This window comes from Eublepharis macularius, chromosome 15 (genome assembly GCF_028583425.1).
Source record: "Eublepharis macularius isolate TG4126 chromosome 15, MPM_Emac_v1.0, whole genome shotgun sequence".
NCBI lineage: Eukaryota > Metazoa > Chordata > Lepidosauria > Squamata > Eublepharidae > Eublepharis > Eublepharis macularius.
Genome location: NC_072804.1, coordinates 27935998 through 28007543, shown reverse-complemented (window position 1 = coordinate 28007543; position 71546 = coordinate 27935998). Strand labels below are relative to the sequence as shown.

The following is a 71546-nucleotide window of genomic DNA, read 5'->3' as shown; positions in this document are numbered from 1 at the left end:
ATTTTCTCTGTTGATGTTGTAGTGGGAGCTTGCAAGCTCTTTGAAGCCACTGACAAGATTGTTCCTCGTCTTCTCCCATCCTTGGGTCAAAAGCTGGTCCTGTGGTTTATCATAGAGCTGGGTGACCTTAGAGGGCTGGAAAGATGCTGGCAGGAAATGCACACTGAATCTGACAGAGGGTGCTGTTGAGCCACTTGAAAGAACTATGAAATGGTGGTGGGTGCCAGCACAGAAACAGTGTTTCTCTGCAACCATTGCATCAGCTGTTTCATGACCATGCCAGTTGTTTAAGGTATCTCAACGTCTTCTGACTCTTAAATCTGAACCTCTGCTGGCTCAGGAACAGACCCAGCAAAACTGCATTATTCAGGAGAGCTATTTTACACAGGCAATAGGATTGTTGTAAGGAAATGGTTCAGTGAAATGCATTTGAGAGGGATAGGGACTGTAGACTATACTACTGCATAATGTCTGTTGCTGTAAGTATGTTCCTATTGGATAGTTCTGCATTGTGTAATATGTCATGTCAATTTATGTATGTTTTGTTTCAGCATTGTTTTCAGCTCTTGATCGGATCTCTGCTTGTTTTCAAAGTTCTGCAGTCCTTAAGCTATTGTATTGTTTTTTTAATGTCCAGCTGTTGATATCATCATCATCATCACTTTGCTTATATACTGCTCTTCTAGGCAGATTAGTGCCTCACCCAGAGGAGTGAAAAAATTACTGTTGTTATTATCCCCACAATACAGTTGGCGCTACTGAGCTCATGGCAGTAGTGGGATTTGAACCAGTAGAGTGCTGATTTGCAGCCGAACCACTTAACCACTGTGCTACAGCAGCTCACCCTGTAAGCTGCCTTGAGTCTCATCAAGAAAGGTGGACTATAAATAAGGTAAATAAAAAATAATAAAATACTCCAACTTTCTCTCCAATGGGAACAGCTTACATCAGTTTCCTCTCCTCCACTTATCCTCACAACAACCCTTTGAGATAGTTCAGGCTGAAACTGCATGATTGGCCCAATGTCACCCAGTGAGCTTCCGTAGCAGAAGGGGGACTTGAACCTGGCTATCCTAAATCCTAGTCCAGCACTCTAAGCGCTACTCCATGCTGGCTTGAATCCGGCCTGCTTTTCCACTCAGGCCTGCCCAGTTTCTCTCCTCATCCCGCAGGGAATTTGTCCATGCCGCTCCCATGATCTCCTGCATTGTCTTTTGGGGTGGTTGATTGTTCTGCCTGTGGAAATGCTCCATTGGGTCTGAGACAGGGTTTGTGAGCAGCTGCTCCGAAATACAGCCCCTGGAGGGCACACCCATCACGGATGCACTCATGAAATAGGAACATGCCAGTAACATCCCTATTCTTGTACTAAAAATCATGCCTTGAACCCTTCCCTACCCTTCCCTATTGCTGAAAGCCTTCCTCCGTTTGCTGAGAATGCATAGTAATCTGTGGTCACCTGTTTCATGGTGATGCAGAGGTGTTTGTTCTTAGGCTAAGGCAAAGAACCCTTCATGTCCTACAAATGGTCGCTTAAAATAAGCCCAGCCTATGAAATAAATAAAGAGGCATGAAGCAGAGATGGGTTCCAGAAAAATGAACAAAGATTGTGTTGGTCTGTAAAAAAAACCAACCCAAACCACAATAGTGTCATATCTTTACAGCAAAATCTGGATCTCTCTCCACTCCACCCCACCCTCTCACTCCCAAATTGAGTATTCCCATGATCCGAGCCCCCAGTTTAAAAATTTTCAGTGTGAACTTGGAATCAGGGTCCCAGCTGGGATTCCGGGTATCATTTGATATAATCATGCGCACATCTCTCTCTCTTGAAATGCTTGGGAGAAAGGCATGCATGCAAATATTTTAAATCAATAGGTAAATAAAAACTTAGGCTGGAATAAAATGTTGCTTGCCTTCGAGGTGCCAAAAGATGCCTGTTAATTTTTGCTGCATCTGACAGACACAAGGATCCTTCCGCAATTGCAAATTGCAGACTGTGTTAGTCTGTCATAGCAAAATAAAACAAAGTGGCAACTTAAAGACATTTCAATATGATCTGGGGAACAATCATTTGAGCAAGCCTGGTTTTGTGGAACAGACATATTGTCCTTTGTTTATGTGGCTGTTATATGAAAAGACTGCCTAAAAGTTTTCAAACTGGGATGTGTGATAATGGGAATTTGCACATTTGCAGAGAGAGAGGCAGGATGGAGTGGGGGGGGATCCTGGTTTTTACATTGCACTGCCAGGGTTGCAGCAGGTCAAGCGAATCTTAGGAACAGAAAACAAACAAGTTGTATCTCACTATTATTAGCAGCTGTGTGTGTTGGAATTGCATGTAGACATGGGCACGAACCACATTACGAACCCAAAAAAACCACGAATTTCCTGATCGTCTGTTCGCGATCCAGTGGCTTGTGAGGGTCCATGGCCAACGAACCAGCATTCGTTGGAAGCCCGGTTCGTTGTGTTTGCCCACGGTTCGTGAAGCCAGACAGTCAGGAACTCTCAAGCAATTCCCTTGGAAACGGAGCTGGCGGGAATGGCTGAACTCTGTCTGCACTCCTTCTGTCGCCCTGGAAACTCGAATCGAAGCCCAGCTTACCTTGATCAGCCTTCCAACCATGGAGCTGCAAATTGGTTACAATTGGTAACATGGGAGAAGACAGCCAGGGGAAGGGGGGTGTTCTGTAGCCATGGGCACTCCAATCTCAACCCTGAAAGGCAGTTCTGACGGCCAACCCCTTGTACACTGGGCCAACATCAACTGGTGGCTCTAATTGTATCGAGTGGGAGTTTCCTGGGGGTCTTGGATTGGAGAGGGTATAACTCCAAGATCCCTATTGCAATCTTGACCGAACTTGGGTGCTGGCTGGAGGAGAGCCTGCTAAACACTCCCTGTGAATATGGGCTCTCTAAGTGCAACGGGGGCTGTTCCCACGGACTGCGAACCGGTTTGGTAATGGGAAATGTTCGTTATGGTTCGTTTGTTTGGGTTTGTTGGTGGCACCGAACCACGAACCACAGGTTCGTTAATTTTTTTTTTGTTCGTGCCCATGTCTAATTGCATTACATTGGAAAAATAGTCATACCCCTACAGTTAGTGATTGGAGAATACATCTTTGGGATTATTTAATTATGCACAAAATTGTGGTCAGTTTAGATATGCCAACTAATAATAACTCAGTAGAAAAGTTCATGCAGACATGGTATTGTATATTTGAATATTTGATGGAATATAACGTCTTGTCAAGTGATCCCTTTTACCAAAAATGGTTACTTTTTTGATCTGAGTAATGGATTTTTATATTTGCCAGTGACAGTTTTATATATTATCTTCATTGATAGGCAGTTTATAATAGTTTAATTGATGTTTTAGATATTTATGATCTGCTAGGTAATTTTTAGCTTTATTAACCATATGGATTATGTGAATGGGGATGGAGGGCATTGATATTTGTGTAATGTAAGACCAAATTTGTATGTAGTTCAAAAGTTTGTCATTTTTATGCTTCATTTTGAAGTGTATTTTGTCTTAACTAATAGAACTAATTTTTTTTTAAGTTGTAGATCTCCCTCCACTCTGTGAGGCTTGAGAAGGTATTGCAGATTCCCCTTTGTCCACTGAATCAGTGCCTTGTCTACCCCAGGGAGTCGCTTCGCCAGCCTTTTTAAAATGACGACTTTTATTTCTGAGTAATGAAAAATATGCTGAGCATCTTCTCCCTGGCACGTTACCAAGTTTTGATCTATTCTAGAAACAAGACAGGCTCTAGAAAGAGCACCAAAAATGAAGCTGTCATTGGAGGAGCACAGAGTTAAATCCTGTGAAATAAATAATTTTTAAAACAAAAAAGGCCTAGAGCTAGGGTTGCCAGCCTCCAGGTGGTGGCTGGAGATCTCCCGGAATTACAACTGATCTCCAGCAGACATAGATCAGTTCCCCCGGAGAAAACGGCTGCTTTGGAGGGGAGACTCTGTGGCGTTATACCCCATTGTGGCCCCTCCCTTCCCCAAACCCAACCCTTTTGAGGCTCCACCTCCCAAATCTCCAGGAATTTCCCAACCTGGACCTGGCAACCCTACCTAGAGCAGATCTTTTCCTGGCTATTCCAGGGGCTGTACAAGCTACTCTGCAGCAATGGGCAAGCTGCCTCTTGGAGACCCTGGATCTCCTCCAACTGGCAACAGATTCTAGAGCCTCAGGCCAGAAGTCTTTCACATGACCTGTGACCTGATCCCTTTAACTGGGGATGCCAGAATGTTTTCAGTGCAAAGCAGACCTCTACTTCTGAGCCAGGATGCCTCCCTGTTTATTTGTCATTTATTTATTTAGGATATTTATATACCCCACCTTTCTCCCAACACTGTTAGGACCCGAGGGGGATAATAACAAAAAAGAGCATCATTTAAAGCATCGCTATGCAAATAAGCCCACAGCCATAATCTGCTCCATAATCTGCAGCCATAAAGCTGCTCCATAGGCCTTTTTGGATACCTGCTTTATATTCTCACCAGAACACCCCCAAGGGTAGGTGCCTGCCTTCCCCTTTCTGGGAGGCTTTTCCACAGCAGCAGGGCAACAGCAAAAAACAGAACAGATCGTATGAGAGAGAACTGAGAGCCAAGCTACAAGTGACGCCTTACACAGATTGGACACTGTCAGCTTCCCTCAAGTTTTGATGGGAAATGTAGGCATCCTGGTCTTGCAGCTTGGCTCTCCATTACAGCTGCAAGACCAGGATGCCTACATTTCCCATCAAAACTTGAGGGAAGCTGACAAGTGTCCAACCTGTGTCACGTGTCACTTACAGCTTGGCTCTGAGGAGCTGCTTGGCTATCTCTTTTCAACACTGATATAATTTCCCCCTAGTTTTAAAAAATACCCCAGATCCCCTTACCTTCCCCTGTGATCAGATGAATGTTCTCATTGCCCAACCAGAATTCTGACAGCTCGTTTCCAAAGCCTTTCTTGTAGTCATTCCAGGTTCGGTAGAAATCAACGGACCCATCCATGCGTCTCTGAAATACCTGTGAAACACATGTGGGAACAAGAAAAATAGAGGAAGAAAGGTCATTTGTGACCCAAGGGGATCATGGGACTGTGACCTTTTGCTCAAGGATTCTGTTCTGGAACGAGAGCGCAAAAGCCCGCCAGGAAGGGTTCCTCCTCCTCAAACAGGTGGTTGGGGCTATCACTGATGAGCAGACCAGGGCGATGCTGCTGCAGCCACGGTTCCTTTGTGCCTGCCTACTTGGACTGGAATTGGTGGTTTTATTGATTCCCCCTCCTCCAGTGTGACACTTAATTCATACCGGCATTTTAAAAATATGATTGTATTAATGGGGTTTTACTTAAGCGAATGCAAGATTGATTTTGGAATATAATGGGCTACATCAGCTTGAGGCTGATCCTGGTGAAATCGCCTTACTCGATGAGGCAGGTGGTGGATTCTCTTTTTCAGATGGAGTGAAAAATGAGACTTGTGGACAGGGCTTTTGTTCAGCAGGAACGCGGTGGAATGGCTTTCTGGCACCTCTTGAAAATGGTCACATGGCAGGTGGCCCCGCCCCCTGATCTCCAGTCTGGAGATCGGGGGGCGGGGCCACCGGCCATGTGGCCATTTTCGCCAAGGGCAATTTAAACTTTTAAAAACTCCCTCCTTGTTCCAGCTGGTCCAAAGTGACGTCATTGTGCGGTCCTGAGTTCCACCACCGAGTTCCACCACCTCTTTTCCCAGAAAAAAAGCCCTGCTTGCAGAACCTAGCTCTTCCTCCAAGTGGTTCAAAGCTATTTCCTGGTCTAAACCCCAGTTCTTGTGCTAAGGGCTCCGAAGTGAAATGCCTTCCGGACAAATACACATGCTGAAACTAGGCAGGAGCTGTACCCAAAAACCATATTTGGACTACCCCAAATCATATACCTCCACACTCTGGAGACTATCCTCTACAACAAGACATGCACTGGTCCAAATATTAGTTCTGGTACACAGAGTTTCTATTTGAGCTTACCAACTTTATTGTAGCATCAGCTTTCGAGAACCACAGCTCTCTTCATCAGAAAAGCTTATGCTACAATAAAGTTGCTTAGTCTTAAAGGCGCTACTGGACTCTCTACTATTTTGCAACTACAGACTAACATGGCTAACTCCTCTGGATCTATTTGAGTTGTTTCCAAGAAGTTTGGATGGAGAGAAAAAAATTGAATAAAGAACTGGAATGGCCACATGCCCTCTGCACCCCAAAATAAGATTTGAACCTCCACGTATCATACACCACCACATTCAGGGAATTCTGCCTTCCAAGTGGACCTATTGTCATGTATGCCAGCATACCTGCCATTATTGCATTATGCATTTTGTGCTGATCATAACTGTTTGCCAGAGTTATATTCTGTGTACTGTATGTGTCATCTGAGAGTGTCTTAACTGCAAACATTAAATGTAGGAAAGCCAGTGGGGCCTCTCCGTTATCTGTTGAAAATATGTACTTTCACTTTTCCAGCAAGTGTCCTTGAAGGCGAGCTGCTAGCAGCGACCGTTGCATCTTTTCCCAGAGACTGGGATATTTTCACCGTGTGCTTCATTTAGCCTAAACTAATCAGTTCCCATGGAACCTCTTTGGGGTTTTGCGCCAGAATGTCAATGGACCCGAAGGGCGGGAAGGTTCCCTATAATTAGTAATGCCCTTGTTTGAATTGTCACTTATGCCAATTGCCACCTTTGGGTGAATAACCTGAACTGTATGGATCTCAATAAAGTTGCTTCAACTAGAACACCTGTGTGTTAACTGTGGCGAGCTTGAGGGAACTAACTGCCAGGGACTGACACCTATTCTGTTTACTGGGCCACAGCCCAGTTCTTGTGCTAACTGCTCCAAAGTGGGTTGCCCCTAAGACAAAGACAAATTCAGAAACTGGGAGGTAGGCTAAGAGAAGCCCAGGAGGAGTAATAATCCTTGTATTTTATTTATTTATCATTTATTTATCTATTTATTTAAACCATTCCTGTGCCACCTTTCCACCCACAACAGGCTGCCCAAAATAATGAACATTTAAAAAAAAAACATTTAAAATTCAAGTACATTTAAAATATTTTTAAAAATTAAATAAAACATAAGCGCATATATTCACACAAACAGGGAAGAGGGCTAAGGAGAGTTAGTGAGGGAACACCAAACTGAACAAAAAAGTCTTAGGGTTTCCAGGTCGCTGGTAGAGGCGGGGGGTCCTCCACTCCCAGCCTTTGCCCCCTCCCACCACTCATGTGGCTGGCAGTGGGGGGGGGGGAGGCCCGGGGAATGGGCCAGGGAAAAAGCTCCCAGGCCAGTGCACAGGGAACTCGCTCCCACCAAGCACAATGATGGCACTTCTGGAATTGATGTCACCGGGCCTCCTTTGGGAACGCGCAGGTTCTGAGCATGTGCATAAGAAGACCTCTGCAGTGGCTGCCAGGTGCCCCCGTCTCCCACTGTGAGGGTAAGGGGACCGGGCAACCCTAGATTTCACCCAGTGGCAAAAGAGAGCAATAGAAGGGGACAGACGAAACTCCCTATGGAGGGAGTTCCAAACCAACCAAGAAGGCCTTTTCTCGAGTTCTTACCCATCTAGCCTAAGATGGTGATGGTACCCTAGGGTTCCTAGGTGCCTGTCAGTGGCGGGCAAACTCCCTGGGGTTTGCCCCCTTGCCCCCAATCCATCAGCGATTGGTAGAAGGTGGCTAGTCCCCCGGAGGTTGCTTGCCACCAGCCGATCCATTTTCCTCGCATTGACATGTCCCTCTTTTTATCAGCTGAATTAAAGCATTCCCAAAGTAGGTTGCAGGTAGAGTAAGGGGGAATCTAAAGCAGGAATAGCCAGTATTTTCTGGCTAAGCTCTGGAATTTCCCTGGCCATGATGTAACTTCTCTCTCTCTCCTTCCCACCCTCCCAACACACTGGCTGGGTCTGAGTCTGGTCTCACTTTACGATGCTGCAGTGCCACCTGGTGAGGAAGCTTGACTACGGCCCTGCTGAGATCTAACCCATCAGAAGCAAAATCCTCCTATCACCATATTGTGCACTATCAAGAGAGTGCCCTGAACATGAGGGACCGCACAGCGCAGAGCCAGGGTACAACCAGTCTTTGGCCAATGAGGTGGACCTGGAAGGAATCCAAGCAAAGCTCCGGGAACAAAATCTCCCCTGGGGACTAACTCCATGTTATGTTATTCCCCAGGTCTGAAAGATCCACATACGCTTGCAAGTTTCCCGGTGGGAATTCAGTTGCTGAGCACTGGTGGGGAGGCAGTTTGGATTGGGACTGCGACATGCAAAGACTTCTGCCTCCTTCCATTATCTTGAAATGGCCACACAGAGGTGTGTGTGTGCGCACGCATGCACGCTGCTTTCTCCACTGGAAGCTCCACACGTACTGATGGAATAGACAAAGGTTTCCCCAACAGGAATTGGATCCAAACTGAACCAAACACACTTGGGAATTGAGTTTCCAGCAATTCACAAGTGCACATCGGACTGACATTCGTCATGGCAGAAGAACTGTGTGTCATGTAGTCGGAGTATCAGAAGGTCACCTTCTCTGAACATGGAGCTTCCATCCAGTCATTGTGTCTAATAGTCATCAATGAACCCTTTCCTCCTAATCCCATTTTATAAACACCTAAACTAGCAGCCATCACTACATCTGGCGGCAATGAACTCCATAAGGTAATTATTCAAAGTACTTCCTTTTGTCCCTCCTGAATTTATTTCCTATCAATTTCATTGGGGGCCTCCAACTTCTAGTTTTATGGGAGAGGGAGGGGGGAAGAGTTCCCGGCTTCATTTCTCCTCCCCATGCATCATTTTATCAACGCTGCTTTCCCCTTGAAAGATATACTGTGCTTACCAGCCACCCCCCTCCATCTGTTTCCATATCACAGAAGACTCTCAGTGGCCGGCAGTCTGGCAGATGGATGGTGTACCAGGCGCTCAAGATGTTGCCTTTGCTCAGCAACTCCATGCAATTCCTTGGGGCTGTAACCAAAGCAGAATTTGGTCCTTGAGTGGAATATGACAATCAATCAATATAGCGGAAGGAAGGATACACTGAAAGCAATAAAAAACTTCGGCATTTAAGAGCCAGCATGGTGTGGTGGTCAGTGTTGACTAGGATTTGAGAGACCCAGGTTTGAATTCCTACCCTGCCACAGGAGCTCGCTCAGAGACCTTGGGCTAGTCATGCTCTCAGCCTTGCCTACCTCACAGGGCAGTTGTTGCAAGGATAAAACAAAAGGAGAATGATGTTGTAAGGTGCTTTGAATTCCCATTGGGGAGAAAAGTGTGGCATAGATGCAGGCTTATTGTGCCTGAGGGCACTGTTGGGATTTTGAGATAGTGGACACGAACACAAACTGGCTTTTGGGGGGAGGGTGCTGCCAAACACAAAATGGCTGCTTTTCGGTATTGGGACCAATCACAAAATGTCGGGAGGTTCCAAGCCAAGCAGCGTCCTGTGTGGGAAGCAGCTCTTTCCAAATGGGAGCTTGGCTTTACCGCAAACTTTGGTTAGTCTCTCAGTTTATCCATAAACACCATTTGATCTGCTGCTTGCCTCCTTTTCTGCCTCCTAGAAAGAGGACATCTTCCTGTACTGTCATTTCTGTGGTCAGCTGCAAGGGGTGGTTCTACTCAACAAAATGTGATTTGTGTATTCAGACATCAAAACAAACCACAATTAGTACCAACTGTGGTTACCAAACAAGCTACAAACTCCAGTTTTAATTTCTAGTCTGATACCTACCAATAAACCATAATTTTCATTTGATTGTCACAACCAAGGTTTGATCGAAGCACAGTTTATGATGACGTCTGAATGCAGCTTTGATAAAACTTCCACATTTATGAGATACCTGCATCTTGGTTTGTTGGTGCTTCTGAGACATTGAGAAGAAACTTGCTTGCAATGTAATGTTGCTGGGATTTTATGAATAGCTCAACTCAGCTGTGTTTCTTCCCATGAAACGCTGAGCATACATTAAAAGCAACGCAATGGGATTTCAAAGTCTGCACCTGGCTTTGAAAATGGGATGAATGAATCAGGCCTTGAAAATTCACAAATGGCTTGTTGCTGTACATTGCTACAATGCTGAGGCGCAAGTAATTAAAATAGGTGAATAGACATTTGAGGGGCCCTTTCCTACCAATGCAATAAAGAAGCTTACCATTCTGGCAGCTGGCCAAAAAGTCCATTGTGTCTCCTGGGATTTTAAAAACAAGAAATTGTTACAAGCAAATTATAACATGCAGACCCTTACCTTGTAGATCTTGGTTAGAGAAAAGATACAGAAATGATGGGTTCTTTCCCTATGTTTGTGAGTTTACACCATAAAGACACACAGATTCACTGTCAGTTTCTCCCACAGGATTCTGGGAACTGTTCTGCACCTCTACTCAAACTATAATTTTACTTATAGATCTGAATTGCAACCCTCGCATCTCCCAGGATTTCCTGGGAAGAGGGAATATTTAAACCTGTAGCATATGTAGCCAGTGTCATGCAATGGTTAGATTAGGAACTGGGACACCCGGATTCAAATTCCTACTCATCTATTGGAACTTGCTGTGTGATCTGGGGCTAGTCATTCCCTCTAAACCTCACCTACCTCGCAGGGTTATTGTGAGGATAATATGGCGGGGTGGGGGGAGAACAGTGGTGTAAACTGCTTTGGCCCCACGTTTTGAAGAAAAGCAGGGTATAAATATCCAAATAAATATTGTTTTTGCTATAGCAAACAATAACAGCTATTCCTCCCCATTCCTCCCAAAATTTGTTTCAAAAGGAAAATCAATGTAGGGTTACCTGGTTCCCCTTTAGGTCCTTGTTTGCCAGCAGGCCCTGTCTCTCCTGAAAGAAAGGTAGGATATGAACAGCAGTGGAGAAGCAGGGGTCTGTGAGGAAGGGGGACAGACATAGGTCTCTTCTGTGCAGACCTAATTATACCAAACCAGAGAAAATGAAGCACTCTATGCCCTGCCTCCCCCCCAATAATAGAACAATCGCATGTGTAGATTGTGGTAGAGTTTTAGCTAACTTATACCAACCCGATAGGGTTTTAAAGGCAAGAGACACACAGAGGTGGCTTACCGTTGCCTGCCTTTATGTCAAAATCCTTGGCTTCCTTGGTGATCTCCCATCCAGGTACTAACAAGAGCCAACCTTGCTTAGCTTCTGAGATCAGACAAGATCTGTCCAGCCTGAACCATCCAGGTCAGGACAATAGAAAGATTACCCCAGGTATAATATTGCCCCTGACACTGAATGCCCAGTCCAGCTGGGTATAGCACAAAAGAGGCTTTTTACTGTGTCTCTGCATGCCTCCAGTATGGTGGGTATGTTTACTGTGGCCCTGCGCTGGGTGGGGCCAGATCATGAACCACTTCCACTGCAATGATGTTATAGAATACTCAGAGGAGAGTGCCCATTGCGTTGCTGTGTGAGTCACTGCTCCGACTTCCTCCCCATCTAGTTACCCTTCACTGGGGTGGGTAAGTCTGCTGTGTCTGCATGGAAAGTAATGGTATCATTACACGTGCAATGCAAAGATAATAGAACGCTTTGCCCTTAGAGGAGGCTTGCCCCGTGCCTCTCTTCATGAATCTTTGTTCTGGGGTTTGCTGCCTTCTGCACGCTCAGAATAAGAGGTCTCCTTAGAACAGTGATGCACAGAACTTCAGGCGCCTGGGAACACAATTGTTACCCTGAACCGTTGCCATTGTGGGGATGAAGAATGCCTCTGATTTTAATTCAGGGGGAAAGTGTACCTCCGCTATCAAAAATCTGGGAAACCCTGCAGTACAGAAAAGTACATACACATCAAGGAAACAAATTAATCAAAAAGCAATCGTCTGTGTAGTTTCATAACCCAAATCCAACATCCGTACCACCTGTGCACCAGTACCTATGATATAATGGACAAATACACATGAATTCAATCAATGTCTGGTTCATAAAACCACCCAGTTGCAGTCTTTCACCTCCTGGCCTTCAGTGCAGAACATTTTGTTCATTCCATCATGCACATCCCCACCTGCAAATACAGCCTAAATCGAATCCGTTTTCTAGCTCAAGGCTGTTCGGGTAATGTTTGCAAAGTGCAAGGCAGGGATGAATCCCCCCTCCCTAGTTTCATAAAATCATTATTTGGCTTATAAACATGAGCATATTTGTGGTTTGAGGCTGCAACATCAATGAGCATTCACATGTATAAATGAGGCATCACAGATCTAGTGCCGTACTCTGAATTTGGTGCAAGGGATGCTTCTGCAGTGCGGATTTCCTCCATCCCAGCTCCAGAATTTGAAGCACCCGCATGATATCTTCCTTCCTCTCCTCCCATTACCCTTCCATAGTTTCCCTCCTTTATGCATGTGTCTCTGGGACCTGATTTGAGCATTGGATTCAAGTCAGGCTTAACTGCAGTGTGGAAAGGTAGCTGTAGATTTTCAAACCTCTCTGTCCACATCCAGCACCATTTCCCTTCCTTATACCCTTGTACCTGCTGTCCATCACAGATTTTTGGTCATTTTAAAGAAATCAGTATCTATATAACTATAACCAGGGGTCATTCCGTAGAAAAAGAGCTGGAGGAACTCATTAGCATAACTCATTAGCATATGCCATGCCCCTTGATATCACCAGAAGTGTGTCATTAGCATACCTGATCTGCATATGCCACACCCCCTAACATCACCTATCCTGGCTGCTTTGGACCCAATCCTGGCTATTCAGGGCCGAAATTGAGCCCAAAATGGCAAAAAGGGGCTGAAAATGGCCGAAAAGGGGCCCAAAATGGTCAGGATCGGGCCACTGCTGAGTGGGAGAGTGATCCACCACCCGTCAGAGGCCCAATCCAGGCTGTTTCGGCCCCAATCCAGGCTGAAACAAAATGGCCGAGAGTCAGGCGGGCGAGGCCACCTGACATGTGATCTCTTTGGGGAACTGCTGGAACTGCGTTCCTGCGCGTTCCCCCTCAAAATGAGCCCTGACTATAACAATATAGTGACATAATTGCCGTTCTTTTTAAAAAGCCCTCCAGGGGCAGATGGTGGGCAAGAGAAGATGGAGAAGGAAAACCAGAGAATCGCCCAGTGTCGCTGCTCTATTATTGATGCAATTGCTCCTGGATTTGCAGCAACAATGAGTCCACAGTGGAGAAGCTTCCCCATCAGGACACAGCCAAGGGTTCTTTCTGTTGCCAGAAATGGCCATTCCCCACTGGATGGCTGCAGCATGTCTGGATGGCTGCATTCCAGATGTAATGGTTCCATTTTCCCACCAAAGAATCCTCGCAAAGTATAGTCTTGAGAACATTTCATCAGTCTTTGTCAGAAACCCCACAGAACCAGAGTTTCCAGGTGTTGGAACAAGGGGCATGAGCAATGCTGACTTTAAATCGGTGAATTTGTAAGACGTCACCTATTTTGACATCAGGAGTTACATTTGACCTGCGTTGTGGTAAGTACTACACTCAAGTTCCCACTAAGGTGAGGTCTGATTTACACCTGCAGAAGAGAAAGGTGGGAATCGGGGGATCAAATGCTGAGGTGATAGTAGGGATTTATTGATTTACTTTGCTTCATTTATCGTCCACCTTTCCTGCTGAGATTACAGCATTATAAAACAATGCAATAACGATACACCTAATAAACAATGCAAAATGGGGGAAGGGTCCTGAAAATTTCACAGACACTAAAAAAAACCCTATTCCCTTTATAAAACTATCCTCCAGAATAATTCTGTTGTGCATATTTTGCCAAAAAATATACGCATGCAAGCCTTCTTGACCTCCTTTGGCACCACCACGTGGAGGTCACAACCGAGAATGGGGTATGGGGACCATTTGCGTGGTGGCACCATCAGGAAGTTTTTCCAGATATGTGAAGTTGCCCTGTGTAGGATATCTGGTCCTGCAGATACTAACAAGTGGAGGATCATGAAGTTTCTCATTTTGGAATGCTTCCCTATGTTAAAACTCCTTGCAAACAGAAAACTAGCACTGCAGGCAAATAAAGGGGGTAGAATTCTTCTCCCTGCTGAGCTAGATTTCTAGTTATAACCATGCACTGCTGCCTTCCAGTCTACCACCTCAATATCTGACAGTCTCATTCTTCAGGATGTCTAAATTAGGTTTCAGTTTGTACATGCAAAAAAAATGAAGCAGAAATAAGGTGGGTGACTGCAGGTGGAGGGTCATATTTTGGAATGTTCCCCTCTGTTAAAAATTCCTTGCAAAGAGAAAAGTGGCACAGTAAGAAATGAGAGCGAGTAAAATCTTTCCTCTTCTGTGCTAATTTTCTATCTGCAGGGAGCTTTTTAAATGTGAAGCTGGAACTCCCCCATCTGCGGTCTGTTTTACCACCTCTCTCTGCTGCATGTGTGAATCAGACCTGGATGTACTTACAGATATTAAAGCTTTCAAGGATGCCTTTCCCTTGAATAGAGGCTACACCCCTCCAGCAGGGGCTGCACATAGAGAGCCATTGTTCTGCTCGTTTCATACCTTTCTGGCCTGCCACACCAGGCGCCCCTTTTTCTCCAGGGATTCCTGCTGCTCCTGGAACGCCAGGGCACCCCTGGAGGATGGCTAGCTTCTCCTGACCAGAAAGACCCACAATCTTCACTTCTGTGTGAATACAAAACAACAGTGTGAAACCAAAGAGTCCACTCCCCACTGCAAGAGAGGCTCTTTCAAGATCTGCCAAATGTTCGTCATTTTCTCCGAGATGAGGCTGTGTCTGAGAAGCACCTTCCAAGCTGCTGCACGCCATGGAATCCTAAGCACCTGGACTCAGAAGCCAAATGTGCTGAGTTCTGTGTGCACCCAGAATAGCCTTACTTCCCAGCTGGCCATTACAAGGGGGGTGGGGTGGAGAGCCAGCACAGCCATGCATACAGTACAGACAGCACAGCCATGCATTCAGTACAGACAGCAATGATTAATTGCTTTTGGCTCACTGTTGGTGCCCACACTGGAAAACAGTGGAGCCACAACTTATAAAGCCCATCATATTCCCCTTCCATGTGCCCCCAGCAGGTCCTATAGGTGGATGTGCTCTGGGAGTTTTTTGCTCAGAAGTTAATTTCCAGGTACACATGGGCCTTCAACTTGTTATCATCAAAAGGTAAAGGTAGTCCCCTGTGCAAGCACCAGGTCATTACTGACCCATGGGGAGACGTCGCATCACAACGTTTTCTTGGCAGACTTTTTACAGGGTGGTTTGCCATTGCCTTCCCCAGTTATCTACCCCTAGGAACCTGGGTACTCATTTTACCGACCCTGGAAGGATGGAAGGCTGAGTCAGCCTTGAGCCTGGTACTTGAACCCAGCTTCCACCAGGATCGAACTCAGGTCATGAGCAGAGATTGGGCAGCAGTATTGCAGCTTACCACTCTGCGCCATGGGGCTTCCTTCATCTCATTTCAAAGCTACCCCTATTGGGCTTGGGGTTCTGTTATTGCTGGATTTGTGGTGGCCATATTCAGCTCCTAGAACAATGCACTTTTTTGGATGGGGTGACAAAGCACCTTGAAAAGCTGGGACCGTCCACCAGGACACAAGAACGGCTCTGCTAGTTCAGACCCAAGGTCCATCTACTCCAGTATCCCATTTCCCACAGTGGCCAATGGGAAGCAAGGGTACTGAGGCCAAGCCCTCCTGCTTTCGCTCCCCTCAGTAATAGACATCCAAAGGTATACTGCCTCTGGACATGGAGGTTCCATTAGGTGTCATCATCATCAGCCATTGACAGACCTGTCTTTCTTGATTTTATCTTGAATCTGTCCTGAAAGATGTCAAATTACTGCATGAAAATCAACACTCTCCTACCTGGGCACGTGTTGGGATCTCCATTTGCCATGGTCTGGGAGGAAAACCAAAGCAAGGCTGCAACAATCTTCAGAGGGACGTTAGGATCCATCTCTGCCCTATCCCTTTCTGCAACAGCCTCTGGTCTTCCCTTTCATACTCTTTATATACTTATTAGAAACAATGACTTCACAGAAGGCTTATCTTTGGGAAGTGAATAGATGATTTTTCCCACTATTGTTACACCAGTCATCAATGCAACTAGAATAATCTCCACAGATAGTGACCATTTCCTGGAAAACATCTGTTGAAGTGGGTTAGGATTGGGGGAATCGAGGCTTTTCCTCTTCCTCCAAATAGCACAACATGTCCCAGATAACAGTCTCTTTCTTCCGTTATGGGAAATGTCCGAGTAGCCGGAACTTATCCTTTCCTTTGGCCCAGTGAAGAAAGCATATGCTAGTGTGCCTGTATCCAGGTCTGGCAATGAGAAATGAATGCATTTAAATCTGAAACCCTTCTTGGATCTTTTCAGTTTATTGTAAACCTCTTACTCAGTTTTCCAGTTTGCAAAAATATTAGAACAGCATTACCCAAAGCTGCACTTTCTTCTGCATTCTTAGGTCCCCAAAGCATTACAATCTTAGGTCACAAAGGCATACACAAAAGTTACTCCTCTGTGAAGGAGCCCACCAAACCCCAGCCTGTCTCTCGGGCATGTTCTTCCTGACTGGGTGAACATATGACCAGAGAAGCAACTGATACAGAGATACAGCAGGCAGCCTCCTTTCAGGCTCAGTAATTCTGCTCCTCTTCTGAATTAGGAGAGGATGGAATGAGCCAGACATGCATGAAGCAAAGGCATGGCAAGTTACCTACCCTCAGTGCAGGCTGATTGGAAGGTCAGGTCACTCATGCAGAGACACAATGGGACCTAAAGATGCTTAATACATGGGAATCTAGTGACACCTGAAAGATGATCATCATTTTATTCCAGTGGACTCTCTTCTACATAAATCAATGCTGGAATAAAATGCTGTTAGACCAGTGCTACGGAGCTACTGTTTATTCTTGGTTTGCACATTTCTTTCTAGTATAGTTTCCACAGTCATTTCCAAGATCGGACACAAGTCTTCCTTCTTTTCTTCCTCTTCCTCTTCAACCTAAAATGGTCTTAGCATTGGCATCAGTTTTTGTCCGTCTGTTTAAAATAGTGATGGACAAAAGTCGTTTGCAGCCATGCAAGTTTAAAATCAAAAACCAAACAACAAAGCACAATCCAGAGAATACCTTTTATTAGGACCAACCAAAATGACACAAAACAATGTGCAAACTTGTTGAGTTCTCCCGAATTCTTCATCAGGTTGAATAAAATAAAAACGAGCTGTGTGTGTGTGCGCGCGCGCGCGTTTGTGCACGTGCGCGCATGTGGCCGCTTTTATTTGTAGGTGGAGACAGTCTCATCATTAGGCTCCCCCAAATAAAAAACCCCATCAAAGAAAAAAATTATCACATAAGGAGCAAGGTTCTAGCCTACCTCTTCACAGTATGTGCTAGTTTTCTACTTCAGGGGAATATTAATATAGGGGGACTTTTTTAAAAAAAACCCTCCTATGTTCCTTTCAGCCCTGAGGAGGTGCACTGTTCTGAATTTGTGAATGAACTCCGTTTCAGCAGTCTCCTGTTGTAACCTTCTGTTTGAGGACTGCCACTCTTAGGTCAGCAATGGAATATTCTGGAAGACTAAAATGTACTCCTCAAAGTGACTGTATCTCCCAACAAAGCAAGAAGTATTGGCCTAGATATGTACCAGAATGGGAAAGTCCTAATAATAAATAATAATAAATAAAAGAATAATAAAAGGCCTGCTCACAACTCAGACTAGCCTGGAAGACGCCCCGCCCCCTACCTTGACATGGCTGATCTGGCCACCTGGATTCATGGCACAGTAATACTGAGGCTAGACTACTGTAATGCACTCTACGTAGGTCTCCCCTCAAAGTCGACTCAGAGCCTCCAGCTGGTGCAAAAAGCTGCAGCTCTTTTACTCTCAGGAGCTAGATGGAGTATGCGTATCACTCCCATTCTGCAGTCAATCCGTTGGCTATTGCCATCAGCCTCAATTTGAAGTCAAAACATTTGTCCAACTTGCACTAAATCGAGAGGGAAGTTTGGATCAAGAGATTCCTTTATTTCTCTTTCAGTGCTATAGATCTATTGCTACACAAGATGGCAGCGAAAAGTAACTGTAGCTCGGTCTGCTGGGTGAGGGACAGAAAGTGAAGGAACAGTGCAGAGCAGGGCAGCTGGAAAAAGCTTCAGAAAAAGGCCATGCCTCCTGAAGTGTGCAGGCATCCCACAATGTCGCTCCAAGGACATAGTGACATGTCAATCCCCTTGCTCCTACTCAGGGCTTCTTTTGAGGGGGGATGCGCAGGAACGCAGTTCCAGCAGTTCCCCAAAGAGGTCACGTCAGGTGGCCCCGCCCACCTGACTCTCGGCCATTTTGGGCTCGTTTCGTCTTGGACTGGGGCCGAAACAGCCCAGATCGGGCCTCTACTCCAGATTTTGCCCTTTATGATGCTCTTGCGAGTTTGCAGAAAGCCCGCCCCTAAAGAATCACAAGTTTTTGGAGGGTAGCTCAGAGGACTGCAGCAGGAAGTCTGAGTGAGAAAAGTCCCACTCCACGAAGTTTGTGACCACTTGGATACACACCAGATTCTTTGCACAGTGCACAGTGCTAATAAATTTTAAACTGAAAGTTTGAACACTCTTCGTCTGACACTGCACTACTCTGGCTCTCACATCTCTTCCCATAGGCCATATTGCACTTTGTACTACATGACTTATATGACTCACCCAGGTCTGGCTAGATGTTATTGTAACTGCTCCCCCCACCTCCCAAAACAATTTAGTATAGCGGTTACCGTTTTAGAGATCAGATTCACAGTGTTGGTTTTGACCCTGAGCAGACTGGGATTAGCATACCTACAAGACCGCCTCTTGCCATATGTACCCCAGAGATCTGCAGATAAACATCTGCTGGTGGTCCCTGGCCCCAGGGAGGCTCGATTGAACTTTTCAGTCCTGGCTCCCACCTAGTGGAATTCTGTCTGTTGACACGCAGGCCTGCCAAGACCTTCTTTTTGGTGGGCCTGGAAGACAGAGATGTTCTGCCAGGCGGCACATGGTTGAGGCCATTTTTAGGTTATCTGTTGAGCCTCCCCTCCACTCTCTGTTTGAATGTTGCCCGCTTTCCCCCTCCCTCCCCCCCCCCTCTGCAAAGGTGGTGGTGGTGGGGACACGATGACCTGTTGTTTGGTGAAGACTGCCATCTTGGGGACTAAAATATTTTATGATTTTAAGTTTGATTTTAAATTGTACCTAGATTTGATGTAATCCGCCCTGAGCCTGCTTGCAGGGAGGATGGGATAAAAAACCGAATAATAAATACAAGTAAGTAAGAGCAAGATGTGAGAGACCCAGGTTCAAATCCGCACTTTGCTGGGCAAACTCACTGGGTGACTTGGATCCAGTCACACCCTCTCAGCCTAACCTACCTCTCAGGATTGTTGTGAAGGTAATATGCAGTCAAGAAGCATGATGTCAGCTGCTTTGGGTCCCCTTTGTGGAGAAAGGCAGTATATAAATGAAGTTAAGTAAATTAGGAAATATAGATGAAGATGGGGAGGGCAGATAAAAGAAAACCTGTTTAATGGGTTGGAAGGCAGGGTTGCCAGGTCCCCTTGACATCCCATGGGGGGGGGGGAAGGACCCGGGACTTACCAGGAAGCTCTTCCTCGTGCGCACGTGTAACCCCTGCGAGGTTAATTGGTTTAGCCCAGTGGGGTGGAGTCAGAAGCTAGAGGCAGGCTGCTGAGGAGGAGGCTGATTGCTGGGGAGCTTAATAAATTATAAGCTCTTATCACCTTGATTAAGGTAATCAAATGTTGTATGTAAACCATATGATTTAAAGTGGTGTTTGTGTATTGTGTTCGGTTGGTGTTACTGGGATTGTACTCTTTTTGCAGGGCTGTAATTCCCCAACAAGAAGACAGAAGCCTGGGATACAGCTGCTTCAAATGAATGAAAGAGGACACATCACTTCGGGAAATACTGAACTGCTTTACCATTTCAGAAACACTGTTGATTTGAAGTTTTCTGTCTGGTTGCACTTACGAGTTAGTTTTTTTTTAAAAAAAAGTTGTATTTTATTCATTGTTAAAAAGTTTAAAAGAAAAAAATTCTTCCTTAAAATTGTGTGAAAGTTGCTTCCTAAGCCCCACAGAACCCATGAAAAGAGAAGTTACACACGTGCCTCTGGCACTAGTGTAATGACATCACTTCTGGGAGTGATGTCACTGCGCTGGCTGTGGGAATGCTCCAAGTGAAGCAGGGGAGCATTCGTGCAGCCAGCGCCATGACGTCACTCCTGGAAATGATGCTGTCATGCCCTGCCAGGAGTGCGCCTGCTGTGGGTTTGCCTGGGAAGTTATTTTGCCTCCCGGGCTCGTTCCCCGCACGCCCCCTGCCCCCCGCCAGCCAGGTAAATGGTGGTTGCTGGGGAGGGTGGGAGTGGAGGATCCCCCACCCCCATCCGGGGACTGGCAGCCCTGTTTGAAAGAGAGAAGGATATGGGGAAAGGTGAGCATAGGGAGGCTGCTGGGACAAAGGGGAAATACCGTGAGGAAGGGGAAAGTGAAGTACCCCCCCCACACACACACATGTCCTTACAGGTTCCCCACCACACAACCAGACCTTAGGGGAGAGGCTGTGTGAGGTAGAAGGAGGAAAGGTGTAACAGGGACAAACAAAGGCGAGTAGGAAGGAAAGGAGAAAGCAGGAAAGGGGGGGAGAGGCTATGGGGGGCAGGAAACGGAAAGAGGCCATGGTGCAGGGGAGGGGAACATGAGATTCCCCCCCCCCTGCAAGTCCTTACGGGGTCCCCACTTGTAATTATATAATTGCAATTATATAATCACCAGCATCTAATCACCAAGTTTAATAGCATTCATTTAGTTTTTAAAAGTACCATTTCACCATTCTTTAATGCTGGATTATAATTAACTAATAATTGCTCTTTTATATCTGACTAACGTGAGTCATACTAATTTGCATTTCAGTCAGTTAACTTTTTAACTATACTAATTGTTCTATTCATCTGTTTTCTTGCCATTTTAATCATCTTGTAATGAGGAGGTCTGATGTTTATTTCTGCTGTTTTGTAACAAGGTTATTCAATATTTCAAATATTAAGATGTTTTTAAAAGGATGGAACGAAACTACATACACCCAACCACCTCGATCTTTCTGATCCAAGATTTGAAAGCAAAAAAAAATTAAAATAAATCAGTGAATACCTTCAGCCCAGTGGAGGTTTACCTGTTAATAATTCCATACTTGGCTGTGATCACATACCATTGCTAACAACACCCCCTCCCACATACACTTTATTTCCTCACCTGTTAAATCTATTTTAGATTACAAACCTGGAGGAATGAACGTTGCTGAGTTGCTGAAGATATTGTAGAACAGGTTGATAAATACTAAAATTTGACCTAGGAATATAAAAATAGGACCTAGGAACAGCTAAGTTCACTGTTACAGTATTACAGGTGATAGTGCCAAAAGCTATAAACCCAATCACCCCCCAATACACACACCAGTCAAAAACCAAAGCAGAAAGCCCACCAATATCTTTTTTTTTATTGGAGAGATCCTTCTGAACCCATCACTGTTCCATCGCGGGGCAGTCCCTCTGCTTTTTCAAAGGGGCAGCTCAGAATCCAGAGCCTTGGAAAGATCCATTCTCAGGCCTTTTCAGATAAACGCAGTGGGTTTAACACAACCAGCCTGCCCCCTGCCTCCAGTTCCCCTAACACAAGTACATTCCAGTGTTCACCCCCCAGGGAATGTGCAAAAGCTTCCTCCTCGTCAGCTCATATGCCATGTCTCCCATGCACGGACTCAGCATTACCCAGGGCTTATGAACATCTTCATAAAATACCAATTATTATTTTAAAGTGACCCGGCTAAACAGTATGCCTCTTCTTTCCCTACCCATAAACTGAAACAGCTCCAGTTGCATTGGAGAGTCCACTTTTGGTGGAGGGTTCTATTTTCCTTTTTTTTAAAGACACAGAATTAGGCATGAACAAGAGCTGGGTCACATTGTATGGAGGGACACAGGCAAGAATAAATTAAAAGCACAGAAAACCATAGGACTAGCTGCAAACACCCATAAACGGGTTCAGTTTAGCTGTGCCTGTACACCAGGGGCAGGGGGATAAAGCCTTCACTTTTAAAAAAAAACTAAATGTGGGAAGCATTGGGGAAGACAGCATCAGGTACAGGGAAAATGTGTTGCCTTGCAGCTTCAAAATAAAGATAATTAAATTATACCAGGTCACACAGAAGCATTTCTAACCAGTCAAGGGAGTTCTTAACCACATAAAGTGACATCTACCCACTGATGAAGCAGATAAAAGTCCCTGCTGCCTTGAATTTGTTAGTGAAAGAGGTCTTATGTGTATTTTGTAACATTTCTGCAGCAAGCCTAAAGGGTTCTGGCAACCTGAACAAGCTGTGCCCATAATTGCAATGGGTTGACTAAATCTGTAGTAGATCTTCTGCTTCAAGCAGCTCCATCTGAAGGAAACAAAGTGAGGATCCTGGCTCCGAATGCCGGACCGGTGGCCTCTCCTCCAGCTCCTCGTCCCAGGCGAGAGAAACACATCAAGACAGCTCCCTGGAGATCAGCCATCAAATCCTATTGCAATGGGACAAAATGAAAAAAAGAGCATTGCCAGCAGAAGGCAAAATGGCTGCCCTACCTCACTGGGGCCTAATGCGTCCTGGTACTTTTCTCAGAATTGGAAATTATGCCTGGGAAACAAGATAATTATAAACTGGGACCAGGAGTCACTTGAGAATGGCTACATACTAAAGATATCTACCAAAATTTCCTCTAATTTAGGGCAATTTAGACTACAATGGCGGCTGTACCTTACTGCAGTCTAATCTCTCTTGGTGCTTTTCTCAGTATTGAAAACTGTTCTCAGAAAAGAAGAAAGGTAAATGCTTGTATGTGAAATTTTCCATCAAAATGAGAACAATTTAGACTTGTCAGCATCTCCGTCGCTTTGTTTTTGGTAGTGGTTAAAAAAAAGGGGGGGCACTGGGTGTTCCATGCGTCAAATGCACAATTATTCATTGCGTGTCAACAACATAGCAGCCCCAGTTTCACAACAAGAGAAGCTACATTCTTCCAGCTGCAATTATGCACATTGTTATTCCTCCTCTTTTTAAACCCATTATTCTGCAAGTTGTACTAGTATGCACAATGGATTCTGGTGCCATGGGTGGGTTGGTGTTGCTGGCTCTGGCTTGAGGAATCTCAGGTTTGGTGATCATGCCTGGGGAGGGAACGAAGGGGGGATGTGATGTCATAGAGTCCACCCTCCAAACCTGCCATTTTCTGTAGGGGAGCTGATCTCTGTAGTCTGCAGCTCAGACCCAAGCTACAAGTGATGCCTGACACAGGTTGGACACTTGACAGCTTCCCTCAAGTTTTGATGGGAAATGTAGGCATCCTGGTCTTGCAGCTTACAGAAGTTTACAGAGCGGCAGTCTATGGGAGGGAGAACATGCAGTCGGGAGGGGAGTGCAGGCGTCGGGCTCTTGCTGGGCGCCCCCCCTTCCCCTCCAGTGTGTGTGTGTGTGTGGGGGGGCGTTCTGTAAACTTTAATTAAATGGAGAGCCAAGCTGTAAGACCAGGATGCCTACATTTCCCATCAAAACTTGAGGGAAGCTGACAAGTGTCCAACCTGTGTCAGGCATCACTTGTAGCTTGGCTCTCAGTTGTAATTAGAGGAGAACTCCAGGTCCCAGCTCGAGTATGGTAACTTGGGGGGGGGGGCAGGATTAGGGAGCTATACAGGGCCCTGAAGTCCCCCACCCCCGGCCTTTTAAAATCCATCCAATATCTTCCTGGCTTCTTTTGCTGAGCGCTTGCTCACACACTTCATTTTCAAGCATCTCTTTACAGTCATGAGAACGGAAGCTCTCTCTTTTCTTAAAGAACTCTTTTCTTAAGAGTTCCAACCTCTTCATTAAAGGAAATCAAGTGTCGATACAGAGATATATGTTTACCTGCAGCAGCGTTCAGTACGAGGGCTTTAACCAGAACGTAAGACCCCTGGCGGATCAAACCCAAAGCTCCCTTGACTCCAGCCTCCTTTTCTCCCACAGTGACTGCCCAAATGCCCTGGAAGGTCCACAAGCAGAGCACAGGGTCCAAAGCCTCCCCCTAACAAATGTTACTAGAAGGTAGGCTGCCTCTGAAGATGGGGGTTCTGTTTACCATCACCCCTAAAGCCATCAATTCACATCCTCTAATAAGTTGTCGAGTCCTTTGTAAAAAAAAAGGGTGAGGCTGACGATTCACACATGACACAGTATACAAAATGCATGCTAAGGATACGACATAACCCAAGGGAGGAAGAGCATCAGGGGGTTCAAGAATACAGCTCTGTGAGAGGCACCCATCCCCTTTTCAGAGCCAGTCATATGAGCTACCCCTTGCAGGTGCTACTAGGAGCAGCCAATCCTTTTGTGTGTCAATATTGCAGTAATCTTAGCCCCTTTCCCTCAACAAAAGCATGTGCAGGTGTGACATGAAAACACTGCCCTCTTGAGGGAATTCAGTACAAACAAGAACCATGTTTACAAGCCTACCATCAAGGGGAGAGGAACCCTGTGCTTTATAATAGTAACTGTGCTTATATACCACTCTTCTAGACAGATAAGTGCCTCACCCAGAGTGTCATTATTATCCCCACAATGCAGCTGGGGAGCTGGGGCTGAGAGGAGGGGCTTACCCAAGGCCACCTACTGAGCTCATGGCAGGAGTGGGATTCGAACCAGCAGAGTGCTGATTTGTAGTCGAACCACTTAGCCACTGTGCAGGAGTCAGGATCAGTCCCCAGAATCTGAGAGCAGGGCTGGCAGTGAGACCTGGCGCCAGTCTGGGCAGACCATACGAGGCCAGGAGGACCGAGGAGGCCAGCAACAGTGGCAGGGACACCAGCTATCTTGGGGGGCTTTCGCCTCCCCCCCCCCCACGATGCTCATCTTTGCTGTTCTGCCACCGTGAGACAAACCAGAAGCCACGCTCCAGCTGAACCCATTTGTCTTGCACTGTGTTTATTATCCAGACCAGGTGACACATAAAACTTTCAGACTTTTTAAAAAAACAGAAGAAATCAGTGATCCAGTAAGACTGAACTACAGTGGTTTGATTTTGTATAAGCCAGTTGCTATCTACCTCTACCCACGAGGCAGAAAATAATTGCCTAAAATGTAGGGATCAGCAACCGAAGGCCTCGGGGCTAAACCTGGGCCTTTGAGTGTCCATGGCTCCTTGACCCCCCCCCCATGCCCTGCCTAGTTGTGAGTGCAGCACTAACAGGTGTGTAATGCAGAGAATAAAGATTGCTGACAAAGCAGCTCTTCCTTCAAAGCAGCTCTCCTGTTAAAATCAGTTGCTTTCTGTCAGCGGGATTAAGCCTGGTGTTGGCATCCCACTCTTAGCAACTGGACAGGAATGATTAAAAGCTCCAGGCAGTCACAGGTATTATGCATGAGACCCATTGGAGAGGCTTAAGATTTATGGGTTTTAACGGTTCTCCATCACTCCCAGCCCATTATGATCATGGAAGAAGCACAGCAGGGGACACACAAGCAAGCTGCAGGTTTGAACGTAGTCAGGGGACTCCTCAAGTATGCAGAAAAATATGACTGTGAGCCAAGCTACAAGTGATGCCTGACACAGGTTGGACACTTGTCAGCTTCCCTCAAGTTTTGATGGGAAATGTAGGCATCCTGGTCTTGCAGCTGTAATGGAGAGCCAAGCTGTAAAACCAGGACGCCTACATTTCCCATCAAAACTTGAGGGAAGCTGACAAGTGTAGTTTCGCTCTGTGTAAGCTAACCAAAGGAAGACAGCTCCCAAACAGTCTGATAAAGACTGAGCAGACTCTAGGAAGCAGAGCTAGTTGGGAGTAGCTACGGGCTGGTTAAAATTTTAAAAGAGGGGAGGAAAAACAAGGCTGCTCGTTGCCATGGAAACTTGCAGAAGCTTTCAGGAACCCAGCTTGCTGCTATCACTGAAAACCCCTTGGAAGCTTTTCAACCCAAAGTATAAATTCACTAAGTCTGAGTGGCTCCCAGTTGTTTGGGCCCATCTTCCTTGCACCAACTTCTGGTACATCCCAGCCAGGTGAGACTGGCTGTCCAGTCTTTGTCCCAGGCAAGGCCACCCAATACTCTCTCCTCCAGGCCACAGCTGAAAGGATCTGTGACTATTTTACTCAATCGTCTTGCCAAGACAGCCCCAAGCCTTTTGTTGCACTCCTGCAAAGTAGTCACGCTGCACAAGGAAACACTCAACGGCAACAGAAGCCCTGGAGAAATCAAACTCCCACAAGCTTTAATTAAGAATTCAAGAGCAGAAATCACAGGACTTTGTGCCACGTAGCATAGGACACTCAGCCACCCTCCCCCCACCCTGGGAGGCTCTCAAAACCACAAAAACCACGCAGCAAATCGAGAGAGAGACACACAGCAAGCACACACAGAATTCTTCAGCTGACTGAAGGAAAAACACTCCACTTGAGAGCACCCTCTTTCACATCACTCAAGGGGTATGTGCATTTGGGCAGGGAGGGTGAGAAAGAGATGGAGGTCAAAGATGCCACGTTTGCAGGTTTTCAAGCTTGGGAGTGTGTGATGAGCAATGAATTTGTCACTGCTCTTTTTGTATATATATGAGCAAAGTGTTCATGGCCTACTTCTCAAGGCTAGTCTAAAACAATAATTATTTCGATCTTTTCTATCCCTCTTTCGGGGTAGGCAGTTTGGTTTGGTATTCAGAATTAAAAACTGAATTTTAGCTGATTTGGTAAAATCTGGGTATTCCGGATCAAAATAATGAATACCGAATCAAGTTCGGAATACCGAACTCAGCTTTACTGAATTAATTCGGTAAAATTCTATAATACAGGCTGGGCTGTTCTTTTGCTGCTTCCCTTTTTTTTTTTGCAGAGCGGGTGTGTGTGTGTGAGTCATTTTTCAACCAAACTCCACTCCACATTATTCTCTTTGTGGAAAACTGTCAGGGGGGTGTCTAAGGAGCTGGGGGTGACATTTTTCAAGAAAACTCCACCAAATTCACAAGGGACTTACTCCTGACTGTCCTCTAAATACTTTACAAGTTTCAATTCTATAAGCCCCCCCTCAAAGAAGGTGCCCCCAGCCACTCCATTGTTTCCTATAGGAAAAAAATCAAAGCTGACTCCCACTGCAGAAACACATTGGAGCAAGGCTGTCATTCCCAAGGCACACTCCCAAATGCAAGCTGAGTTCAGCCTAGAGAATGCCCAATAGAAGCAAGCTGAAGCAAGGAATGGAATCCCGCCCACCCCCCATCAATGTGAAGCAGGGGACCAACATCACACCAGAGAGTAACATCCATTCCACCCAAATCAAACTGAAGCAAAAGACGCTGTTGCAACTGAGCTCCGCAGAAGCAAACTGGAGCAAGGGAATGCCTTGTGCGTGTGGCTGGACAGTGCTTGTTCTGTTCTATGGTGTTCCACTACTGGCTGAACCCAGTGCTGGCTGCTGTGAATGACACTTGTTCTGCTGGGCTAAGTTGCAACAGTAACTCTTGCCAGAGGGTCCAATATTCCTGAAACTTGGGGGGGGGGTGCTTAGAGGAGCGTTGGGAGTAGATCCCCTGCAATTTGGTGGAGTTTTCTTGAAAAACGCCGCCCCCCCCAGCCTCCTGGGTAGCCCCAACTAGTTTTCCCCAAAGGGAATAAGGGAGAGCGGCAGAGTGCACCTTCTTTGGGGACCCATAAAATTGGCCCCTGGTGTTCAATCTTTATGAAACTTGGGGAGTATTTCGGGGAGAAACAGGAGCAGGCTCCCTACAAATTTGGTGAAGATTGGTTGAAAAATGACCCCACCAGCCCGCTGAATAGCCCTCAGATTGACTTTCCTACAGGAAACCATGGCTGAATTTTACCACATTTCTACTATATTATTGAAGTGGAGAATCAATTTGGTATTTAAGGAATGCCAAATTCTTTCTCTGGTTCAGTATTCCCAGTTTGTATTTACCAAACTTTGTGTGTGTGTGTGCACCCCTATTCCTCTTTTCTGCCTCATTGAGGGTTCAGAGCAATTGACAACATTGCTCTCCCCTCCTCCATTTTATCCCCACAACAGTCGTGACAGGTAGGTTAGGTTGACAGAGATTGACTGGCCCAAAGTCACCCAGCGCTTTTCTATTGCCTAGTGGTGATTCGAACCTGAGTCTCCCAGTATGACAGTATCCCTGTTCACAAGTTACAGTGAAATCATACTATTTGTGTCCTGATTTTTCTTTATACATGTGTTGAGTAATTCTCATGTTACGATGAACACACGTAGTACTGAACATGTGATTTAAACCATATATTTATTCAGGAATTGGTCCACAGTTTCATTTGTAAAGTGAAAACACGTTGGCTTTCCTACAAACACAAACATTTGGGTTGTGCATGTGTTCATCATAACATGTGAACAGGGCTACTCTGACCACCAAAGGTGGAATAAAAATGGGTTGATCTTTAAGGTACCACAAGATTCCTGTTGAATTATTCCTATAAGGCCAGTTACACAGAATGTGCACAATTGACACAACTTGGGTCACCCAGTGAGCCTGCTGAGCTCTTCTTCCTGTGAGAGGGAAAATTAAAGGAGCTAAGCTGGTGATTTTTACAGAAATAGTAAAGAGTCCAGTAGCACCTTTAAGACTAACCAACTTTATTGTAGCATAAGCTTTCAAGAACCGCAGCTCTCTTCGTCAGATGCATCTGATGAAGATAGCTGTGGCTCTCGAAAGCTTATGCTACAATAAAGTTGGTTAGTCTTAAAGGTGCTACTGGACTCTTTACTACTTTGCAACTACAGACTAACATGGCTGACTACACTGGATCTATTACAGGGAAAGAGCATCCTTTGGGCCCTGGTTTTTGTTAATTTTGGCCTTTCTCATCAGCTTTGCTGCCCTGCCGATATAGTGCAGAGCTCAGAGCATTGGACAATGATTTGGAAAACACGACTCTGGCCCAAGATCCCCGAGTTATATTCATGGCAGTGACTCTCTCTCAGCTTAACCTACCTCACAGGGCTGTTGTGAGAATGAAATGGAGAAAAAAGGAAGGAAGGATATATGCTGCCTTGTGCCCTTTGGAGAAAAGGCAGGATAAAAATGGCATAAATAAAGAGGAGATGAGCTTTTCATAATACTTTCAGATGAAAGTATTAAAAGGCTTTCGTGGCCTTTTAATAGTTCTTTCCTGCCATTCAGTATTTTAAAACTGTTATGATTTTCTATGGCTGATTATCGTATTGTTAATAAGTTGTTCAAATTGTTGTTTGTATAAACATTTGGAAAATTAAATAAAAAATATTTTTAAAACTGTTATGCTGTGTTAATGTAACGGCCTTTCCCCCCTTGACTGCCCTGGCTATTTGATTCTTGTTTTAATAGTTTTATTAGTCTTCTAACAAACGTTAATAATCTTGTTGGGTTTTTTGCACTTTATGTTTCTGTTAAAAGCCATCTTAAGAATGGAATAGCCAAGATACAGGACAGAAAGACTTTTAGAAATAATTTTCTAGCCCATCCGCCTCTGTCAGGGCCAAGCTAGAAGTGATGAAGTACACTTGAATGGCAAGTGAACAGACTCACATGTATTCCTCCCTGTTCATTTGCACTCCACTTGTGCTCCACTCGATCACGTAGTGATCAGTCCCTTTGGTCAGGAAGCATCAGAATTGGATGCTTTCATGTGCCATGTGTAAGAGGAAGGAATAATAATAATATTTGATTTATATACCGCCCTTCAGGACAACTTAATGCCCACTCAGAGCAGTTTACAAAGTATGTTATCATTATCCCCACAACAAACACCCTGTGAGGTGGGTGGGGCTGAGAGAGCTCCAGAGAACTGTGACTAGCCCAAGGTTACCCAGCTGGCTTCAAGTGGAGCAGTGGGGAATCAAACCCGGCTCTCCAGATTAGAGTCCCGCGCTCCTAACCACCACACCAAACTGGCTCTCCAGAAAGGCCAAAGCTGATCACAAAGGCCAAACCTCTGGAAGGCTCCCAGAGGTTGCAGAAACTGGCTACATCTGGACAGCCAAATTTCTACTCCCCATCTCTGCCCTTAGGTTCACCCATTGCTTCAGGAGCAAGCAGAATTGACTGTGAGACTAACAGGGCTGGGCAAACCGCAATGGCTTTTAATGAAAATTAATAGTACTTTGTACGAAGACCTCCCGCCACTAAAAAGCTACCAGAGGGCAAAGGAGAAGGACGAGTGAAGGAGAATCCCCAGAGATAAGTCCAGTAAATTAATTCTGCAGAAGCCAGCAGGGAAATTTCTTCCTGGACTTTACTACTCTAAGCTGCAGAACAAGTTTTCAAGATCTCAGTATTTCTCCACCCAAAAAAGTCCTTGCATACGGACAACTAGCATGTTATGGAATTCAATCTGGTCTCCCCCCGCCCCCACCATGTGATTTCCCCAAGTGCAAGGAAGGTTTTTCTCCCAAGGAGAAACATCCAAATTTGCACCCCTGCAAAAGAAAGAAAAGTACACCCACGCGTTGTGACTGAATGGCTAAACTGGTCCACTGCCAGACTCAGAAAAGACAGCCCTGCCACAAAGCAGAGATAAGAAAAGGTGATGCATTTTCATTATTCCAGAAACAGCCACATAATCCCCCACCCCCCCTTTTTCACGCATGGCTACACCTACTGGTTCTCCTCTCTGATGACAAGCAGCGTGCAAAGGAAATAAAAAAAAAGAAGGGGTGGGTGGGAATTGAGGACATAACGTTAGAGACAATACCAAGCAACAGAAGGCCCCTTAAACACACCCAAATGCACACCTGTTTATGCTGGGATGGGTGGGAGGAAAGAAGATAGCTGGTGCCTAAGGTAGAGGAAAGGCAGGGGTTTCATCACATAATAAAAAAGGGATTGTGTCGTTCCCTTCCACCCTGGTTCTGTCTACAGATGTGCTCTGGGAGGTCCATTTTCCTGATTCAGATTGGGACCGTGGAGCACAAAGAGTGGGAGCGTCTGCCCCCTCTTTCCTGACCTGAAATAGCACCAGGAATAGCAGTGAAATCTATATGCACCAAGGAACTGGCCCATATCCACACAAGCTTCCCTAAGCGGGCAAACAGCAGCAGACGATTTCAAGCCCCCTTCTCCATGCAGTCCGAATCTGAACTGGCTCTGGGAGTCTCTCTACACATTACTAAGTACCTAGGGACGCTCAAGTGCAGGATTCTATGTGTAGTCCTCAATTCACATGCAGGCTGTTCTTGCTCTGGGCACCTGAATGCCACTTTCACGGGAGCTCCCTTTGTGTGGCTGCATCTGCAAGTGATTCGGGAGGGCAAAGTGCCAATTCAGCTCTGTTTTTGCTGTGAGAACAAGTATTGTAGGCTCCTTTGAATTGCCAGTGTGCATTTCTCTAAGGTGTGAGAAAGTGTCCAGATCTGCATTCAATGAAAAGATGCGGGGGAAACTGGGATACTGTTAGCAGTTGATATCAAACATGCGAATGAATTCACACGGAGCAAACTGAAGTATGACTGTGTGAGCGAGTGCATGGAAAGTTGGAGGGGGGGGCATGTGAAATGAGGTTCACTTGAGAATCCCTAGGTACTTAGTAACATAGAGAGAGAATCTGGGGATCAGATTTTGAGCACAGACTTTTCCGAGGCATGTCTGTGGACATGAGCAGACTTTGCAACATGGGATCCAGCCACTTGGGGCTAACAGGGACAGAAGAACAGAAATCAAGGCAAAGTGGTCAGCTCACACTTTAGGCCAAAGACCTGAAAGAAAACTTATGGATAGAGTTATAGAAAAGAATCTTTAGAGCGGAGTGTATTGGGACCTGCAGATTGTGACCTAGAGATAGGGAATACCCTTGAAAGGCAGAGCTTCGGACCCCTTTTCACAGCCTTTGAAGTCAGCCAAATTCAGCCAAGGCTGTCCTCGCCCTCCCCTTTCCCCAACCCCAACGGCACAAACTGCATCTGCCTTCTTCAGGATTCTTAAAAGGACAAGTGCATCATTCTGTTTGAAACATGGCACTCCAGGGGCAAGCCAGTCACTGCAATTAGGAGCAAACCGGGGATGCAATTGGCCTGCTAAAGAAGAAACAGAAACATGCCCTGCAGACGGGTACGGCACACAGTTGCTCTTTCTGTAGTGCCCAGCAGCCTGGAGGCAGCACATGCAATGATATCAAACACAAAATATCATGAGCATGTGCAATCTGTCACAATTCAGAGTGCATGACTGGGGTTTGTACGCCGCTGCAATCCTGCCAGTTAGCCCAGACATGACAGGCCTCAATTGCATGCCTCCTAGGACGATCCTGCCCCACTGCTTTGGTGAAGAGCTCTCTGCTCAATGAGGTTTTTAAAAGCTGGAAAGGAAAACCAGCAGGCTTCCAATTCTGCATCTCGAGCAATAAAAGAAAGGGGGGGAAAAGAAAATAAACCCTTATAATTCCTGATTTGGCCGCTTGTCACAAATTCCTCTCCTCCATTCCTCCAGATAACCCCGTCCCCAGGTTCTTAGCTGCCCCTGGATTAACCTAAGCAAGGAAGAACCACCAATGGAAAGCAGCGGACTGCCAAACTCCATGTGCCCCTGAGACTGATTTAGGCGGTGCAGTTTTTAAAAAGCTCAGAGCAACTGCAGGCAGACCAATTCAGATTTTTAAAAAAAATCTAGTGTGACAAAGGGTTCTGGTTGGGCCTATATCGCTTGGATTTTGTTTTGGATCAACACAGCCATCTGCAACCTCTGTGCCAAACACAGAACACAGGAGCACAGAACAGCCGGTCTGAAGCCCATTAAAAAAAAAGAGTCTTTAAAAAAAAATAAAGATGTTTCAAAACACCTCAAGCATCAAAGCCTTGGTATGTTTTGAGGTTCCGGAGTGAGCCTTGACTTGTGGTGAGAGCAGAAGGGAGGTGGGGAAGCAGGGCTGCCCCCGGCGAAAGAAGAGAAAAAGGAAACCAAAAGAGTTGCAAACTGGTTTTAGAAAGGAAGGAATCCGGCTTGTTGACAAGACAGCAAATACCTGCTTGTAGAAAATGAATCTTAGAAAGGTCAGCTGTACGAGCAGGGCAGGCACAAATTGTACCGAGCTTTGTGGCACTCAGCGGCAGGCAGAATTGCCAGTCCTTTAGCACAGCTGGTCATATGCGTGTGCCGTACAAAGGAGTGCGCAAAAGGGCACCAAGGGAGGCAGAAATCTGAGCGCAGGGAGGAGAATTGCATGTGCACACACGCTTGCCCAAAATCCCTCCCCGCAATGATCCGGGCCAACGGGCCTGATGAACTTGGCTTTCTCCCTCTGCCACAAAACAGCAGCTTGTGGGCAAAGGTACATCCTCTCCCCTGGCCTCTCCTTCCAGCAGCCCCAGCTCGGGAACTTACAATGTCTGATAGGTGCTGTCCTTTGAGCGGAGAAACTTGATGACAAAGAAGATAACGGCTTGGATGCTGAGCACCAGGACGATCCCGCCAATGAAGCTTGCAGAGTCAAAGCCTGCAGAGTGAAACTCAGGTGACCCAGTTAGCGGCAGGCTGGCTGTCGTACCTGGGGGAACAGAAGCCGGGGATCACTGGTAAAATCTCACCTGCTTCCTTCCCGTCTCTTCGGCACTGTTTCCCCCTCTTCCACTTTGTCCTCACAACAAGCCTATGAGGTAGGTTAGACTGAGGAAGAACGAGAAGGGGTGGGTTGGGAGGTCGACGTGACCCTGGGCAAGGGTTCCTGCACCAGGAGAGGGTGAAGTTGGAGCCCCTGTACTTGTGGCCCCTCCTTGCTGGCCACTGGCATAGGTTGAAGCCGGGTGCTGCTGAGCTTGTGCTGCTTCTCACTGTGGTAGGCACACGATGGGGCAACAGTCCTCCAGATATTAATAATAATATTAGATTTATATTCCTCCCTTCAGGACAACTTAATGCCACACTCAGAGCTAAACTACAAGAGACAAATTACACGAGGACGCTCAAGCGAAGGGAGTCGCAATGTTAGCCGGGAAGATGAGTTTTAAAAGACAGCTCAGAAGGCTTTGTCAATTTTCCCTCTCTACAGAGCAGCAAAGATCACTCCGGAGATGGTTTGTTTATCTCCTCTTGGCCTCCTAGAAGGGGAGATGAAATTGACAGAGCCTTCCAAACTGTCTTTTAAAATTCAGCTTCCTGGCTAACATTGCAACTCCCTTCATGTGAGCGTCCTCGTGTAATTCGTCTCTTGTAGTTTAGCTCTCAGAGCAATTTACAAAGTGTGTTATTATTATCCTCATGACAATCATCCTGTGAGATGAGCTCCAAGAAGCTGTGACTGACCCAAGGTCACCCAGCTGGCTTCAAGCAGAGGAGTGGGGAATCAAACCTGGCTCTCCAGGGCCAATTCCAGACGGCCCTCTGCCTCCCGAAACGTTGCGCGTCGTCGCGCGGAAAACGCAAAATATCGCGTTTTCTCACGCGAGTTTTGCGCGACCTCGCGCAAAACTCGCACGAGAAAACACGATATTTCGCGTTTTCCGCGCGACGACGCGCAACATTTCGGGAGGCAGAGGGCCGTCTGGAATCGGCCCAGATTAGAGTCCTGCTGCTCCTAACCACTGCACCAAACTGGCTCCAAGTGGAGCAAGTGGCCAGTCCCAGCGGAGTAAGTGGCCAATCCATGCCTGGAAAAATGACTGGCCAAAGGTCACCCAGCAACCTCCATGGCAGAATAGATCCTCTCGCCACACTGGTTCTGCCTAAAAGCTATCTGAAAAAACATCCAAACTTTCAGATTGCAAAAAGGATGGCGGGGGGCGGGAGGTTCTTGACATGGAAAAGGCCAAGAGAGAATTTCCTGGCCAAGCCTACAAAATGAAGAAGTGGAGGGCACTGTCTTGGCTCTTCCCCCTGTCCTCATTCACCAACCCTTCATAGCATAATGCAGGGACTTGCAACCAAACGTTATGCATGTTTACTCAGAAGTCAGCCCTGCTGTGTTCAACTGAGATTACTCACAGCTGAATGTGCAAGGCATACTTTGTTACGGGAATTTAACCCCTGTTGAGGCTCTATATGTCCGGCTAGTCCTTTGAATCAAGGAGTAGTCCCACAGTGCTAAAGAAAAGGACTTGCCATCAAAAAGGAGGGCGAGAGAGAGAGAGAGAGAGAGTGTGTGTGTGCATGTGATGAACAGAGGAAGATCTGAAGCAATTAAATATAGGCAAGAGAACCAGTGTGGAAGCAAAGGAAAAAAACTGTCACTTGCAGAGACAAACGCGCCCACAACTGCTCCTCGGGAGCCTGAGCTGGATCAATAATTCACAAGGCTGCGGGATAGAGTTACTCACTTTAATTAGCCCAAAGCTCTTTGGTTCCTGGGCTCCTTTTCGGCAGGAAGATTCATTCTCCTCATGAGCACCCCATCCATCTCCTCTGCCTGCTTGGCTTCTTTATTAACTGCCCATTTGCCTTCTATCTACAGGCCTGTTTGGTTAATCTTTGCTATCGGAGCACCACTGGATACAGCAAGGATTTCCCACACCTCTTTGAAGCAACAAAAGGCTAAGAAGTCCCGCTAATTCTTCTTCAGTCTTAATGTGAGGAGGGGAAGGAGGAGAAACAGAAGAAATTCATGGTCATCTTAATTGCAGCTATACGGCTACTCTGTCACAGAAGTTCACTAGGTGACCTCTCAGTTTAACCCACTTCACAGGGCAGATGTGAGGATAAAACAGCGGAGGTAGAATGAAGCTGTATGCTGCTTTGGATTCCCGTTAGGGGAAAAGTAGAGTATAAAATATCTAAATTACAAAAAACAAGGTTTATGCATAAACCAGAATTTGTTACTGACAACTAGAAGATCAGGCTTTGATGAATAAACAAACCATGGCCGTTTCCACACGTCTTACCTTCTGCCGGAACATTGCGGAAGACAGCGTCTTCACACGCGAAATCGCACCAGGAAGACGCTGTCACGGCGGAAGACAGCGTCTTCTTGCATGAAATTGCGCAAGGAAGACTCAATTTCGTGAAAAATCCAGGATTACAGCATCTTCCTGGCACAATTTCGCGTGTGAAGATGCTGTCTTCCGTGATGTTCCGGCAGAAGGTAAGACGTGTGGATACGGCCCAGGTTTAAACAAACCATGATTTACCATGACCATTTGCATGCAACCTTGATTTTTGGAAAGGTAGGATGGCAAAGTACCTCTGTTAGTCTCTTGCCATGAAAACCACAGCAGAGCATCATTATAAGCCAGTGATTACTTGATGGCGCTTTCCACCACCATGACGGAAAGGCAAGACAACATTTTCAGATTATTTCACAGGCTCCTAGTGGAGTGTTCCTAATTTGGAATTAGCAGAATCAATAGCAGAGTTCCACATCCCTGCATATAAACAGGGTAAATTTGCTGTGCATGAGTAATGGCTTTGCTTCAGTGCCATCATACGTATTCCCCTTCTTCCCCACCCTGCTTTAAAAACAAGCAAGATGTGCTCTGATTGACAGAACAAGCACGCAAAACTAAAAAGAAAATGCAGAGAGGCAAAACAGAAATGTTTTAAGAAGTGACACAACAGTGCTGCAGAAGAGGGTCACAATCTAGGACTTTTAGGGGGAGAGGGGGATGTTAAGGCAAAGGTGCATTCTCTTTCTGTCATGTCTTCTATCTCCATAGAAGCTGTTTGCTACCTTCTCTTCCAGCCCTCCACTTCTCTCTGTCAGCCATGCAGGTGCCTCTTACCAGGGGTGAGGATCTCTGGCTCCTTTGTGAATGGCTTTGGAGGTTCTTTAGTGGTCGGGCGTGGCGGCTCCTTGGTGGTCATCTTTGGTGCTAGGATGAAAAGGGTCAAAATCAGGAAATGATCCTTGGCATTGTCGGTACCCGGAAAGCCACCCCTGCTGTCTAAATATGCTGGGATACTCGTCTGTGCCCTTCGCATGAGAAATCTTGCTAAGCCTTCAGTTCTTCTTGCAGCAGACACACGAGTTCCCTGGTTCTGCTGCAGTGAGAGACTCAGGCCTACTTACTATGGTGCCAAGGGATTGGCTCTTGCTCTGAGTGACATTTCATATCCCAGATATCAGCATGCGAAGTAACCACTTGATCCCAAAGGACTGAAGTTTTTAAGACTGAAAGAGTAAAATCCACTCTCTGTGTAAAAGAGTAAAATTCGCTCTCTCCCATTAGGCTAGCGGGTGCCACCACTATATGACCATTGTAACAGGATAAGCAAAGTGCTGGATCTATCCCAGGCAAGCACATCACACCAGGGTACCCTCAGCTTAGACACAGACACAGAACATCCAACTCTTTTGGATAGGGGAACTTTTCCCTCCATCCGCACAAAGAGTAAACCATCTCTGTTGGAAATCGAAACCAAACAGGGTCTCTTACCCAAAGCAAAGAGCCCACCAAGCTCCCACAGAGGCCATACTATGACCAGCTCCATCTGCTATCCCGTCATATTATGATGGCACCTATTCCATTGCTCAAAATTTCCCAAATGCCCAAAAACTCAATAAAATTGGGGATTCCCCAGCATGAAGCAGGTTTAGTCACTAGACTTAAAAACATTAGAACTTCGGGATCACCCAGTGAAACTAAATAGCAATTAGTAAAGAACATAGCGGGGAAAGGAGGCACTTTTGCCTAACCAGCTTGTGGAACATCTTGCCACAGGGAACTGTTTTTAACTGCTGTTTCATGATATTTTATGTTGTAAGCCACCTTGAACACCATTAGAAGAAAGGCGACTGATAAATATTTTAAACAAACAAACAATAGAACACTGTGAATGACTACTGACAGAGGGAGTCTGGCTTGAATACCCACTCTGCCGTGGAAGCTCGCTGGGTAATCTTGTGACAGTCACACACTCCCAACGTAACCTACCTCACAGGGTTGTTGTGAGGATAAAATGCAAGAAAGGAGAATGATGTAAACCACTTTGGGTCGTGTTGGGGAGAGAGATGGGGTATGAGAGGAGTAAGCAAACAGATGAATAAATTTAAATAAAAATCTAACAGGTTCTCCGTGTTCAGAGGTAGCATTCATTTGACCATGAAATGCCAAGGACAATCTATTTATCTAGCACATTTTTAATGTTATCCTTCCTCCAAGAAGTTCAGGGCAATGAACATGTTCTCTTCCACATTTTATCCTCACAACCACCCAGTGAGGTAGGATAGGCAGAGAGTGACTGGGCCAAGATTTCCCTTTGAGCTTCCATGACAGATTTGATGGGGATTCAAACCTTTGTCTCCCAGATCGTAGTCCACCACTATCATTACAATAATACCCTGATTCTATACTGAACTGACTCAATGTAATCTCCCAGCACAGGCAGTAGCTTCCACCACTGATTTTTGTAGAATCGGCAGTTGTTACCTTCACACATGGTAGTGATATTGTAGAAGGAACATTTCTCCTTGGCCGGTTCTCCCTTCCCCACACAATTCCCAGTACCTAAAAGTGGAGAAGAAAAAATGTAGGGGTGGGACAGGGTGATGGTTAAATCGAGCCCTTCTGAAAGCTCTGCCAAATCTTCCTTCTTTCTTCTCATTTGGGTTCACACAACCAGAAACAAAGACAAAACAGTTGCCACACAGGATTATTTAAAAACAGGAACCCCAAAAGATTATTTACTTAAGATTTCTGCTGTCAGTCAAAGGCCCCTGAGCAGTTTCCAGTTAAAAAAGAATTTTAAAAACCCCTCTCAAACTTTAAAATGCTCTAAAACTTTTAAATGCTAGCATTTAAATTTTCCAGTCAATAAGAAAGATTAATGTCAGAAACTAATTACATTAGGTGTTAAGTGAGAATCAGTGGGGAAGGAATTATATAACTGGGGTGCTAGCACTTAAATTCTGACAGAAGGAAGACTTGAAATAGAGCTTTTGTAGACAATCTTAATTCTCAGAAAACACAACATAAAAAGCAGTTCACTGAACCCCTCCTGTACCAGTTCCTGTAAAAGGAAAGCAGCTCTGTACATGCACTAATCTTTGGGAAGTAGGGAGCTTTCTGCTGTGCACATGCTGTGACTCGAACTAATGCCAGAAAGAAGTGGTAGAAAGTCCCTGCTGTTTATGGTGGGTTTTCAGCAAGAGGCAAATCATTCGACCTTTCCACATGTCCTGAAAAGAATGGCCCACTCACCATACGCTGGCGGCTTTTCCCCTTGATTCCAGACGTCTCCATTTTCAAAATGGTTGCAGGCTGTTTGGCTTCCATTTTTTCAACATCTTTTCTTGGAGCAGGAAAAGACTCTAGTTCTGTTTCAGTTTAGATATTTAAAAATGGGGGGGACCATGAGAACTGGGGGGGAGGATTCCAGGGAGCCATGTTGGGCTCCCTGCCCCTCTCACTATCGCTACTGGCAGTGCTCGGTTCGGCATGGATCCCGGCCTTTGCCGTGACAGCAGCTCAGACTCTCCCAGCCAGCCACCTGTCAGTCCGCCCACATCGCTTTGGTTAGAGAATGGTGGGGTGTGTGTGTGTGGCTTCTGGCCTCCAACACCAGGCCTGGCATGTTTTCTGCCCTCACTGCCGTGGCCTGCCCTGCCTCAGATTCTTGCCCTTGATGACAGTGGCAGTGACTCCCCAGGCAGCCATCTGCCCTGCCCCAGTTGCATTCTTTCAGTAGTGGTGGCAACTCCCCAGCCAGCCAGCCACAACTTTGCCTCCTCAGCTCTGAAGGCCAAAGCTAGGTGCGCTGTTCTGCGCATGAGCAGACAATGCTCTTCTTTTAAAGGGGCAGGATCTAGTTCTGCCTCAGGGACATTCATTTTTGGAAAGCCTGCTAGACTCTCAGCCTTCTCTGCCTTTTTTCTTCACCTGCCCAATTCCTCTACCTGCCCATCGTTTGTGTATCTGCTGGCCCTGTTCCAACATCTGTCATTATTTATGTGGTTAAAATGCACATGAACATTCCATGATGTCACAGCAATCCAGCCAACCCCCAGGGACACTGGCAAACCAGAGAAGCTGCAGATCTTGCTGGTTCTCATGGTCTTGGGCAAAAGAATGTTTTAAAGTGGAGGCCTAACTTTAATTCTCCAAAAGCAGTCTCCACCCTGCCCCCCCAAAACCCTGATCCAGGTGAGCAGTTTCACTGAATTCACAGAGAGGGAGAGAGGGAGAGAGGGAGAAAGTGTGCTGGCCCAACACCTTCACTCCATACAATGACTTGGTCATCTGCAGGGTGGAGGAAGTGGCCACATTCCAAAACTAGTGTAGCTGATCATGGGGAGGAAAAATTCACATAGCCACTGCATTTGGCCCGCAGACTAGGTGGCCAACCAGAGGAAAGGGATGGGGCTAGCGCGCTTGTTCCCGCCCTTCCTCTCCATGCATTTAGACAATGTGTGGGATTGTCGTATGCAGCAAGCCATACAATCTCCTCATTGAAATACAAGGGAAGATCTGCTGCTGCTGCCTGTCCCAACCGAGTTGTGGCTTTCAAGATAATGGGGAGAAGCATTCTCAGGGCTGCAATCTGGCAGCCCCAGATTTAAATAAGTATTATAAATGATGGAGTTGGCATTTTAAACAACAATCAAAAAATACTGTTTCCATAACAACAAAGTACGGGAAGACACCCTGCACCAAAAGAGAGGGGAGGAAGATACACTCCCCGCGGCCACGTGTGCTAGAATCAGGTCATTCCTCCACAGCAACGTTTCACGTGGAGATGGCTTCATGGCAAACCCTAGCCGCTCATTCTTCACACACAGATAAATTGTGCCAGCCAGCAGCTGCCGGGACGACACTGCACAAGGGGAGCTGGTTTGTCCACGTGCAAAAAAGTTGCTTCTTCCCTGCTTCGAGCTCTCTCCTGGGATGGTAGTCATGGCAACCAACCAGGTGCAGATCAACAGTGAAGCAGAGCTTAAGAGGAATGTTAACAGCACGGCCTGAAAAATCTGCTTTCTACTCTTCTGTCTTTTTAAAAAAAACATGTAGCATCCAGAACTAGTTCCTAGTGGGTCCGAAAGTTGCAGAGTGCTTTGTGTCAACTAGGTTAGTCTTAATAAAAAGTATTACATGATTTTTTGTTCTTGTTTTCAGATTTTGCACGGACCGATATGACTGTGCAACTTTTTCTGTCTCAGTCCAGAGATGGTCGCATATGCCTGGGCGAGAGCGATGAAATAACTTTCGAGTATTAGCTGACCCTAATGCACAGCTGATGTTTGCCTGGCACTTTTGAACTAAGTCACACAAGGTGCACCAAAGAAGTCTCTGCGACTCTGGGAAATCTTAGGGACAAAAAACTGAAGGTGGCTGCCACCAGTCATACGTATGGGGTACAGACTATGGCTCAGTAGTAGAGTATTGGCTTGGCCTGCCGAAGGTCCCAGGTTGCACATGCAGCACCTCCTGTTAAAGGAGACAAGAAGAGCTAAGACCACCTCTGCTTGGATTGGGGGGGGGGGCTGCAGCCTGCTAAAGTAGAGAATATTGGTCTAAAGGGACCAACAGTCTGACTTAGCAAATAAAACAGTTTAGTATGTAGCTTTCTTCAGCGATGTCTTTGGTAGGAGGTACTGTTTTGTTGGGACAACTGAGCTCCGACCAAGTGTCAGTCAAAACCAGCTGCGTGACAACACATCCAGGAGTGGCTGGTCTGGTACAGAGATCCAGCAACATGGAAAGCTACACCAGTTCAGCATCGACCTGGCACATCACACAGCTGCTAAAGGCAAACGGCTTCTGCTATGGAAAAAAAAAACGACAACCTTCGCCATTGCTATTTTCAAACCCCAAGTGGACCCTGGAGTGCAGTATTATTTATTTATTTGATTTATACCCCGCCCTCCCCACAGATGGGCTCAGGGCGGCTAACAACATTTTAAAAATACATCAAAAGTCACAAAAACATAAAATCAATAATAATTTTTAAAAAGTCATTAAAATAGTCCAGCAGGCTATATAAACAAATATTGGGAGTCTGTATACTGGCATAGCAGATGGCTGAGAGCAGTGATAGAAGTGGTGGTCTTAGATGGAAGAAGTAACTGTTGTTGTTCAAAGTACCAAGGAACATTTCCCACCAGACTTTCCAGTCTGAAAGCTGTAAGCCTTCTTATGCCTTCACAAGTATTCAGGCTTGGCTACTCCAATGTGCACTGTGTAGGGATGCCCTTGAAGACTGTTCACGGGCTAACACTACTGCAGAACAGACATCTACCACAGTGTCTTCTAACCAGACACTAGCTTTGGTCTGCACATGTACAAAAGATGAACATCTTTCTCTAGGACCTCTGAAGCTCAACCAGTGGAATTCTGACCTTAAAACCTTCTCTTTTTAAGGCTAGCTACATAAAAAAATGTCATTTTTTATTTTTTTTAAAATACTACCCTTTCTTTAAGCATCTCAGGCACACACAATCCTTCCTTTATCTTCACAACAACCCCGTGAAGCAGGGCGGGCTGAGCTGAACTTTACAGCTCAGTATAGGTTTGAAACTGGGTCTCCCCAGGGATGATGGTGTGTGTGGGGGGGTCTGGGAGAAAACAACTACCACCCAGCGCCCAATTATTCCAGATGACATGGCCCCCGCCTCCCTGCCTGCCAAGACAAGGCTATTTAAAGAAGCATCTTGACCCAAGGGAGGAAAAAGAGAAGACAGCAGTCGGTGGTCGGATAACTTGATTGAAAACAACATCCCAACAGCAGGTGAGAGCACATCATTAAGTCTTCGACTAGCCAGAGACAAACAAGGGAAGGCACTGCTGCAAGCAATTTCTGAATCCCAGAAGTCTACATATGTGCTTTATTTTATTTCTCCTTGGGTGATTTTTTTAAGTGGAAAGATTTCATAAACATAACAAAGCCCATCAAAACGGCTGCGTTATCTCCAGCTGCCTTGCACGTTTAAAAAATGAACATTATATACAAGGAGCACGTGAAACTGCCTTATATATACAATTCCCCCCTTCCCAGCTTGAATAACTCATTGCAAGCTTATATCATTCAATCATTTCACTCTCTTTCCTTCTCGCATTTCATAATCCTTTGACACTATGGTGTGTTTTTTCTTGTACCTTCTACACAAAAGTCTACGTATCAAGGATCCGCTCTCAGCATCCAAAGAAGCTGACTCTAGATCCCAAAAGTGTAGGCGGATGCAAGATCTTGTTTATTTTTTGCTGCAGAATCAAGCAGCTACCCCTCTGCCTTATAGAGTCTGGCACCTGGTCCCTGAAGCCAGGGGTCATTTTGTAGAAAAAGAGCTGGAGGGACTCATTACCATAACCCATTAGCATAACTCATTAGCATATACCACGCCCCTTGACATCACTGGAAATGTGTCATTAGCACAACTGATTTGCATATGCCACACACCCTGACATCACCTGTTCTGGTTGTTTTGGACCCAATCCTGGCCATTCAGGGCTGAACTTGGGCCCAAAATGGCCAAAAAGGGCTGAAAATGGCCAAAAAGGGGCCCAAAATGGTCAGGATCGGGCTGCTGCTGAGGAGGAGAGTAGTGATCCACCACCCGTCAGAGGCCCGATCTGGGCCATTTCAGCCCCAATCCAAGACGAAACAGGCCAAAAATGGCCAAGAGTCAGGTGGGTGGGGCCACCTGACATGTGACCTCTTTGGGAAACGTTCCTTCTCGAAATGAGCCCTGCCTGTAGCTCATTACTGTCTACTCTGATACAGCAATAGTCGTCCCAAGAAAAGCCTAACCCTCATCTATAGTCACCTTCCGATCTACAATCTGCTACCTTATATATCAAGATAAACTCTAGCAAAAATCTGCATGTTTACCTGTCCTTTGGTAGCCTCAGGCTAGCTTCCTGTTTACTCTTCCCCTTACCCTGTGCTTTCTCTTCTCTTACCCCTTGTGGAGAAATGCCCTCCCCATCCAAGAATTCACCTCAATATTTCAATTATTGGGCGTTGGAACCTGGCTGAAAACTAGTTGCTGGCAGAAAGAAGGGGGCTGGGAATGAGCCATCAAACTACATGTACAGAGCACTTTAGATTTTACCTCTGCTAATGGCTCTGGCCAAAGTAGGACAAGAGTATACCACTGCACAGCTCGCACGCTAGCACATCACACCTAAAAACAACAGACTAATAAAAACAAAATGGCTAGATAGTAAACCCTTTCTTTAAAGCACTAAGGGCAGAATGACCCCAAAGTCGGTGAAACCTACCAAGGGGAGAGTATAAATTCTCTGGACACAGAGAAGAGGTCTCTCTTTCATTCTGAGTACCTCTTTGAATGGGCACAAACCATGAAGGACTACACTATTACCATGGAACTTCATCTTGTCTGCATGGCGAGGGACAATGGGGAGAAGTCCCAATCCAGAGAAATAAGGTAATGCTGAACTTTAAACTACTGCAACTTCAAATAATAATAGTTTGCCCTATTTAAAAGCTGCTTACAATAAATACTATGTGCAGGTATTAAAACTGCATGTTTTCACCCTTTCTTTGTACCCTTGCTCAGCCTGAATGCTGGAACAGACCATGTGTATTCTTTTTATTCATTTATTTCACTTTCTTATATTTTTTATGATCTATGTCTGAACTCTAGAATACACCAAACCTATTTGGTCTTGCTCTCTGAAATGTAGCAGCTGGGAGTGACAGCACGGAAGCCTGCTGTCCCTAGAGAGCAATAGCTCAAAATTGCACAGTTGAGATAGGTCGTACATGCACTAGCGTGTAGGAGTCAAGTGGGAGGCACAGCAACTAGGTGGGGCTTCTAAATGGCAATGCAGTCACGGAGGGCTAGTATGAGACTCCAGTTAACAGGTCGCTGATGGCAGCAGTAGTTAAGTTAACAAGTCACTGGTGGCAGCAGTAATTATCTGGTGTGCTTTTGGCACCTCAGATGGTGGAGAGGACAGCCGTGTGGTTTCCAAATCCCATTCTGAAGGAACATGAAGGGCTTGTGAATGCATTCCTTTACATCTCTGCACTGCATTGGATTCTGGACTCACAAAAGCTTACACTGGAAAAAATCTTGTTACTCGTTGAAGATGCCACAAGACTCCCCTTTGCATTTGGCAAAGTCCTAGAGACTGGGCTCGCCATGAGAAAAGGGAAGCCAATGAACAGACGGGAAAAGGGCTCATTTTGCAGGAACAACACGAGGTGCTTGGCCAGGTGTGTGATTTGGAGGTCTGCCTGCCTCACCTTGCTGCTCCTTGGATTCTCTGCAGAGCATCCATACGCAGTCGGTGATGTTCAGGGATGCTTCGCCTTCAATGCATTTCTTGCAGGATTCCAGATCCTTGCATTCTCCTGCTGAAAAAAAGAGAGGTGTCAAATGCGAATCCTACAAAATTTCACATTTGGGGTGGGGAAGAAAGTAGGAATTTGTACAATAAAGCTATCAAGAATAAATAAAGCCTGTATCAGGATTCATAGCAATTTACCAACAGCTGTGTTATTTTTCTTCACGTATACCTCACAGGGTTGTTGTGAGGATAAATTAGAAGGGAGAACAATGCTTTAGGTCCCCACTGGGGAGAAAGGCAGGGCATAAATGAAGCAAACAAACTTACTGGGCCATGGCTCGGAGTAGACCATCTGCTGTGCATGCAGAAGGAACTGGGTTCCGATCCTTGGCACTGCTAGTAACAGAATCAATTAGCAGATGCTGTGAAAGACCTTCGCCTGAGACCCTGGAGAGCTGTTGCCAGTCAGAACAGACAAGACAGACCTTTATAGATCAACTAGTAACAAAGCCCGTTGTGGGAAAAAATACAACGGGCTCTAGAGAGGGGAAAGCGGGCAGGCAGGCATTGCCTCCTCCTCTGTGACTTGATCCCAGCCAGGTGAAGGGGACGGGCATTGCCTCCTGCTCTGCACCCGATTCGTTCAATCAGCTTGGCATGGTCTCGGGTTCGATCCATGGAACCTCCTGTCAAAAGGATCAGGCAGCAGGTGCCTTGAAAAACCTCCGCTGGAGACCCTGGAGAATCACTGCCGGTCAGAGCAGACAAGACTGACCTTGGCCGACCAAGGGTCCGACTCAGTGTAAGTTCCATGTGTTCTTGTGCATTCACACCTAACAGTCACTATTCTTCTTGAAATTGCCCCATGGGGCAACTACCATTACAAGGCAAACTTTATTCGATCAATGGGCTACCTCCTTGGACTAGGTAAGTGTGTTGGATCGCTGCATGCCTTGAATAAGGGAAGGGGGAGGAAGTATAAGAAAAACCCTCCAATCTATTGCTTGTGGAGGATGAGTCAGGCCCCAAGTGGTTGCAGCCGCCCCCACAGAGATTCAAGGAGGCGTCCTGCATGATTGCTGTAATGACAGATTAATCGGGTTTTGGATGGAACTGCTTTCTGCAAAAGAAAAAAAAGTGAACAAACCTGTGGAATCTCTGGGTACCAAATTTTGATTTGCTTAACAGACTAACTCCACTAACCAGTTACTGGAGTGGCCTTCATTCACACAATCGCATTAACACGAGTTATACCATTGTTCCATGCAATGTTGGAATTGAGCCTCTGCTTTCAATTGCAGCCAGCCAGGTACCTCCGAAAGCTCACAATTCGATCATGAACGTAATGGTCCTCCCCTGTTCTTTCAATCTGTCATAGGACTGTTGCTCAGATACTCTGCCTCTGAACATGGAGTTTCTGTTTAGTTATCAACAGACCATGGAGCTACAGAAAGTCTTCTCTCCAAGCATTTTTGAATTCAGTTAGTTAGCAAACTATATCTGAAAGCAAGTTACCCATTACAACAAACCTTGTTTGTTTGCCAGGGCTTTTGATGGGGTATGGACAGCAGGCATCTTCGGGGACAGGGGGAGCACTGGGGTTTTTTAAAGTCATAATCTTTTACTTACTACATGTAAGCTACCTTGACCCAAGAGGCAAGTCAGGGTATAAATATTTCAACAAATAAACAAGCAGAGGCGATTCTATTGCAGTAGTGCCATTTATTGTTCAGCGGATATTGGACTCATGTCGCCAAAGGAGCTTAATAAACATTCCATGCATGCGAGATAAACTCATGCCAACCTCATTCATTCCCATTCCATGCTGAACCGCACGCTTTGTTGGCACTGCCAGGATCCTGCACATGTTGAAGCCCAGATAAGGTTGTGGTGCTTATTCAAAATTTATAGGTTTAATAAATGTTGGATTACATTTGCCTGTCACAGGATTTTATGCTCAACAAGGCAGCTGCCCAGGAGTTTGAGACACCAGAAGAATGAAAACAGCACGGGCCACTGTTTCATTCCTGCCAGCCTCCATTCCCTCTTCCCAATCAATAAAATGAGGTACTAAATAATTCTTTTTATTCCTCCTGTTTTTAAACACACACTCTTGTTAGCCCATAGCCCCTCTCACCCACAAAAGAAGCATGGCACACATTTGCCCCCTATCCCACCTTCCCAAAGAGGCAAATTCTGTCTTTGATTCTCAATGAACAGGCCCTCTTGAAGTCCTCAACAATAAGGAGACTTGGGGCTTGACTACACGCAACACTGTTTATGGGTCTGCCCTTGGTCCTGTCAACCAGATACATGCTGGGAGCTCCCCATTAAAACTTAATTTCCAGGTGTGGGGAATGGATTCAAACTGTTGCTGTGGCACACTGGGAGAAAGGATTTAAGATCCCCCCCCACCATGCCACTGTCTCAATCTGAATTTGCCCCCTTGTAGGGATCCCATTCCCCCCGTGGGGGCAGGGATCCCCCGTTTTCATCCTCTGCCCCCATTTACCTGGCTGGTGGGAGGGAAAAGTGTGGGAACAGGCCTCCCCGGGAGTAACACCATTGTGCCGCCTCAAGAGCGCTCCCACGCTTTGCAGTGTGGGCCCCAAACAGGCCAAATTAGGTTCATTTGGGGCCCCAATTGCCCCACTGCAAAATGCATGCATGAGGAACAACATGGGAGTGGTGAACAGGTAAGCAACAGATTCACCGCCTCCCGCGGGGAGCGCAAGGGAACCTGGCGATCTCGGGAAGCCCATTAGAACTTCTGGGATTGTGGGAAAGTGCACTCCAAGAAAAGGCGCCTAAAAATGGAAGCCAAACAGCCAAACAAGACTAACCCTAACGCTAACTCCAAACCCAACTTCTGGATTTACCAATTTCATTCTCAAAGTAAACTTGATTAGAAAATGTTGCTCAAATATGCCATTTGAACTAAAATAAAGTTCTAAAATAAAGTTAAGGAAAGATTCTTGAAAATAATTCTAGAAGAGTTCACTGTTATACTGTTGCCACAAACAGGAAAGCAGCATTCAGACAATCCAACAAACTATTATTTGCTTGATACAGCAACAAACTTCAGTCCTTGACCCATACAGTCACTCTCTTTACATGCCACGTCAACATCGTGGGTAGCTTTTAAATCAGGTTGTTTGTCACAATCTCTGAACTGGGTGTTTTAATAACCCTGTAAGTTGTTCCTTGCTTACAAAACCAGAATTAGGCAACGAACAAGCTGTGATTTGTTGACCACCCCCAATTCAGACATTGCAACAAACTGCAGTTAATTTTAAAGCAGGAAGTCTTCAGTCTCATTAAGAAAGGAAGCCCAATGCCCTACTCGTTCAGTTTTTACCTCAAGAACTACACTCTGAAGTCTAAGGGCCAAACTCCTCATTGCAAGGTGTGTGAGTCCAACATTTGGACCCGGAGCAATACTGGAGTCATTGAAAAATACCATGGAAGCCTAATTCGGATTCAGACTATGGTGCAGCGAGAGGCCTCCTGACACCCTTTCAATTTTGGAAAATGGCATGGGGAGAGAAGCCCCCTCCTCCAAATCCAAATCACACACTCCCCCCAACAGGGCTTTTCAATGGAGTTCCCACTGGGAGCTCACAGCTACAATATGGCTGTGAGTTAGTGTCACTAGCCCTAGCTAGCACCTGCTGGAAGAATTCAGGGCACAGGGACGAGCAAATCCTTAAACCACAGAATCCTAGAGCATCGTACCTACACAATGATGCCATTTCTGGAAGTGACACAATCCCAAATCCCTCCCAATCCCCTCCCCCAGTGCCCTGCCAAGCAGCAGCAGGACTGGGCAGGTTTCGACAGACAGCTCTTTTCCGCACTAAAGTGGCAGTACCTGGGAGAGCAGGAGGCCAGGAACAAACAGCTGTTAGGTGTCAAATTCAAGGCCATTTGCAAACCACAAAGAATTTACAAGCCAAACTCCACAGCTCAGCACTCCAGACTCAGTGGTGTGAACTACCCTTCCAGAAGGTTCATTAAAGCTTTAGACTCATGGTTTTTTTTTGGGGGGGGGGGATACAGAATGAATGAGTGCATTAGCCTTCCATGCATGCCTGCCACTCATCCAGGCAAGCATTAATGCACAATGTCATAGCGCGTTCTCTCCCTATGGCAGCTCCCCCCCACACACACACATTTGCTGACTCTTAATATTTAAAAGAAAAATAACCCAGAAAAAATGAGTCACTGTTCATTAACAGCAAATCCTCATCTTTGTTTTATTAAATCTGCCTAGTGAATTCTTGCAGTCCCGCACCAGAGATTATGCTTTTAAATAGAAATCACCAAACACCAATAAAGTGGGATATACAGGGCCATCTCATGGGAGTGTCTCCCTTCCAGTAAAATCCCACTTGGGGTTCAATTGGCCACTAAAATTTGCACTGAAACAGATTCAATCATATATTTTGGAACACTTATATGCCGCCTCTCCAGACCTGCTTGAAAAGACTAACAGTTAAAAAACAATACAAATCATTAAAAAGGTATCAAGAAGATAAAATAAAAACAAAATCCATAAACACATGACCAATAAAAAAAGTCAATAAAAATGCTTAATAGGATCTGCTAAAATTAAGGATCCAAGTTCATATGGAGAAGAGGGCTTGAGTTCTTTTAGTGAGCCCAAAGCTGAAACTTTGAAGATTTTCCAAAGCAGAGTGGGTGCCCTGTTTGAATAGGCATTACGGTCTTTAAGACTGAGAGGCACACAGAGGCTGAGTGAGGCCACCTTTTCTGCTTGCTACACCAATGTCATTTTTTCTTTGCTGGGAAAAAAAAATCAGACACATTATTATTATTATTATTATTATTATTATTATTATTATTATTATTAGAATTATCTGAAACAGAATCAACAATAAGCAGACATCACATGTTATTATTGATTGGCCTTGCTAAGCTGATACAAGTTTCCACCGGAGACCTAAGTATCAACCAGATATCGGCGTAATATGTACACTGTTCCAAGTAGTGCCGTCTTTTGCAGTTCTGTAGGTGTTATGTCAGAAAGCTGCAGTTTTTCCATATGAATTGCAAAGTTTTTCGAGATGGTTCCAAGTGCCCCGATGACAATGGGGACTACTGTTGCATTCTTCTTCCATAGTTGGGTGGTTTCTATTGCCAGATCTCTATATTTAATCATTTTTTCTTGCTCTTTTTCTTCGACTCTGGCATCCCCAGGAATTGCAATGTCGATTATTCAGACTTTTCGATTTTCCACAACTGTTATGTCTGGTGTATTATGTTCAAAGTGCCAATCAGTTTGAATCCTGAAGTCCCACAAGATCTTGACCTGTTCATTTTCTAGCACCTTTTCCACCTGATGTTCCTATGAATTCTTTGATACTGCCAAGTTATACTTTTTACACAATGACCAATGAATCAGCTTTGTGACCCTGTCATATCTAGCTTTGTAGTCCATCTGTGCAATTTTGCTGCATTCAGAGATAAGGTGAGACACAGTTTCATCTTTTTTTCTGGCAAAGTTGATATTTTGGATTGGCACTGATTTTAGATGTTGCCCATGTAAGGGTTTGTTCTTCCAGCCATTTAATCTATTCTATTCTTTTATTCAGCATTTGTTTTGGTTGTTTTTAGTATGTCCTCTGTTTTCATAGCCTGAAGTTGTTGTTGTATACGTACACACACACACACACAGAGGCTATCATGAAAGCGAGACTTATTATTATTATCTGTCAATGCTGATGTCGACAGAGACCATGTCAGAGACCTGGGGCGGCTGTCCCCGCTGCCTCCCCTCCTTAAAAAGGTCTGTACAGTATCATTTTAGCATCTTTCTGTGTCGTCAGCTAGCACAGAAGGAAAAAAGGAACGCGATACTAACTCAAGGAGGGACCACAAGCACGCTTTCTCGTCAGTACAAATAGCAACTGCCTGGGCGTGTTGGCAAAAAAACTCGCTTGCATTCCAGGATGCAGAGCTGCCCAGCACAACCCTGGATTCCTTCCTTATGGAGGGGAGGGCCAGTCTTCACCAATGGGCAACAGAAGCAGCTGCCCTGGGCCCCATGCTGGGGGCCCCCAACTGCCCATGGCTTCACATACACATGCGGGGGGGGGGGGTGTCAGCTCCTGCTGTTGCCACCTGCACCCAGCCTTTCCAGGGTTCAGGCAGCCCACTTGGAGCGACAGCTACTCACACCCACTCCATCTGGGGTTCAGGCAGTGGGTACCTGGGCCTCGCCCATCCAGCACCCAGGCAACAGGCTTTCAGCAACAGCTCCCACTTGACTTTCACAGGATGAGGGCTGCTCTTTCTTGGCCCAGGCAGAGGGCCTTCAGTGAGGGATGGCAGTGATTCGGGGGCCTCATCCTGGACTTTTCCCCAGGGCCCTGGAATCAATGATTTAAACCAGTCCAAGGCATATTCCCCAATACCCACTTCTGCCTCCAAATGCCTCAACAGGATGACGGCTTGATCTACTGTGTCAAAGGCCACAGATAGATCCAGAAGGAGCAACAAAGCAGCATGGCCTTTATCCACATTCAGATGGAGGTCATCCACTGAAGCCACTAGAGCCATCTCTATCCCTTAACCTGGCTTGAAACCGGACTGGAAAAAGTCCAGAGTGCCAGATTTATCCAAGAAGACCTGGAGTTAGTCCACTACTGCGCTCTCAATCATTTTGCCTAGAAAGAGCAGATTAGAGACTGGGTGATAATTGGCCGCATCATTTTTGTCTAGGGATGGTTTTTTAAATAGTGGGCAGATGACCGCCTCTTTGAGTGGCTGAGCGAAGGCGCCCTGAGTTAGTGACTGATTTATGGTAGACATCAAGGACTCGTTTATGATCTTTACCAGATTTTAGCAGCCAAGATGGACAAGGATCCAGTGCACAAGTAGTGGTCTTCACAGGTGTCAGGATCCTGCCAATATGCATCACTATACCTGGGTCAAAATGGTCCATAAGCAGACCAGATGATGTATTAGGCATTTCTTCTGCTTCACCTATATTGCAGCTGGCATCCAGATCAGAGCGTATCCATGCTATGTTGTCAGCAAAACAACTTTGCAAAAGTTTCACAGCTGACTGACTATTCCTGAGCCAGGAAAGTTTCAGATTTAGGAGTCAGATGTCAAGCTATTCATGTGAATAACAGAAATTGGTATTTAATGAATTGGACACTCTAATTAGAGCATCCAGTGACAACCAGGGTTTATACCCCTCACTCTGCCATGACATTTCCTTTGGACCAGTCACTCTCTGTCTAGTTAAGCTCACAGTGTTGTTGTGAGGATAAAATAGAAGGACAGGGCCAGTGCTGTGAGGTGCTTGGAGAAGAGGCTGCTTAAGCAGGCTCCGTCTGTTTTATTCAGAGGACTTCCTCCAGAGAACAGGAAATGAGTCAAGATCAGCTGTTTCTTAAGAACAAACCTATGCCATATATTATCATCAAACCATGCCAAATCCCCAGCGGTCAGCCTCCAAGATTACACATCTGAGGTCTACCACTCTACCACTCAAAAGGAACAACTTTGCTCATTTGCTTGGAACAACCTCACCAATACCCTGGGACTCCAGATTCCCACAAAGCAGCCAGTTTGTGCGGCTTTAACGTCAGCTAAGCTAAACTACAATCACATTTGCACAGAGGTCAACTTTTATATTGTCACGCACAACTATATACTGTCACACACAGGGCTGACAGTAACCCAGGTTGGAGGCAGAATTTTCATTCTGAAAGCATACTTGTGCCAGCTGGGGAGGGAGAGGGAAGAGTTAAAATGCTGCAAAGGAGGTCCTCTCTGCTCCTGCCACTTTTTGCACCATGACTAAAGATCAGCCTGACCTTATGCATGCTTACTTAAGACTGCCTGCATCCCCTTGCTGACCCACCCTCTGTAGCAAAAAGTCCTCAAGCACTGTGGAATATCTACTCAGCATATGCTAGTTTTTCCTAAGGGGGCTTCAATCCCCATTCTTCATAATCCCTACAAAAGGCTAGGAGGCAGTTCAGAATGTCAGGGGATTACAGAAGGGGGCAGGAAAATGTCAAGCACTCCCCCAGGAAGCCAATAGCTCCCCCAAGATTTCAGCTGCAGCTCTGCATCTTACAGCTCTCGTCCTAACCTGAAACTCAGCTGAGCCACCATATAACATCACACCTATGACCCTCTCTTCAACTGGAAATCAAAGCTGCACACCTTTTCGCTCATAGCTTTCCAGCCATCTTAAGCCGTCCAGAGGATGAGCAAGAGGCCATTTTGTGCCTAACTGCCAGCACTTTTCTAGTCTTAAAAAAAAAGACCAAAGGATATCCTAGCATCTAGTAGCAGTGAGTTCCACAGGCCACCAGCACATCTAAGCTGCGTCTGGCTTTGCCACATGAGATCCCAGCCACTGGGATTTAGTTCTTCAAGGAGGACTCCCAATTTCAAACGCAACCATTTTCTTTATGCAGGACACCAGCATTTGCATTGTCCCCTGAGAACAGAAGTCTCACAGAGTGCTCCTGCCACTGCAAACAGCCCTGGGTGACCAGGAAACAAAGGAGGATGCCCTCTCCGCCCCGTTCCTTGAATCAAACACCAGGGAAGAGCCTTCCTTCTATTTTGCAAGGAACTGGACAAAATCTGCCATTCAGCCTGACCCTGTTCAGAAACAAGTCCCAGTGAATTCAATGTCTCTTAGTCCTGAGTAACCACGCACAGGATTTGCAGCCCTAAGGGGGAATTTGGGAGCAGGATGCAACTGTCAGCCGGGGACGCCCACTCGCTCTGAGCCAACCTGTCAATAAAGCAAGTATCCGACCTAGCGTGGGAGTCTCTTCTGTTAAAACGAACCTTTTTTAAAAAAAGTTAACCAATTACCTCTCCCTGGTGGAAAGTTGAAAAGCTGATGGGCCCATCGCCATGGAGACCGTGTCCCAGCTACGGCGCTTCTTCGCTGAGCAGTGAGGGACCGGTACAGTAACCAATGAAAAAGTAGGACTTTCTTCTCCAGATTTCTGGCAGTTTTTTATGAGTAGAGCTATTTTTACTGCAGCAAAAGCACAGACGCTTCCAAATGAGACGCTTTGCCCAACGCCTCCAAACCTTGGCATGCTGTATTGGACTGTGGGTGGGTAAATAAGCATCAGACCCCTACAAACCTGTTTCAGCTGTTTCCCAGATGGGGCCTGGTTTATATGCAACAAAGTGGGGTGCAATATCCCCCAACCCTGCCCCAAGACATGTAAGGCAGCCCCCCGGAGAGGAAAGGAGCAAGTCCCTCCCATGCCCATCCATACAGCCATCTCACCCCCCACCCCACCCCCACCCCTACACCCAGACCCACAAGCTGATGCACGAGCACTTTGAAGCAATGCAAAGGGGTAAGATCAGCTTTGCCAGCCTCTGTTTAGGCTTCACGTTTGAAACACACTTTAACAACTAAAAGGGACCCTCCCATAATTCATTGAGTTCACAGCCTCAAGCTACAGAAACATGGCGTAAAACTGAAGAGAGCTTTGACTCTTGAAAGCACATACCCTGGAAATCTGGTTGGTCTTTAAGGTGCTACTGGACCTGAATCTCTCTTCTACTGCAGACCAACACAGCTATCCACCTGAAATCTGGCTTAGACCGGTATCTTTGGTCTCTTTCCCCAGGCCAGGCAAGCATCCCTTTGCTTCCCCTCTTCCCGAGACCGGATTATTTTGATGCCTCCCAGAATTAACCTATCAGGACTTTGGGTCCTCGGGGGCAGGCAGGCAGGCCAGATATCTTCTCAGAGTCATGGTTACCATAAACTGTCCTCTCCTACCCTAGCCTCCTGTACACAGTTACAAAACCAGTGAGAAAGGATCCCTGCAAATCTGCAGTGTGGTGGTACAACGGATCTCGTATAAATTCACGCCAACACCTATCACAGACTTGTTTTCTTCCCGGAAGACTTGCTAGCAGTTAGTGACAGTCTACAGAGATCAAGAGAACTAGAATGACCAGCTGCACTGAAAGATCACGGTGCCGGTAAAAGGGCGTCGCTTTGGTACTTTTAACAGTTGTGCAGAAGGGAGAGTTTTGGAGAGCACAGCTTCTCCCACCCTACAGGACCATGGCATGACAATCTGCATCTTCCAGAATTCCTCCTCTTAAACAGCGCTTACAATTATAGGACCCTGAGTTGTAAAAAGGCATCTGGTCACTCTAAATTTCATCCCTGGCTTGGTTTCGACATCAGCCAAGGATGTGGGATGGCATATTCACACTGCTTTAAAGCACTTCTTTTAGTAAATGAGAGGATCCAGGGCAGCTGCACTGGGGAAGTCGCTGGAACTAGGAAAATTACTTTCAAATAAATTGGCATGTCCCAATGAATTCAAGGGGGATTACTTGGGAGTAAAGTATGCATTAGACTATAGCCTTGGATTCAAATACTGTGGCATCTCCAAATGCACTGAGCAGCCACAATCTTTCAGCCCCTGAAAAAACCAGGAATTACAGCAGCCTACCTCACAGGGTGAGCTAAGTGAGGGGAAGGTCCATGGCTCAGCACTAGAACATCAGCTTTGTATGCAGAAGGTCCCAGAGTTCAATCCCTGGCATCTCCAATTAAAAGGATCAGGCAAAGACCTCCCCTTGAGACCCTGGAGAACAGCTGCCAGTCACAGTAGACGAGACAGACCTTGATAGCCCTCAGATCTGTCTCAGCAGAAGGCAGCATTATGTGCTTAATGAGAAGCACCATATGGCCGATGGTATGCTGTGAAAAGGTAGCATGGTGCAGTAGCGAGAGTGTCACATGGACTTTCTGGGAGAGCCGAGTTCAGATTCCCACTCTCATGCTGCCGTGGAAACTCGCTGGTGAAATCGCCTCTCTCAATCTAACCCGCTGCACAGGGTTGTAAGAGGCTAACATGGAGGAGGCGAGAACCAAGCACACAGTGCTCCTGAGCTCTCTGGAAGAAGGGTGGGGCAAAAACGTGCTAAATAAATAAATTGGGGGCATTGTCAGCAGTTGCTGGAGGACAGATTTGAAGGCAGCTTATGGATAACAATTGTGGGAATCAGAGCAAGAAGTTTTTTCCTGGTTCAGAGGCACCATTGTCCATCTGCCCCCAAAGCATACTGGGAGGGCTGGTCAGGGAGTGCATCTATTTCAAGGTATTTGAGAGTTTTTACAGTACTCCTTGTACTTTGCTTTAAAGCACTTCAGGTTACTAGGAGAGGCCATTTATTTACCAGCATTACTTCTCTGCCCTGTTCGAGGACTCTGGCTACACTCAAGAATTCATTTATTTCCCTTTTTAAACTGCTAAACAACTCCAGGGTGTCCAGGCACAAAGATGAGGACTCATTCTGAGGCTAAACCCAGATCTCCTTGGTACTGATCAGCTTACAACTTCATAGTGATAATCAGGGCTCATTTCGAGGGGGAACGCACAGGAACGCAGTTCCAGCAGTTCCCCAAAGAGGACGCATGTCAGGTGGCCCCGCCCACCTGAGTCTCAGCCATTTTGGGCCCATTTCAGTCTGGATTGGGGCTGAAAAGACCTAGACCGGGTCTCTGACGGGTGGTGGATCACTCTCCTGCTCATCAGCAGCCCGATCCTGACCATTTGGGGCCCCCTTTCAGCCATTTTTTGCCATTTTGGGCCTAGTTTCAGCCCTGAATGACCAGGATTGGGTCCAAAACAGCCAGAATAGGTGATGTCAGGGGGCGTGGCATATGCAAATCAGTTATACTAATGACACACTTCCGATGATGGCAAGAGGCGTGGCATATGCTAATGAGTTATACTAATGAGTTCCTCCAGCTCTTTTTCTACGAAACGACCCCTGGTGATAATATTGCATCAACTTGCCTGTTAGTTAAGATCAGCATCTAAGGCCTTCTCTGCAGGCTCTCACCTTGGCCAATTCAGAAAGAGTCCAGTAGCTCCTTTCAGACTAACCAATTTTATTGTAGCAGAAGCTTTCGAGAATCACAGTTCTCTTCGTCAGATGCTGTTTCTGTACTATGCATCTGACGAAGAGAACTTGATTCTCGAAAGCTTATACTACAATAAAATTGGTTAGTCTTAAAGGTGCTACTGGACTCTTTTTGATTTTGCTACTACAGACTAACACGGCTGACTCCTCTGGATCTGTGACCTTGGCCAATGCATTCTTTGAGGCAGCACCTCAGATGTGCAATAATTTCCGACAGCAATCTGCCTAGAGCTTAGGCTAAAGTTCTAAGCACCAGGTGAATCCTATTTCTCTGACCAGGGCCTCTGTTTAGGATTTATTCCCAACTGCCCTCTTCTGGACTGTTTTACTGCTAAACGCTTTCAGTGTGTCTTAACCACCCCGTTTGACATTGTCTAGCCTTCTGAAAACCTAACACATAAAATGACCGGGAAGGTCAACACGTACTAGATCATTCATACAACCCAGTGTATCTTGTGCTAGGATGACTAAAATCACCCGCCCATCACAGGAGAAAAGTCCACTTGTGCAAATATTATTCTCAAGCAGCAACATTGAAAAAACAATCCCCCAAAGCTCTCTAATTCTTTAAGTACCTTTACTGAACACTGCTGAGCATGATAGGGGCTGGACCTCAGAATTAAGTGGCAATGGCAATTGCATTCAGAAAGCAGTAACAAAAGAACAGTCCGAACTGATTAGCGATAACTTAATGGAAGGTGTTACACTGGCAAATTAGGAAATCACTTGCATGCAAGAAAATATTGTTACACACAATATTGGGGGAGCAATCACACACACAGAGAGAGTTGTCAATGCCAGCTTTGAAGTGTGTACATCAGGGCTTTTTTTCTGGGAAAAGAGGTGGTGGAACTCAGTGGGTTGCCCTCAGAGAAATAGTCACATGGCTGGTGGCCCCGCCCCCTGATCTCCAGACAGAGGGGAGTTGAGATTGCTCAGCAGTGCGTAGGGCAATCTAAGCTCCCCTCTGTCTGGAGATCAGGGGGCGGGGCCACCAGCCATGTGACCATTTTCAAGAGGTTCCGGAACTCCGTCCCCCTGCATTCCCCCTGAAAAAAACCCTGGTGTACATATACAGAAGGGCACATATTCAGCAGTTTCATCAGGCCGATGATATATACTCACACCTCTTGATTCCTCTACACTCTGGATGGATTCTGACATTCAGTCCAGTGTTGACATCTAATGAACGGTGGCCAACCCCAGTCCTGCACTCTGAGCCACCACACAGCAAGCTCATGTGCAAGCCTGCCATTCACATGTACCAATGTATCCACAGATGCCCAAGCTCCACATTCTTTCCTCTTCTCCACAGGGATACTAGACACTTAGTGTGTTGGTTCAATGTTGGAACGGGATCTGAGAGACCCAGGCTCAAATATCTTGTCTGCCATGGAAGTTCACTGGGTGATCTTGGGCTAGTCACACTCTCTCAGCCTAACCTACCTCACAGGGTTGTTGTGAGGATAAAACAGAGGAGAAGGGAGCAATGTATGCTGTTTTGGGTTCCCACTGGGGAGAAAAGTGGAGAATAAATTAATATATACAGCTATCGGCTGAGCTGCACACACTGTTCTAAGAAACGTTCAGTCTATATATAGTCATTGACACAGTGCAAGACTGAATTATTCAGGAGGGCTTTCTACTTAGATTATAGGGCTATGTCATAAGTAGTAGCTCAGAGAGATGCATTGGTAGACTAGGCTATTAGATACTGTCTGCTGATGTAGATACACTTCTACTAGGTAAACCAACATTGTTAAATATGTCGTGTTAATTACTTACTCTTCAATTCAGAAAGGTTTCGTCTATGTGTTCGGCTTTCTGCTAGTTTTGAAATTTGCGGCTACTATACCCTTTTTGTATCTGCTTTCGTTGAATGGACCAATTGTTGACCATATTGTATTTTTGCTCTGTGGCTGTCCTAGCTATTGATTCTATTGCATTCACTTGCAGCACGTAATCCACCTTGGATCTCAACAATAGGGGCAGGCACACACAACCCCAAGGCCCATTTGTCACCACCTCCAGTTACTAGAACACTGGTTCACATGTCTGAATCTGTCCTTGACACTAGGCAGCTGAATGTGTGAACTGTGTGAAAGGCACAGTGTTGTTCCAATACAACAACAGGCACTAGCTATCGGATCCGGATCTGCAACAGTCCATCCCCATATATAAACTTTGCTGGTATCAGGTGACAAAAACACACATGGGCTAACCAGCATGGATCGTGTGCAATGCAGGCTACACATTCACACCAACAGTTTTCTAGGGAGGAAAGTGGAAACCCCGGACAGTGCTCCTCTCCCCTACAGAATGGCAAGCACCATGCAGACAAATCCCAAAAAGGAACAGAAAAGAATTTTAAGTGGATTCACCATTAGGCTAATCCTGTAAAGCAATGCCTTTAACCACTAAAGAAGGCTGAAACTCTCCTGGGGAGGGAAAGGGGGCCTTTGATAAGCTATGCTCCCCCCTTCTGTTGTCCGCATCTTTGAGTACAATATATACCTAACAGCCCAACCCTTCCTGCATCTGATGAAGTGAGCTGTGACTCTCAAACGCTTATGTCAGAAGTGTCGTGCCGCGGGACTCCTGCTTTCTTTCAGTGGCACTTTAAAGGCGAACCGGATCTACGGCACCCATTGGACGCCTGTTTGGGTTTTGCCGCGCTGCCCAGAAAGCTACCTTCCCTTGCCCGGTCCGAGCGCCCTGCGACTCAAACGGACTCTTGAGAACCAAGCCAAACAACTGCGCCCAGAACTTCCAACCCCCTCCCCGACCCCGCACCAGGAGAGGAAGGGACGGCTCGGAGGGGGGGGGGGAAGCCGCCCGCCCAGCCCTGCCCGCCCAGCCGCGCTCACCCACCTGCCTGGCTCGGGACCACGCCGAGCGCGCAAAGCAGGACGCACCAGAGAGCAGCCCGGAGCTCCCAGGCTCCAGCCGCCGGCATGGCGCCTCTCCTCGGCTCGCAGAAGCGACCTTTGAGCTGCGATCCGCTGGAAAGCGAACGAAGCGGCGGGCGCAGCAGGAGCCCAGGCGGCCAGCGAGCGCAAGCGGGCGGGGAGCGAGCCGGCCGGGCGGGGCGGGCAGGTGGGCTGGGCGGGGCGCCAGGAGCTCCGCCCTCCTGAGCGAGAGGCGTGGCCTCCGCCCCTCGCCAAGGCTGCTGCGCGCGGTTTTCTCCCTGTTGAGCTGCAAGATTGGCTTGCGGCACTTTGGGCGGCGCGGAAGGGAAGCGTAGGAGAGCATGTGCAGAGCGCGTTTCATTCTTCCAGGGCGTCTCGTAGATACGGACTGGATTCCTAGAGGTGTTGCAAAGAACAGAGTCAAATCCAGACGTGTAACGGGAGCTCCAGACGTAGATCTCCCAGTGCACGTCTTTGAGACCACAGTACACTTTGCAAGGGTACCGGATGGGAATGAAAGCCATAAGAAGTCAGTAGACAATTGTAGCTTTTTAAAAAAAATATCCCTCTTCCTCCACCAACTGAAGACCGTTTGCAAGACACCAGAAGAGCCTTGCTGCTGAATGAAACTCTTGATCCATCGAGCTCCACGTCCTGCCTCACACCCTGGCTCTGGGCAACCAGTTTGCCTTGGAGGGCCAACAAACAGGGCGTTACATGAGATATCACTATAGTTAAATAAAACCACACGGACCTTGAAAAATAAGCAAAACCAACAGTCACACGAAAGAAAAACTATGGCCGTGCAAAATTTCCAGTGCAAGAGCCTTGACCCTGTCCATGCTGTGAGGAAACACACATTTGCCAAGGCAGCAGGATTTGAGTACGGTGGCCCCTTTGAGACCAACAAGATTTTCAGTCAAAGCAGCTGGGCTAAGGCCCAATTCGCTGAAGAATGTAAGGTGTAGCTTCACCCGCTCTATGGGGGTAGGGGGGAGACCCTCTAGGGGCCTCTTTCATAGAAACTGGCCCTAGAGCATGAATTGAGGGGCTCCTGTTTAGCTTCATACCATGAAATCCTTGACCTGGTGTGGATCCAAGGAGTGGGCTGCCTATTCTTCCCCTTGTCCATTTGGCATCCTGTAAAATCTCATTTATGAATCCTTTGGCCTTGAGTTCTCTTTCAGGCTAAATCCATAAATGCGAAAGCATGATCTTCTGCAAAATGCGCATTTATAGCATTTGACTGGAAATGATTCAGGACTGACCAAAGGAAATACTTCTTTAGGCAAGCACAGATAACCTCGGGGTCCCATAAATTTCTGGCCCCACCTGAGCATGTAAAAACTTCTATTACTCCCAAGTGGAAGCTCAGAGGAGTTGAAGAACTAAATGCTGGTCCCCTGGTCTGATGCAGGTTTACTCAGAAATACTCTCAGAAAAGTGTGCAGAGCAGGGGGGGGTTTTCAGCAGGAACACGGTGGAACAGAGTTCTGGAACCGCTTGAAAATGGTCACATGGCTGGTGGCCCCGCCCCCTGATCTCCAGACAGAGGGGAGCTTAGATTGCCCTCCATGCCGCCGGGCGGCGTGGAGGGCAATCTAAACTCCCCCATGTCTGGAGATCAGGGGGCGGGGCCACCAGCCATGTGACCATTTTTTCCGAGGGCAACCCACTGTGTTCCACCACCGGGCAGCACGGAGGGCAATCTAAACTCCCCCCTGTCTGGAGATCAGGGGGCGGGGCCACCAGCCATGTGACCATTTTCTCCTAGGGCAACCCACTGTGTTCCACCACCTCTTTTCCCAGAAAAAAAATCCTGGTGCAGAGGACTGCAGTCATATATGCCCTGAACTCAGTGGGACATATTTACAGTAGATGATGGAGTTCTTGTGACAATCTGTTTACTTGCAAGAGTACAGGTCGAGCTGTTGGCCCCTAAGTAGGCAAATATCAAAACAACAATGGACATCAACAGAACCCTTAAACATGGCTTGACTCGGTGAAACGTTAATATCACAGGAATGCACTGCCCACTTGATCACTGGTGTACTAATGCCAGGACAAAGTCAGAAGGTTGGCTGTGTCATTCTGTTAAAGAAATAAAACTAATTCACTACATGCATCTGATGAGGTTGATTAAACTGATGCCTGCATACCAATTTGCTAGTCTGTAAGGTGCCACAAGGCTCCTGTTTTTAAAAAAATACAGATACATTTATATAATCAAACAGGAAAACAATTTACTTTTTGTAGTACCAGGCAAGTTAGGCTGTGCCAATCTAAGTTCACATATACTGTCTTTCTTCCAAGGCACTTCTCTATTTTATCCTTACAGCAACCTTATGAGATACAGCGGGTAGGAGAAAAGTGACAGGGCTAAGCCTAAACATGTTTAGTCAAAAGTAAGTCCTCTTGATGTCAATCAGACATCTTCCTTAATAAGTATGTTCAGGATGGCTACCTTAGCACATTTTACGACTGAGTGTGGATTTACGGTCAGGTCTTTCCAACCCACTTTTGTCCACTGCACTATGCTTTCTCTCCTATGTGTTTTTTATAGGTCATACAAAACTTACTTCTAGGAAAATCTCATAATGGTTCCCCCAGACTGGACTTGACTGACATTTCTAGATGAATGAGCATCGAGATACATTAGATTCCTTGAGAAAAAAGCCGCTAAATTTTGCTGCATAGCAGAATAGAACAGTTCATGTCCCTATCTGGGAAAGGGGAGAAGACCCCTAACGCCTACCACTGTGCATGAGTGTATATCTATATGCAGATCTATAACTGCCCTGGAGAAAAATTTTCTGCTCCCTTAAGAGAGGCTTAATGATCTGTTATTTACCAGGTGAGGTTATCTTCCTCCATGCAATGAAAAGTTCCAATTGCCCATTTCCACATATTAATAAACAGACAGGACATTTTTCTCCAGGCCTGTTGGCAACTCTTCATGTAGATACACAGGCATACATTCCCAGAGAAACAAAACTTTGCTCTCTCCACATCACAGAGACTCTTTTCTGAATAGTTTTTGATAACCTGTAAACAACAGATCCCGGGATTGATAAATCAGAAAGAGTCCAGTAGCACCTTTAAGACTAACCAATTTTATTGTAGCATAAGCTTTCGAGAATCAAGTTCTCTTCGTCAGATGCATGATACAAACTGGTCAAATACAGAAGAGGAGGGTGCAAACTGTATTTGACCAGTTTGTAGCATGCATCTGATGAAGAGAACTTGATTCTCGAAAGCTTATGCTACAATAAAATTGGTTAGTCTGAAAGGTGCTACTGGACTCTTTCTGATTTTGCTACTACAGACTAACACGGCTCACTCCTCTGGGATTGATAAAGTTATCTCCAATCGCCCCCTAGTGTGAGACTGAGATGTAGCAAATCCAGAATGCCCTCCCCACGTCTTCCTGTTCATATGGTATTCCATCACAACAAAAAAATGTTTTCCAGGAGCAACGAGTATCCTAGTTAAGCCATAGAACTGTAAGCCAGGAGATGCCCACTTCAGACCTTGCCCGTCCTTTGAGATCAAAGGTGTTCTTCTGCAAGCTTCTAAGCCTCAATTCCCACCCCCACCCCCACATAAAGCTTCTTGCTAAACATTATCTCAAGGTCCAGTTGCCACAAAATGTCTAGAGGATGGTGCGCACGGACAGTCTGGATTGGGATCACGGCATGCAGGCCATAACCCTGCATCATTGTCCAGACCTGAAATGGCCCCAAGAAGATTTTTTTCCCTCCACTGGAGAAACTTACCTGCAGTACTTTTCATTATATCATTTGTACTCCCGTTTTCTCCCCAATAGGTACCCTGAGTGGCTTCATTCTGCATATTATCCTCAAAACAATCCTGTGAGGTAGATTGGGCTGAGGGTGTGAGACTGCACCAAGGTCACGCAGCAAGTTTCCATGGTAGAGTGGCAACTCAAATCCGGATCTCTCAGCTCCTAGTCTGAGGCTCTAACCACTATGCACACTGGTTCTTGTGGTTTATTACATGACCTACTAGTTCCTTAGAATTCCCAGCTTCCTTTTTTCTAAGTAAGTCTCTATACTTTTTCATTCAACAGAAATAAGAGAAAAGGTGTATCTTTTTTTTTTTGCAGGTTGACAATTTTATTAAAAACACATAATATACAGAACATATAACATTAAAAAAATGGCAAAGGGAGAGATTGACAATGCCGCTGTAATAAAAGGGAGGCAAATACCATGCTCTGACTATTAGGGGTATTGAACCAGTTCTTAACCCCATCAGAGAAACAATTAATGTCATACCCTCAGATAGAAATCCAGTCCCAAGGGTGTACATTAGATGAAATAATCTCATTTTCACAACAGAAAAGGGCTAAAGGCTTTTAAAAAATAACCTGCGCATTCAGAGGAACTAAAAGATCATGGCAATAGATGGTTATAATGCTAGAATATAATGGTGATCTAGCAATTCCTGATTTATTTATTTTTTAAAAATTAGTGACGCAGGGGGAATGCGGGGGGCGCTGAGACGAAAATGGTGCTGATGTAGGCTTGAACGTCAAAAATGTGCATCTTCCCATCCACACAGCATATAAACGTGCTTTGACCGCGATCTTTCCAAAAAGATTATATCAAACCAGGTTTGGAAAAGCCCAGAGCCGAGTGGGAGAAACAGGAAGTGGATGATGCCATGTGGATGTTCCAAAACACCATGCCAGTTGAGATGGTGAAATGAGGTCAGAATTCCATACTGAAGCAACAACAGTTTGATCACAACAGTTTGATTAGCATTTCCAGTACCAGACGCCCCCCTGACAGCCAGGGCCAGGGCGACAGAGCTTAATTTCTGGGCAGGCTGCCTCCCTTTCTTTTGCTCCTCAGATGCTGCTGTACAATCCGGTACCCAAAGTTCAGAGTTGTGTATCATTCTGGGCTTCTCCTTAGCTCTGTGTTCAGGCCATGCCCCTGATACCGGCTCAACCAGCGCTGATATCCCTGGAGATGCTCAGGAGTGCTTTTGGAGATAAGCTTCCCACTTTCCTGTCTCTGAGCTGCAGGGCAGGAAATGAGATGAGCATCTGTGCCTTGCTGAATCCCCTCAGCCCAACCTTGCTTAGCCAGCTGCAGCATAATGCCCCCCCACACACACACACACAAACACACAGGAGTGAAAAATCATTGGGTGACTGTTTCCATGGCAATGTGTCTTCCACAAGGGTGAAAGCATTTTGGAAAATTAAGGTCAACATGATGCTCAAGAGAGAGGTGAGACTGTTGGGAGGGATGGTGTTTTCTCAGGACAATTTTTTCCTTCCACGCTTTCAGAGAAGGGGAGAGGGAGACCTCATGAAACAAGTCGTGAAACAACGATATTGCAGTGATGCACACAACACTATGACCAGATAAGCTTATAGTTACTGCTAGAATGGCGCCATCCATGTGTGTGGCACTTTACTGAGTACCAGAAGAACGATCTCTGCCCAAAGGAGCTCAGAGTCTAAACTTTGACAAAGGGAAAGAAGAAAATGGAGAGGATGAAAGGGGGGGCAGGGGGAGTAAACAAGAAAGGATCTTGTCTGGTTTGGTGATGGGCACTTCAGCTTTCTTTCAGTCATGAAGAGGTTTAAGGAATAGTGTCAAATAACACTATAAGGAATAGTGTCAAATAACAACAACAATTGATTTGTATACTGCCCTTCAGGACAACTTAACGTCCACTCAGAGCAGTTTTCAAAGTGTGTTATTATTATCCTCATGACAATCACCTTGTGAGGTGGATGGGGCTGAGAGAGCTAGAAGCTGTGACTGACCCAAGGTCACCCAGCTGGCTTCAGGCAGAGGAGTGGGGAATCAAACCCAGTTCTCCAGATTAGAGTCCTGCCGCTCTTAACTGTTAGAGCGAGTGTAAAACAACGCTGCGGAATAAACGCCGAGCTGGTTAGAGAGGCAAAAGCTTTATTTGAGGAAGTTACATACTTGAGGGAAAGAGGGAGATCCTAGCTATCTGACTACATCTTGCAGAGAGAGAGAAGAAGTGTGGCAGGAGACAGAAGAAGCAGGATATTGCCCTGTTTAGCCCAATAGGAGACAAGACAAGGAAATGACCCCCAGGAAACAAGAGAGGTGCTGCTCTCACTGTCCTAACTAAGTGATCCTTGCTGCCCCCTGCATGGTAGGCTCTTCTTCCTTCTTGCTGCTGCAGTACACCAGACATTGCTATTTCTAACATTAACCACCACACCAAACTGGCTCTCATGGATAAGTTGAGGTGTTTATGAGATTTTTGAGGGGAAAGACAGAGGTGGCATCTCATGAGCATTCTGGAAGGTGATTCTAGGTGCAAGGGGCAGAAAGGACAACATCATTGGGGAGCAAAAGACTCCCAGAGGGGCTGTGGCTCAGAGGCAGAACTTCTATTTTGCAGAAGGTCCCAGGTTCAATCCCTGGCATATCTATCTATCTGTCCATCCATCCATCTTCTACGGCTATTGCCTTAAGCAGATATTAAAATGGGAAGAACCTTACCTGATATGTCCCTGATGTTTAATTATTGCCCCTATATATTTTGCCATGGAAAGAGTAACGGAATCATGTGTATCTGATAGTAACTCCACCACCATGTGAGGGCGATCTGGCTGTGACATCTGTCACCCCATTGATTGCCAGGGTTGATTCGGCTGATCTGGCTAGCTAGGCGGGTGTCTCCTTCCTCCCTCACTGCTCCATGTGCATCCCTCCCGAAGCTGCATGCTCGGTGGAAGAGGACGGCCATCCCAGATAGAAGGAGTGTACCATTCTTCGGTCAAGGGTAACTCCATCGCCTGGCCTCTCATATTAGGTAGTTCCATATTTTTAAGTAGAGGGATGATTGGCATCTCCAGTTACGGATCAGGTAATAAATAGGTGATGTGAACGACCTCTGCCTGAGACCCTGGAGAGCTGCTGCCAGTCAGAGAAGGCAACACTGACCACAGCACAGCAAGGGTCTGAATCTGTATCTGGCCGCTTCGTGTGGCCAGCAGGAGTGACAGTCAGAGGCAGGGGTGTGTTGTGACAGGAGCAGAGAGGAAAGAGGGGGCAAAGCCATGCGGGGTCTGATGGCAAAAACTATGTGTGTGTTTTGAAGCTGTTGTAGGGATGACATGAGCAAAGTAAATTATTTGGGTAGCAGAAGAATGGAAGGCCAGAGGAGAGGGGGGCATTCATCCTCACAACAGCCCCACAAGGTAGGCTGGGATGAGCGAGAACAAAAGGCCCAAGGCTGCTCAATGAGTTCCATGGCACACGGGGACTTGAACCTCGTGTTCCTCAGATTACCCCTCAAGACCTCTTGGGAGATGCTGGCTTCGTTTCGGCATAGTCAGCTGGAAGCAGGAGAGGAGTTTCTGGCTGCTGCCAACCCTCCGTTTATCATAGTCGTTGTTGTTGTTGTTGTCATTCTTTCCCCATCTGCTAAGATTGCCAACCCCAGACTGGAAAAATCCAAGAGAATAAGTATTGGATGATATATCAAACAATGCAGAAATTGGGATTACAAAAGTAGAAAACAATTTAGTATATAGTATATAACAAGATAGTATATACTATGAACACCTTAAACTGTGGTATACAGACTACACACCAGGATAAAGAAATTGAGAAGACCAATCCAGAGTTTTGGGACACTTTGTGGCCTTCTTAAGGACATCTTGTGTCAATTAAGCGGCTATTTCACACAACATTTTAGGCAGCATCCTAGGTGATGATTGAGCATGTCTCTCTTTCACTCCTTATTGCTCCCTATTGCAACAGGGTTTTTGCAATCCCAATTTCTTCCAGGAGAGGGAGCTCTCAAGTACCGTGTCCTTTCTCCTGGCAAAATAGTAGAGTCCAGTAGCACCTTTAAGACTAATCAACTTTATTGTAGCATAAGCTTTCGAGAACAGCAGCTCTCTTTGTGACGAAGAGAGCTGCGGTTCTCGAAAGCTTATGCTACAATAAAGTTGATTAGTCTTAAAGGTGCTACTGGATTCTTTACTATTTTGCAACTGCAGACTAACACGGCTGACTCCTCTGGATCCTTTCTCTCGGCTTCATCTTAATAACAACAGTATGCTTATACGCTGCTCTTCTAGACAGATAAGCGCCCACGCAGAGCAGCGAGCATAAGAAGTGTTATTATCCCCACAATATAGCTGGGGATTAGAGGAGTGGCTTACTTGAGACCACCTGCTGAGCTCATGGCCGTAGCGGGATTCAAACCAGCAGAGTGCTGAGTCACAACCCAGCCACTTACCCACTATGCTACAGCAGCTCTTCTCTAGTTTCCTTGAAGGAAACCCTTCACTGCAGCTGTGAGTTAGGGATGCCACATCTGGCAGGGCTTCTGTGTAATTTAACAGGCCCAGCATTTTTATGCCCCCAACCATGGAAACAAATGGCTGCACAAGAATCAGAAACGCAACAGGTGCACCATTTTCTTGCTGCGAAGGTGCAATGGGAATGTTCTGCAGCTGTTACTGGCACAAGAGGGGAAAAGAAAAGGCGGCAACTCTAAGAATATAGGCAGAGCCCTGCTGAGTCATCCTGGCGGTCCATGTAGCCCAGTATCCTGTTTCCAGCTGTAGCCAATCAGAGCCTTCTAGGAAGGTCACTATCTGGTGAAGTCAACAGGTTTCCTCCTCGCCATTTTTGGCCAGTAACTGATGTTCAGAGGTACACTGCATTGGAACGTGAAGGTTCTATTGGATAAGAACATAAGTACAGCCCTGCCAGATCAGACCATTTAGTTAAGAAGTATGTTTCACACAGCATCCTGTTAACCTCAAGCAGGGCTTTTTTTCTGGGAAAAGAGGTGGTGGAACTCAGTGGTGGAACTCAGGAACACACGATGTCACTTTGGGTCCGCTGGAACAAGGGGGGAGTTTTTTAAAGTTTAAATCGCCCTTGTTGAAAATGGTCACATGGCCGGTGGCCCCGCCCCCTGATCTCCAGACACAGCTGGAGCGGCACGGAGGGCAATCTAAGCTCCCCTCTGTCTGGAGATCAGGGGGTGGGGCCACTGGCCATGTGACCATTTTCAAGAGGTGGCGGAACTCCGTTCCTCCGCGTTCCTGCTGAAAAAAATCCCTGACCTCGAGGCCCATAAGCAGGAACCAAAGCCTCCCTTTTGTTGTCCCTCAGCACTGAAATTCAGAGTTATATGCCATTTGAATATGGAGGTTCCATTTAGCCATCCGGGCTAATAGCTTTTGACGGACCTAGCCACCATTTATCTGATCCCCATTTAAAAGCATCTAACCATCACTACACCTTGTAGCAGAGAGTCCCTTAGGTTAAGTATGCATTGTGTGAAGACACCAACTCTAGGATGCATCCCAGTGGAATGCTGCTATTGAGACGGTCTCTGGATCTGAGAACTTTGACTGCTTTTGGGAAGAGTGATTTTATTTCTACAGCAAAAGCTGCCCTGTTCAAAGGGCAACAAACTGAATTCTTTCCGCCACAGTCAAGAACGGAATGTGGAAAAGAAACACATTGCAAACCTAGCCACGTGAGGACCCTCAAGCAAATACACCACACTCTGGCACATCTAACTAATTCTGCATCTCGAGCACAAAGATCTCAGCAGGAGCACTTCGTGGCTTCTCCACGTAGGTGCCTGGAATATTAATCGGCACTTTAATGGGTTTGCTCTGACTCCCTTATTTATGGCTTCTGGAAATTAGCAAGGTAATGACTACTTCCTCAAGGGTGGAAAGCAGCCTTGAGGCTCACTGCCAGAAAAAGGGAACTTGTTGATGTGCGTGCCTTTTGGGGGATGTGCACATCACCCCAGCACTGTTGTGTTCAGGGGACACCTGCAGCAGTTTCAGGACTGGGGGTGGAGGATCCATTTGCTTTTGTTGTATGTATGTTATTGTGCTAGCAAGTCACTTCTGACTTACAGTAACCCTATGAATGGAAGATCAAGATGGGTAGCTGTGTTAGTCTATCTGTAGCCGTGGAAAAGAGCAAGAGTCCAATAGCACCTATAAGACTAACAAAATTAGTGGTAGGGTGTGCGCTTTCGTGAGCCACAGCTCACTTCTTCAGATACCATCTGAAGAAGTGAGCTGTGGCTCACAAAAGCTCATTCCCGACCACTAATTTTGTTAGTCTTATAGGTGCTTATAGATGCTCTTATGAATGAAAGAATAGATGCTCATTCTTATGAATGAAAGAATAAATGCTCATTCTTATTAATGAAAGACCTCCAAAACATCCTATCATTAACAGCCCTGTACAGAACTTGCAAACTGGAGGATGTGGCCTCCTTTATTGAGTCAAGCCATCTTGTTTTGTGTCTTTTCCTACTGAAAACAGACTCTAGAGATCCAGGGGCTGCTTGTCTCTTTGACACTGATAATCCCTGCCTGTTGAGCCTGTTCTTCACAAAGTCCATGCACAGCATCCTGACCCATATGGCTAAGCATAATACTTTCAAACCCTGTGAGTTGTACCTAGAGGCTGTTTTGAACAAGAGTGAGGAATAGCAGGGGGTGACTTGCCACTTATGACTTGAGAGATTCCTTTCAGCTCGCTTCTTTTAAAAATGGCATCTGAACTCAGAGCCAGCCATGGGACAAGAGAAAGCCATACATGCCTCCCCAAGCTATCTAAAGATGATGTTTCACATTTATCTATAGGTGATGTGAGATGTCTGAATCCTCCAACTTCTGGCCTCAGAGAAGCAGAAGAAGATGCAAAGAGCCACATTGGTCCAGGCAAAATCCAAAAACAAAAGCGACGTAATACCTTTTCTCAGGACCAATCAAATTGACACACGACACTGCACCAGCTTTTGAGCATACCAGAACTCTTCATCGAGGCTGGATGTTGCAAAACTGTTTTAAAAAACAGAAGAGTGGGAAGCAGAATTTTACTCAGCTTTGTAGGAAAATATACCATACAAGCAAAACACTACTTGAATCAAGGGACTATTTGACTGCGTGATTTGCAGAAAAATCTAAAGGGAATTAAACCCTTCTAAGCCCATACAGCTCTTAAAGCAAATGAATAATGCCTCCCTGGGTGAGGGGGGGGGCATTTCAGCTCCAAGAAAATGGCAAGGGAGGAAGCCAGGATCCCCTCCTCCCCCTATCGCAGTCCCAAGCCAAATTGGGCCCCTGCAGACCTTTAGAAAGCAGTTCTGAGCAGCTACTCTGGAGAATGATCTGGGTCCAGATTCTCTGGACCCAACTCATTTTAAAAGGTAATGTCATGGATGTGTAAGCTCTGTTGGGGATTGCACTTGAAATCTGTTAGCAAGCAGTTGCAATACAATAGGAATCATGCTCTCTTTTTTATATAGATAAATTTTATTTTAAAAAGAAAAATAGAAATAGCTTTAACAATAGAAAGTGCGTAGAACCTTATACGGGGCTTTTTTTTTAGTGGGAACACAGTGGAACAGAGTTCC

The 71546-nt window shown here is 46.1% G+C and overlaps 2 protein-coding genes across 3 annotated transcripts in view; both read right to left on the bottom strand.

Moving 5' to 3' along the window:
• The window catches only part of FCN3 (ficolin 3), a 17803-nt gene extending 1823 nt beyond the window's left edge, over positions 1–15980 (bottom strand). The window contains exons 1-6 of the mRNA XM_055000043.1: positions 15868–15980; positions 14542–14664; positions 10842–10886; positions 10204–10239; positions 8889–9016; positions 4905–5034 (exon numbers count right to left, since the gene is read on the bottom strand). Of these exons, the coding sequence (XP_054856018.1) occupies positions 4905–5034; positions 8889–9016; positions 10204–10239; positions 10842–10886; positions 14542–14664; positions 15868–15958 (553 nt within the window). The 5' untranslated portion in view covers positions 15959–15980. The remainder of the gene's footprint in view (positions 1–4904; positions 5035–8888; positions 9017–10203; positions 10240–10841; positions 10887–14541; positions 14665–15867) is intronic.
• A 5563-nt stretch (positions 15981–21543) lies between these two features.
• CD164L2 (CD164 molecule like 2) lies at positions 21544–60240 on the bottom strand. Of its 2 annotated transcripts, none has more exons than XM_055000079.1 (6): positions 60073–60240; positions 45185–45295; positions 38407–38484; positions 36760–36849; positions 33434–33596; positions 21544–22615 (listed from the first exon to the last, which is right to left on the bottom strand). In XM_055000079.1, exons 1-6 carry the CDS (start codon positions 60155–60157, stop codon positions 22609–22611), a joined length of 534 nt encoding a protein of 177 aa, XP_054856054.1. In that variant the 5' UTR covers positions 60158–60240; the 3' UTR covers positions 21544–22608. The 2 variants fall into 2 exon arrangements, with proteins under 2 accessions (XP_054856054.1, XP_054856055.1); XM_055000080.1 differs by having other exon boundaries at positions 45185–45292.
• Between the last annotated feature and the right edge of the window lie 11306 nt (positions 60241–71546).

Excerpts from the sequence above, each read along its gene's own strand:
- CD164L2 (XM_055000079.1), bottom strand. The coding sequence starts at position 60,157 with ATGCCGGCGGCTGGAGCCTGGGAGCTCCGGGCTGCTCTCTGGTGCGTC. Across the intron at positions 45,296-60,072 it reads CGTGGTCCCGAGCCAGGCAG|CAGGAGAATGCAAGGATCTG; the intron begins GTGGGTGAGCGC and ends TCTTTTTTTCAG. Across the intron at positions 36,850-38,406 it reads TATCACTACCATGTGTGAAG|CACCAAAGATGACCACCAAG; the intron begins GTAACAACTGCC and ends TTTTCATCCTAG.